At 34.5% G+C, this 63328-nt stretch overlaps 3 protein-coding genes and 2 pseudogenes across 6 annotated transcripts in view; 2 read left to right on the forward strand and 3 right to left on the reverse strand.

Annotated features, from left to right (window-relative positions):
* The window catches only part of LOC143534617 (putative alkaline/neutral invertase F), a 3510-nt pseudogene extending 3160 nt beyond the window's left edge, over window positions 1-350 (reverse strand). The window contains exon 1 of the transcript XR_013135576.1: window positions 1-350. This exon is cut by the window's left edge and continues 183 nt beyond it. The product of XR_013135576.1 is annotated as a putative alkaline/neutral invertase F (transcript).
* A 15941-nt stretch (window positions 351-16291) lies between these two features.
* LOC143534632 (zinc finger BED domain-containing protein RICESLEEPER 2-like) lies at window positions 16292-18520 on the forward strand. Its single transcript, XM_077029075.1, has 3 exons — window positions 16292-17588; window positions 17651-18372; window positions 18452-18520. The coding sequence occupies exons 1-3, from the start codon at window positions 16292-16294 to the stop codon at window positions 18518-18520; spliced, it is 2088 nt and encodes a 695-aa protein (XP_076885190.1).
* Window positions 18521-25296: 6776 nt separating this feature from the next.
* LOC143534591 (uncharacterized) lies at window positions 25297-26595 on the reverse strand. Its single transcript, XM_077029046.1, has 4 exons — window positions 26490-26595; window positions 26317-26423; window positions 25644-25678; window positions 25297-25561 (listed from the first exon to the last, which is right to left on the reverse strand). Exons 1-4 carry the CDS (start codon window positions 26490-26492, stop codon window positions 25494-25496), a joined length of 213 nt encoding a protein of 70 aa, XP_076885161.1. The 5' UTR covers window positions 26493-26595; the 3' UTR covers window positions 25297-25493.
* A 5168-nt stretch (window positions 26596-31763) lies between these two features.
* Window positions 31764-38449, forward strand: LOC143534619 (cytochrome c oxidase subunit 5C-1 pseudogene; annotated as a pseudogene). Its single transcript, XR_013135577.1, has 2 exons — window positions 31764-31891; window positions 38122-38449. The product of XR_013135577.1 is annotated as a cytochrome c oxidase subunit 5C-1 pseudogene (transcript).
* A 162-nt stretch (window positions 38450-38611) lies between these two features.
* On the reverse strand, window positions 38612-40650 carry LOC143534618 (protein ABIL2-like). Of its 2 annotated transcripts, none has more exons than XM_077029066.1 (7): window positions 40324-40650; window positions 40144-40226; window positions 39920-40070; window positions 39730-39829; window positions 39596-39656; window positions 39077-39156; window positions 38612-38979 (listed from the first exon to the last, which is right to left on the reverse strand). In XM_077029066.1, exons 1-7 carry the CDS (start codon window positions 40408-40410, stop codon window positions 38663-38665), a joined length of 879 nt encoding a protein of 292 aa, XP_076885181.1. In that variant the 5' UTR covers window positions 40411-40650; the 3' UTR covers window positions 38612-38662. The 2 variants fall into 2 exon arrangements, with proteins under 2 accessions (XP_076885181.1, XP_076885180.1); XM_077029065.1 differs by having other exon boundaries at window positions 39077-39168.
* Between the last annotated feature and the right edge of the window lie 22678 nt (window positions 40651-63328).

The following is a 63328-nucleotide window of genomic DNA, read 5'->3' on the forward strand; positions in this document are numbered from 1 at the left end:
CAAACCGACGCTAGGTGACGGCTTCAGTATCATCGACCGCGTCCTAACTTCTCATCGTCGTCAGTAAACACAAGTGCAGATTGCAAATGCTTAGACGAATCATAATCAAACGTCAATGCAGCAGCTCGTTCAAATCCTCCGTTATTATTATTATTATTATTGTCATTGCGGTTACTGTTAATACTCCGCCAGATTTCGTCAGTCGTATCGTTCTGTTCCGTCAATGCCGCTTGATTATTATTATTGTTATTGTTATTATCTTCGTCCATCGGAAACTGCAGTTCGTTGATGGGTGACGGAAGGTTATTGATGCAGTTGTTGAAGCTCATAACGGTTTGTGTAGTGAAATGAAAAGTGTGTGTGTGTACGGACGTTTTGGCGGTTAATATTGTGACGGGCTTTCTGTTGGAAACATGTGCTGTAAGTTGAAGGAATTACGAAAATGCCATTTAGTAATGAGTCAGAGTTATGTTCAAAAAAAAAAGTAATGAGTCAGAGTCATGGGTGTGTGGCATGGCTTGTAATTTTTAATTGAATTTTGGGTTAATTGTGCCATTGTGGACGTGTAGGATGGGTGAAATGTGGATGTGGCTAATGAGGGGAAGACAACTGGACATGTAACAAACTTTATGTATTAACTAGGTTCTTAACCCGTTTACGACACGGGTGGAAATATTTAAATTTTTGAACAAATATATGTCATTTGAAAGGACAACATAAGTTGTTATATGTTATTCGAGACGACAAAATACTTTAAGTTGTAAATAATATTGGTACGAAAACCAATGATTGTGAAATATAAAGATAAACCCAAACATTCAAATTACAATATTTGAAAACATAATCAAAAGTTAAAAATGTAAAATTCATAAGCTACTAAAAAGACTTCATCGGAAACCAAAGTTACTTTATTTGTAACTTTGTCTCCCTTGTTTAATATAAGAATTTTAACACCACTCTTCGCTCTTGATAAAGCTGCATAGAGTTGTCGATGTGTAAACACCGGGTCTGTGAGATATATGTCAACTCTCGCTAGAGATTGACCTTGACTTTTGTTAATGGTCATTCCAAAACATAATACAGCTGGAAAAAACTACATTCTCTTCAATTTAAACGAAAGTTTCTTATCCGAAGGTGTTAGAACATAACGAATTATATAAGTGTGATAAGCAGTATTAGTACATGAAATAAATCCATATTCTTTAGTAACATTATTGGCACACCGACTTTTAAAACCAAGCTATGAGTCAAAATAATTTTGGTCTTTTTGATTTTATTTAGCATAATGTTTTTATGAAAATTTTAGTTCAAATTAAAATATAAAAAAAATAATTTGTATGATCTTACTTAAAAACTAAAAAAAGTGATTTTTTATATGGACCACAATTAAATTTGTGAATTTTCTTGCAAAGTATGGAAACAATATAAATTGAGTTAACCAAAATATAAGTAAAAAAATAACGGAGAAATATCTTTGCGCCTCTAATTAACATTAATTGATTTGTATACACATCTTTATTAAAACATATATTTTAACTAGTTAGGTACCCGCGCGATGCAGCGAGAAACAACACTTAAAAATTGTTAGTGAGCCGTGCCAAGGCTAGCTCGACTCGAACTTTGTACCGAGCTAACTCAGCTCAACTCAAAATTATAGTTGAAATCTTAAACTTGAGTTTGTCTTGATTATTGTGATATTTATATTTATATAATTTAAGTTATTTTAATCATATTTCTATAAAAACATATATGAAGAAACTTATACCTTATAATTTACATCTCGATATCGAATATAATTTACACCGAAACGTCGACAAAAATAATTACATCGCAACGGTTTGTTCAGTTATATTCAACCATATAGAAGAAAAAAATATAATAAACTTACCAAATTTATGGATAAAGATTAAGCGGAAAATATATAACTATTCATAGAAATAACAAAAGTCATTTGAAACTGAAGTACCATTATTGTAACTATCATTAAAGAATGAAAATTTATTAAATTTTAAATAATGATTTCTTGACGTGTACGTTAATGCTCCGCTAACTTTTACCTTATAATCTAAATATTGATATTGTATAAAATTTCATCGAAACGTCGGGAAAAATAAGCAAGTCGTAACAATATATTCGATTTAAAAAAACATAATATATTTAAAAAATATAGAAGAGATTAAAAAATAAATAAAGTTGTCAAATATAAATGAAACATGCGGTATAATATAGAACAATGTAGAATATGAATATGCAATAACATTTATTATGGACAATTATGTCAAACTGGTTATTCAGGTTTACCCAAAATCCACTAAAAGTACTCGGTACTCAACTCGAATTAGTTCGGATTAGGTTCAGGTTTTATAAGTATGTGTATTTTTAGGTTCGGGTTAATAGTTTTTTTTGGCCGGTTTTAGGGTTGCTAATAAAAATGGCAGCCCTAGCTAAAGATTGTGGCAAGGCAAAGTTTTTATTTAATCTATGTTATCTATAAAGTGAGACTCGTAAGAGTCAATGCTAATGAGTAGAGACCAGTGATGGCAGCGGCGTCCTAGACGATAGTGGGAGTCAATGATTAGCTTGATATTGGTTGGGGGGGGGGGGGGCTTCAAGTTACAAGGTTAAGGTCATTGATCTTATGAATATGCCCTTTAAGATGCGCTGTTACCTCCGAAGATGGAAGCTCGAATGTGTCTACAAATATATTGAGAGGATTAGCGAATCAACTTTATTTTTATTGAATTTGATCTTGAGATCATAGCTTTGATGTTTGTTTAACTTTTCTTTTGCTTCTTATTTCACATTTCAGGTTTATTTACATGATTCATTTAGTTGCATTTATCGTTATTTTGTTTTAAAAAAGTTATAACAACTTAACTAAATAATAAACAAAAAATGTGATGAATTGATTGAAGAAACATAATAAAAAGTTTTGTAACCGGTCGATTGAATAAAAAAGAAAAATTTATAATAGATTAGTTAATAATAAAATAGTAGTAATAATAATAACTTAAACCTAATAATAACATAAACCACTTAGAAAATATTTATGAATCATTCCATTTAATAGATATTTTTGTGCTAGAATATTCCTAAGTTTTTATACATGCATTAATATAAATATATATTATAATATAAATATATATTAATATACGTAAAGTAAAAAATATTAATTATTTACTAATAAAGAATGAAAAGAATTTGGTTGTAAGTATGGGGAATGAAAAAGAGAGAGCGAGAGAAACTGTATTTGCATCAATAAAACATAACTGTTTCAATTCTTTTTTTTAAGTGTTTAGTTGTTTAGCTTTAAAGGGTTGTACATTAATGCTTCAATGAATTGTACATAATAATCTACACATCGATACTTAAAATTTTTTATATCGAAACGTTGACAAAAATAAGCACGTTTCAATGGTAAGTTCGGTTTTTATTTAAATACAATATATTAAAAGATATGGAAAAAATAAAAGTTTTAATTAAATTTGTCAAGTTGAGAGTTAAAGATGAAGGGGCAAACATGTAAGTATTCTTTCATTTTACAAAAGTTGAGGGTAAAAATTTGTAAATATATTAAATGAACGTGTACAATGTGTTAATTGTTTTGTAAATTACTTAAAATTAAAGTGTCTTAATTTTCCCATCTTTCACATATTATATATAGTATAGATTGGTTTTAAGAAAATAAAATAGTATTGATTAACTGAAAATTATGTTTCGTATCATTTAAAAAAATAGAAAAAAAGAAAAGTGTAAGCATACATTCAATGTTATTTATTTTTTTTTATAAAAAAGGTATAATGTAGTTAATAATAAATATATTAAAAATCATTTATAATTTTCTGTTACAAGTGTCTAAATTTTAGTTAATAACGTATTAATTTTTATTTACTATATTTTAGTTAATAAAAAATTATATTTAAATACAATATAATGTATTAACGCGTTTAAAATAAAATGTTACCGTTCAAAATGCTAGTAAGTAGTTCAAAATACTACAAAAGAGTTCTCAAATTTGATTCTTAAAAATAGAAATAAATAAATGTATAAATGATTGGAATATATCATTAAAATTAAAGATGATGATTATTTAGCACAAATAATAAATTATAGTGAATATCTAAGATTATATGTGTAAATACAAAGACGATTACAAGTAAACTAATAACCCACACATTCGTCTCATTTATCCAAACAATATAAACTTTGAAATGAATGATAAAGTTTGTATTGCGAATATCTTGGACTTGGCTGCTGCAAATTCGAATTATTTCTAATAAATGTCAAACTTGAAAAAATATATAGTTAGTAACTTACCATCAAGAAAAAAAAATCATTTTTTTAATTAAAATGTATAACTTTTAACTTTAAAAGGTCATATTTGTTTCGGTAAATTATACATATTTCGTACACTTTATTTTGAGCTAGTTTTTCGTTAAATATTGCTCATGACTGGCTCGTATTTGAATTTTGTTAGTTTCAAGAGACAATGAGCTATGATTATAAAATGGTTATCTTAAATATGTGTGGTTATTTTAGGCATGTATCTTGACATTTAAACATAATTATAAGTTTGTCAAATAAAAAAATGAAAATTTTTCTGTTATTGGAAATCATCAAAATCTTTTAGATGTCATTGAGAAATGGTCAAATAATGTTTGTTGATATTGGGATACTACTACAATTAGTTTATATTGTTAGAATTTGACAAATCATAATTATAGTATTTGTTAATAAACTTTTGAATGAAGTTAAAACATACACATATGCTTTGTACATGAACAAAAACATATAATTATATAAAAATGTAATCAATAAATATATAAATTATTATAAAAGAATTTTTATTTTAAATTTTGTATAAGAGACATTCATTGACTTTGTAGTTAGATCTATCAAATCCAAATCTATGGTATGAATAAAAAAATTAGAAAATTTCCAAAAAAAATATTTAGTATAGTTGTATTGTAATAGATAATTTCGACAAAATTATAAAAATTTTAAAATCAAATTGGTTAATTAGTCAACTTCCAAAACATATGAAAAGTTTTATTATTTTTGAAATAATAAAATGGTGTGTTTATTTTAAACATTAATTTTGACATTTAGGCATAATTAAAAAATGGCCAAATATAAGAAAATAAAAAGGTTTGTTGAGGTTGAAAAGTATAGAAAGATTTAAAAGTTTGTTGCTAATTGGTCAAATTCTGTATTTAATTAGGTTTAAATGTGTTATGAATATTAAGAAAAAATTAAGATACAAACGTTAAAAAGTGTTAAACTAAAACTAAAAAACAAACATTTAAAATAACCTCTTAATGAATAAGAATTAAAGTGTCTGGCTTTGAGATCATTGATACCATGTGTCTTTGCCCATTATTTAATCTACAAACAATCATCAAAATTTTAAGGGATATTGGTTTTTAATACTCCCAACTTTCTCATTGGTAAATAACACTCTCAACTTTCGATTTGTCACCCACCACTCCCAACTTTCACCCTATTTTCTGATGCGTGTGTGCGTGTAGTAGTAAAATATAAAAGGATGGAATGATTTGCTTTTGCACAAGATCGTGTTTTAAATTTATAAAAGTGATTTCTAAAAAGACTAAGCACACAAAATAGGCAAGTGTACCTATCGTATATGTAGAATAGTATTGATAAGAACCAAGTATCGATCCGTGGACACAAATGTTTATAATAATAAATCGTTGTTTTACTTCAATCGGAGGTTTTAGTCATTTTGGGGTTAATTTTTTGAACTTTTTATAAAATGTAAATACTTATATATATAATATATAGGTGACCAAGACAAGAAATTCCAAACGAGTTGTTTAATTATGCGAAGGTTACCATCTAAGATCAAGAATCCACTCCATTTTAGCATTGATAATTAATATATAGACATGTGATAAACTTGCCGTAGTAATATATGATAGATAGCTCCTTAAACCTTAAGTAAGCATCTTTGGCACTAAGGAGATGGTATGCGCATTTTAAAGTCCATCCTTTCCTAATGTCATACCATCTCAATGATGTCAATTTAAGTTGGCAAGTAGTTTCATAAAGTAGAAAGATTAGGATTGACTTCAATTTCTCGAATACCAATTCTAACAACTTCGGGTGGTTGTAGTTCATCACACAACCTCCCATTGGTTGATTTAAGTAGGTTATAATTACACATTCCGTTAACATATGGTTTCTTTAACTAATTTGATATCCTAAGCAAAGCCATTTTCGGATTACCAAGGTATAGAAAAATACACCATAACTTATATCTCATCATTTCTAAGTACAATATAAGGATCCATGTTTCGATAATGTATCAAAGTATTTCTATCTTTCAAGAACATGAATCGATCATGAACGATTGCCAATGAGATTGACAACCACCAACTTTGAATTAGTGATTTAAGATGGTGAAACATTTCTCATCAAAAGATAATTGTAATATAACCATGTACTTTACTAGACTACATCACATGTCTTGATTAATTATCAAGTAAAACAAAGCTTCTTCATAGATTTTAGATGGTAAAAGGAGTTTAGCTCATAATGAGCATAATGATAAATATTAAGATGATTGATAATAACAAATACATGATTAAACTTGGAGCAATCTAACAAAATGTAGATGAATCTTTCTTCTTAATGATGGTAATGATGGTTGATGATGATGATTAGTGGTGATGACCTCCAAACCTTCAAGCTCTTCACTAGATCTTCAAGGTGAGTGTTAGTGTGTGTTTTTATAAGTGAAAATTGTGACATCTGCCCCGATCCGACCCGACCCAGGTACCCGTTTCTCTGATCCGATCTCTTTCTGTTATGATTTAATATTTATTTATACTTATATTTTACTTTTAATAATAATAATATATTTTCCTTCCCGCCTCTTTCTCTCTCTTTCTTTCCGCCGTTCCGTCCCTCCTCTCTTTCCGCCTTCTTTTCCCTTTTGTCGCCGTCCCGCCCCTTAAGCCTTGTTTCCCTCTTTTTCTCCTAACTCTCCTTGTCCTTTGTTTCTTCCCGCCTGAGGTCGTCTCGCGTATCGCTGGAACAGATGGTCTTCACGCAGGCTTCCTTGTAAGGAGTCTGGCGCGTGGAGCTGCGCAGACAACCTTAGGCGGGAAGAAACAAAGGACAAGGAGAGTTAGGAGAAAAAGAGGGAAACAAGGCTTAAGGGGCGGGACGGCGACAAAAGGGAAAAGAAGGCGGAAAGAGAGGAGGGACGGAACGGCGGAAAGAAAGAGAGAGAAAGAGGCGGGAAGGAAAATATATTATTATTATTAAAAGTAAAATATAAGTATAAATAAATATTAAATCATAACAGAAAGAGATCGGATCAGAGAAACGGGTACCTGGGTCGGGTCGGATCGGGGCAGATGTCACAGTCTCCCCTACTTTAAGAAATTTCGTCCCGAAATTTATCTCGAAGTAGGTTGCGCAGAGAACAGGTGCGGGTACTTGATCTTCATCTGATCTTCCCTTTCCCATGTAAACTCGGCTCCGCGCTTTGACTCCCAGCGAACTTTCACGATAGGGATGCGACTGCGCTTGGTTTGCTTAACCTCGCGATCCATAATCTCAACAGGCTTCTCAACGAAATGCATAGATTCATCAACTTGAACTTCATCAAGTGGAATGTGAAGGTTCTCGTCAGCTAAACACTTCTTGAGATTGGATACATGGAACGTTGGATGCACATTACTGAGCGGGGGGCGGCAGGTCAAGTCTGTAGGCAACTTTTCCTACACGCGCGAGAATCTTAAATGGTCCAACATATCGAGGAGCAAGCTTACCTTTCTTCCCAAAGCGGACAACACCCTTCCAGGGCGACACTTTGAGGAGAACAAGATCACCAACTTGAAATTCGAGAGGCTTCCGCCTACGATCTGCGTAACTCTTCTGTCGGCTTCTGGCAGTCAGCAGATGATCACGGATCTTGGCGATTTTATCGGTTGTCTCTTGAACAAGTTCGGGTCCTGTGATTTGAGCTTCACCCACTTCGCTCCAACAAATCGGGGAGCGACACTTACGACCGTAAAGTGCTTCAAATGGGGCCATACCAATACTGGAATGATAGCTGTTATTATAAGAGAACTCGATCAAAGGCAGGTGTGAATCCCAATTACCTCCAAAATCAAGAACACAAGATCGGAGCATATCCTCAAGAGTTTGAATAGTTCGCTCAGACTGACCGTCAGTCTGAGGATGATATGCCGTACTCATGTCCAAGCGAGTTCCTAGCGCAGATTGGAGAGATTTCCAAAAGCGAGATATAAAACGGCCATCGCGATCGGATATGATGCTCAAAGGAGTACCATGGCGGCAGACAATTTCCTTGACATAAAGCTGCGCGAGTTGCTCAACACGGTAGCTTTCACGAATGGGCAGAAAGTGAGCAGACTTAGTCAAACGATCCACTATTACCCAAATGCTATCATGTTTGCTTGCTGTCAAAGGTAACTTGGTAATGAAGTCCATCGCTACACATTCCCATTTCCACGTAGGAATTTCTGGTTGTTCGAGCAAACCAGATGGGCGTTGATGTTCAGCTTTTACCTTAGAACAAGTCAGGCATCTAGCTATGAACACAGCAATATCCTTTTTCATACCGGGCCACCAATAAGTAATGCGCAAATCCTTGTACATCTTATCAGCGCCGGGATGAATAGAATACCGAGATTTATGCGCTTCACTCAGGATATCAGCGCGAAGATTCTCATCAAAGGGAATCCAGATGCGATTGAGATAGTAGAGAATTCCACTCAGATTAGGAACAAAGTGCGCTTCCGCGCCACACGCTAACTCGGCGCGAAGATTACCATTACTGATGGATGCGCGCTGCGCGTCACGAATACGCGATTCAATGTTGCTTTGAATCGGCGCGAAGTGAAGCTGCGTGCGCGGCAAGATACAGTTAAGCTGGCAGGGTTTTCGGCTGAGCGCATCGGCTACCACATTAGCCTTACCAGGATGATACCGGATCTCACAATCGTAATCGCTGATGAGTTCGTTCCATCGGCGTTGCCTCATGTTAAGCTCCTTCTGATCAAAGATATGCTGAAGGCTTTTATGGTCAGTGTAGAGGATACACTTAGTACCATAAAGGTAGTGTCTCCAGATCTTCAAGGCAAAAACAACTGCGCCTAGTTCGAGGTCGTGAGTTGTATAGTTCGCTGGGAGTCCAAGCGCGGAGCCGAGTTTACATGGGAAAGGGAAGATCAAATGAAGATCAAGTACCCGCACCTGTTCTCTGCGCAGCCTACTTCGAGATAAATTTCGGGACGAAATTTCTTAAAGTAGGGGAGACTGTGACATCTGCCCCGATCTGACCCTCCCATGCCTGTTTACTGTTCCCTGTCAGCTTTATCTTGCCCCCTGCAGCTGTCATATCTTTTGATATCTTTTGCTTTTGGAATCTTTTACTTTTTGGAGATCTTTTCTCCTTTTCTAGGGATTGTGTTCCCTAGGGTTTCTCTATAAATAATAATGTTATTTTTCCTAACACATCACACACAAAGCACTTAAACTCTCCTGTTCTCTCTTGCTCCTTGCTCTCTGCCGTTGATCCTCTGTCGCCTCCCTCTCTGCCTCCGTCTTCTTCCCTGTTCTGCCCTGCTTTTCCGGTAATATATATTATATATAATAATTTACTTATTAATTATGCTAACTTATAATCAAGACTTAAAACAAATCATTAAAACAATAATCTTATTTATAGGTTAACTTGTGCTTGTTTAAAGTTGGTTCTTGCTTTATCTTACACCGCATTGTTTATCAGGTGAGTAATCTTGTACCTAATCCCTTTTTGCTTTTAATGTTTTGGGATGTTCATGTGTTCATACAAACTTAGAGTCTTAAACTGTTTATGAACTTTAGTCGCGCAGTATCCCATGTGTTGAGGACGTAGACTTGGCTGTTTATTTGTATGTGTGGATCATTAACCGTCTTGTCGGTCTATTCCGCAGTTCTCATGGTACCATTAGATGAACACGGGAGAACTATCGTTTATGATTTTCTCTTTTGTTTACACTTGCACAGTCTTTCTTGTTTGTGAGCTCAATTGTGAGCACTGGCAGTCTATGAATCTTAGAGTTGGTCCCGATCAGATTACACCCTTGTTGAAAACCAGACATACACATGTTGCGCGCAGATTTATTGTTATCTATGTATTGTATTAAACTTGATTTCTCACCAACACGCAAGTGTTTGACGTTTATTTTAACACATGTTCAGGGTTGCAGTAGCTGTTTTGGAGCTTGTGGACACGTAGGAAGTTCTTTATTTTGGACCTAGATTAAAATGTATCAAGACAAGTTATTGCTGTTCGAATATTATGATTTATAATATATTGATTTATGATGATTTATGTTATCTTATGTCTACTTTGCGCGTGCGCGAATGAATGTATTTATTAAATATTGACACCCAATAGTGTCACGAGTAATGAAACAATATGTGGCGCCCCGATGTATAATCCGCCTTTGGTCGGGGTGTTACAGATTGGTATCAATCTGTAAAAGATTCCAAAAGCAAAAGATATCAAAAGATATGGCAGATGCAGGAACAAGGAAAAGCTGACAGGGAACAGTAAACAGGCATGGGCGGGTCAGATAAAGGTACTGGTCAAGCATGGAAAAACAGATCACAAAAGATAATGTCAGTCACTTTTTCCTGTCATATTATATAATAATTTACTTATTAATTATGCTAACTTGTAATCAAGACTTAAAACAAATCATTAAAACAATAATCTTATTTATAGGTTAACTTGTGCTTGTTTAAAGTTGGTTCTTGCTTTATCTTACACCGCATCGTTTATCAAGTGAGTAATCTCGTACCTAATCCCTTTTTATCTTTAATGTTTTGGGATGTTCATGTGTTCATACAAACTTAGAGTCTTAAACTTGTTTATAAACTTTAGTCGCGCAGTATCCCATGTGTTGAGTACGTTTACTTGGCTGTTTATTTGTATGTGTGTATCATTAACCGCTTTGTTCGGCCTATTCCGAAGTTTTCATGGATCCATTAGATGAACACGGGAGACCTATCGTTTACGGTTTTCTTTGTTTACACTTGCACAGATGTTTTCTCGTTTTTGTGCTCATTTGGGAGCACGGATTGAACTATGAGCTATGATCTATTTAGGCTTGATCACAATCTGATTACACCCTTGTTAAACACCAGACATACACGTGTTGCGCGCAGATTTATTGTTATCTATGTATTGTATTAAACTTGATTTCTCACCAACACGCAAGTGTTTGACGTTTTATTTTAACACATGTTCAGGTTTGCTGTAGCTACATTTGGAGCTTGTGGACACGTAGGACGTTTTTACTTTTGGACCTAGATTAAAATGTATCAAGACATGTTATTGTTGTTCGAATATTTTGCCTTATAATATAATGATTTATGTTGATTTATGTTATCTTCTGTCTACTTTGCGTGTGCGCGAATGAATGTATTTATTAAATATTGACACCCAATAGTGTCACGAGTAATGAAACAATATGTGGCGCCCCGATGTATAATCCGCCTTTGGTCGGGGTGTTACAGATTGGTATCAGAGCCACTCTTGCGCCATTTGGGATGATGGGACATGCCTCATCGAGGACGATGAGTCCAAAGGGGGGTTGTTTGTAACACCCTTAGCAAACACAACATCGTCCCACTCTTAGGCTATCCCACATCGGACGTGGACAAGAGAGATCCTTGGTTCATAAGTAATGTCCTGCCTCTTAACATCCCCAACGCGTTTTGGGCAACCAAAAACAAATCCGTGAACTCTTCGTGGGCAGAGCGGACAATATTGGTGGTACGAGAGGCCGAGGTGTTACAAAAATCGGAGAGGATTCTTTTCAAGGCACACTTGATGAATGCAACATGAGCCACTATTTATAGGCAATTTGGATGATGAGGCACGGCCCCGTGTACATTTATGACATGTGCCAGATTTGTTTTGTCTTTTGTGTGAGGTGGCAACGGCCTCGTGGTTAGCAGGCACGACCCCGTGGTTTTTAGTGACATGTGCTCAATTCTTCTTTGTCTTTTCTGCATTTCCGTCCACGACCCCGTGCGTGATAAGCACGGCCCCGTGCTTTTTTAGTGGCATGTGCTCAATTCTTTTTGTCTTTTCTGTATTCTCGTCCACGGCCCCGTGCGTGATAAGCACGGCCCCGTAGTTTTGCTTCCAGATTTTGTCTTTTCTTATGTTAGAAGCATGGGGGCGTGTTTCTTGAGACACGGGGGCGTGTTTCTTTGTTTTCTTGTGTTTTCTTCTGTTTTTCTTCGTCTTTTTGCTCGTTTCTTCGTTTGGGGTTTGGTTTCACCTGAAATTATGTTTTATTATGATAAGTAGCCTTTTATGCTATGTTATTAGATAGAAATTGCAGTTTTTAGAGATGATTTGATGCCGAAAAGATGTATATTTCTATGTACATCATTTTCCTGTATCACTCCCCGTCTAAATGAACACTAACCTTGTTAATGTTTTGGACTAAAAATGTCATTCAAATTAGTTGAGGGGGTAAAACAGAAATTTTATTTTTAACAAACAACCTCCATTTCCGGTGACCACGTTTTTCCGGCGGCCTCGTTTTTTATAGAGAATTTGAGTTTTCCGGCTATCCTGTCTTTCAGAACACCATATCCATCATTTCACCGAGCTTCACATATGAATTTGAGTTTTCCGGCGAGTTGCAAGTTTCCGTCGAACACCATATCCATTATTTCACCGCCCACCGCCCCAAAACTGCAACCCCCGCCCCCCGCCACCACCAGGGTCTCACCCAGCCACCTTCCGGAATCACCTGCGTGCCGGAAAATCGAGTTGAAGGTTTCCGGCGAGCACCATCTTCATCATATCTTCACCGGTGCACAATCTTCGTGATCTCTATCACCTTTTTACACCTCTGAACCATCTCCATTTTCTGAAAGACGAGAAGCCGGAAAACTCAAATTCGCCGGAAAAAACGAGGTCGCCGGGAAAACAAGGTCACCGGAAATGGAGGTTGTGTGTTAAAAATAAAATTTCTGTTTTACCCCCTCAACTAATTTGAATGACATTTTTAGTCCAAAACATTAACGAGGTTAGTGTTCATTTAGACGGGGGGTGGTACAGGAAAATAGGGTGAAGTTGGGAGTGGTGGTTGAAAAATCGAAAGTTGAGAGTATTATCTACCAATGAGGGAAATCTGGGAGTATTAAAAACCAATATCCCAAATTTTAAAAGACAAAATGTTATTTGCTTCACTTATAGCTATATATCTGTAACACCCCAACCCGGAGCAGGCTGACGTGTCACTATTACAGATATCATAGACCAAACAAAAACCATTTAAATGAAATGAAAAGAATCCCATGGCAACCAAAAGAGTTAAAAACACTGAAGAAATTCTAAGTCAAATTTATTAAATTCTTAAATAAAAGAAAATTTAATCAAGTCCTTATTCTTGAGCTTCATTTTACTCTCATCACTGATCTCCCCGATTTCCCGAATTACCTGTTAACAAATAAGACAGACACAAACAAGAAAATACGGCTGAGCCAAAAATTGCCCAGTAACGGAAAGAACAATAGTATAGGTAAAAGCACACATAAGACAAAACACATACTGAAATAAAACTGAAACTATTGCGGATATAAAACCACGTTTTAGACCGAACTATAATTAGATGCGAAACATAACCCGATACACGATCGGGACGTAATCTGAATATACTCAAATCTAATCAAATGCATATACACATATCAAAACGGACCAGAAATATAGCGAAACAAAATATAATTACTAAAATACACGACGATGATGTTAAAATAAAAAGGTCGTGTAATACGGAAGCACCCAGAGCCTAAACAGAGGGGTACACAGCTAGCTAGTCCATGCACCAAGGAGACGGTGTGGGTGGCGTGCACACATTGTTCCATCTCAAACAGAAGTCAGGAGTCAGGAGTCAGGAGTCAGAGCTAAGATCGATCTATACGCCTCTAAGTGGCCAAGGTACTACATGAGTACTTTCAGAGACGCCGTGAACTTTGATTACGCACTGTCACGATAAGTGCCATGTCAGGAGTCAGGAGTCAGGAGTCGGAGCTAAGATCGATCTATACGCCTATAAGTGGCCAAGGTACTACATGAGTACTTTCAGAGACGCCGTGAACTTTGATTACGCACTGTCACGATAAGTGCCATGTCGTTGACGCCCCAACGACAAGTCAGAAATGCTCGGGTAACAGAGTACTGAACTAAAGTCGTATAACTAAAAGATATTTAAACAGGAACATGCAATAATAAATTCAAAATATATATAACCTATTGCATGCTATAAAATTAATATAACCATATCATACGAATAAACCGAACTAGATAACAAAAATCCGCACTACGAAGTGACGGACATCGAATATAAAATGGACTAGAACCAATACTATGAGTGAAGAAAAACAGAATCCGTACCTTAGCAGTCAATAAGTAAGCACGCAAAGTCGAGCCACATTAAGTTGTACTAACACCTACATTTTATTTATAGTTTGAATTAAATTTACAAAACTTAATTTAGTTGTTATATTCGTTTGTACCTTCTGGTCCGGCGACGGAGACGTTTAAAATCTTTACTAAGTCATATACTCAAAGATGGAAGTTTTCACAATTTAATCCATCTAACATACATTAAATACCAGTTATGAAGTATGTTGATCGAAGTGTAAAAACATTTATAATTTAAAGTTCATCAAAAGACCCTACTATATCAACATTAACAAAATAATCAAGTCTATTTAGACACCGTTTTACAAGACCGTCACAAATATGTACGATTTTAGTGAAAAGGGTGTGAAACAACTTATTAAATTTATGAAATCAGATTCACACTAGTTGATAAAATAAACTATTTAATGATTATTTAATTTGATTTCACGTGAGTAGAACCCAAAACACACAAGCAAGCACACAGGTGGATACAACTCCATCCACACAACCCCACACTTTTGAACAAAATTATAACACACACCATGCACACACCCACAATAAACTCATGCATGTACTACACACATGCTAACACACACGTACACTTAGGGCTGTTCAATCCGCTCGCGCTCGTCGCTCGCTCGCCGCTCGCTCGGATTTTGCTCGGAAAATGCTCGCTCGGTTTTTCGCTCGATTGTAAACGAGCCGCTCGGCTCGGTTCGATCTGTAAACGAACCAAGCACGAGCAAAGGCCTGCTCGGTTCGGTTCGGCTCGAATATTTTTAATTTATATATATATATATATATATATATATATATATAAATACATATTTATATAGTATAACTTTCTTGTTATTTTTAAAAAAACGTTATTATTAATAAAGATTTTATTAATAAATATATATAAACATTTTTAAATAATATATATAAACATATATATTAAAAACCTAGACATCCAGACATCTAGTCCACCCCGATCCAGTCCGCCGCCCCTGCTGCTGTTACTCCAGACTCCGGCTGCTGTTACTCTTCCGCCACCATCACCATCCACTCAATCGCCGTCTGCACCACGACGGTTACGTTTCCGGACGGTAATAAGAAGAGCGTTACTCCGTTGAAGCTTGAATCGGAAGGAGCTGAGCAGGAAACGAATCCTGTTGTACTCTGGCAGGTATACGTATACGTATATGTATAATTTTATATCGTTGTGATTTGTGTAGCTATGTGTTTGATTTTTTTTTTGCTGATTTTTAGTGATTAGTGAAATTAGGAAATATCTATGCCTGATATATGTATAATCTTGTATCTATATTGTTTTGATTTGTGTAGATGTATGTTTGATTTTGAATGTCCGGTAAGTTGTTTAGAATATCGAGTTCTCGTTAGGTTTGTTGAAATTAGGAAGTATATACGCCTGATTTATTTAAGTAATTAGTGTATGAATTGGTTTGAATTAGTGTAAGGTTGTTAGGTCCGCCCTTTGGTAACTGTTTGTGTGATTGAACTGAATTGATTTGTGGTTTGATGTTGATGAACTGTGATAGAAGGAATTTTAGGATTTTGAAACTGTGCTGAGATTAAAGAGAGTGAAACAGTGTTAATTTCATTTTAATTAGTCACTGTGAAATCTGGAGCGAATATGTCAGGAACGGTGGAAATGGATACAATTAATTGATTCTTTGTTTTAGGGTCGGGTCGGATCGGTTTCGGGTTTTCGGGTTCGGGGACGGGGCGGGTCGGGGGGAGATTCCTTCCCGCGAAGGAATATCTTTATTTTTTTGTAGAATGTCTTTATTTGGAATATCTTTATTTTTTTGTAGAATGTCTTCTTGTTCTAATAAAGAATCAAATGAAGTGGAGATTCCTTCCGTTGATTTAAGTGAAGGGAGCTTTGAGCTTGATGACGAATCGAAAGATAATGACAATGAAAACGAAGTGTCCGTTGGAGAAAAGCGAAAGAGAAAAAATTCTTCAAACGTCCATCCACATTTTGTTGAGGTTGAGGGTTTGTTCAAAGGAAAAATGGTGAAAAAAAATAAATGCATTTATTGTCATCATACCTTCGTGAAAGCCAGTTCGAGCACCACGTCAAGCTTGGTGAGACACCTTCGAGAATGTGCATTATATAAAAAATCACAAGGTAAAACAAAAGGTTTCATTCATAGTTTTGAGTCTTCTAGTAGTGATGGTAAAAAAGTTTTTCCCGGGATTGAATTAAATGGGGCTTATGACCACACGAAGAATCGTGAAATAATTGCAAAAATGATCATATGTCATGAGTTGCCTTTTTCTTTTGTAGAGTATCATTGGTTTAATCAATTATTAAAGTACAACAATCACTTATATGAAAAAGTTAGTAGGTCGACAATCACAAGGGATTGTAAAAAAGTGGTGGAAGGAGAAAAAGAAAAGGTAAAAAAGATGTTGAAAAAGGTGAATATGATATCACTTACAAGTGATTGTTGGACATCAAACCAAACGGTTGGTTATATGTGTTTAACGGCTCACTTTGTTGGTTGTGATTGGAAATTGAATAAGTGTATTATTGGTTTCACTGAACTTGCACCGCCCCACAGTGGTGAGGTTATATCCGATGCTATCTTAGAGTGTCTTATAAAGTGGGGTATTCAAGATAAGATAGGTACAATTACTTTAGACAATGCCTCAAACAATGATAGGGCAGCTGCTATTTTAATGCGCAATTTTCAGGTCAAAGGAAAACTGCATTTTGGTGGATTATTTTTTCATGTGAGATGTTGTGCTCATATTTTAAATTTAGTGGTACAAGATGGTCTGGGTACTATAGAACCATGTATTTCAAAAATTAGAGAAGGTGTGAAATACTTGAAAAAGTCTCCTGGTCGTTTATTAAAGTTTGGTGAAATGGCGATATCTCTTGGCATCAACACTCGTCGTTCTCTTTGCATAGATGTAAAAACTAGGTGGAACTCAACTCATCGGATGCTTGATTCGGCTATTTATTACAAACAAGCCTTTGAAGGTTATGTGTTGAGGGATTCCAACTTTATATGGTGCCCCACAAGTGATGAATGGAGTTGGGTAGAAAAAGTTAACAAGCTGTTAGTAGTTTTTCTAAAAGCTACTAAAATGTTTTCAGGTACATAATTTTCTAACTTTAAACTTATCTATAAGAGCTACTAATTTGTTTTTACTTTTCAGGTTCAACATATCCAACTGCAAACGTGTTTCTTACAGAAATTTTTAAAGTGAAAAAGGAGATAAGCAATGCTTATATATCAAACGATCCATTCTTGGCGGGAATGAGTATACCGATGTATGAAAAATTCGAGAAGTATTGGGGAGAAATCGGGGTGCTTATGTCCATTGCTTCCATTTTAGATCCTCGTTATAAGATGTTATCGGTTGATTGGACTTTTCAAAGGTTGTATTCAGAAGAAGAATGTAAGACTCGGGTTAAAGATGTGAATGACAAGTTAAGTTCTCTTTTCGAAAAGTATAATAACGCATTTATGGCATCCAAGGCTGCCACTGGTCTCTCAAAAATGTCAACATCTTCTGACCAACCGACTCCAGATGTAGATGATTTCCATGCATTCCTCAAATGCAGACCCGTTGAAACCGGACAAAAATCTGAACTTGAGGTGTATCTGGAAGAGCCAAATGATAAATGTGTTGACTTAGAGTATGATGTGTTGAAATGGTGGATGCAACACAGTAGCAAGTTTCCTGTTTTAAGCCAGATGGCTAAGGATATTTTTGGCATTCCAATCACAACCGTTGCTTCTGAATCAGCCTTCAGCGCCGGGGGTCGCATTTTGAATGACTATAGGAGCTCTCTTTCAAAGGATATGGTGGAACTACTCGTTTGTGGAAGTGATTGGTTAAAACCCGGTTCAAAAGCAAACATAAAAACATTAGAAGTAAGCTTTTATTACATTATTTGTCAATTTATATTCTTATACTTTGTGTTCAGTTTTTTTACTTACTTTTAATTTGTAGCAATCTGCAAAAGATGAGGAAAATTTGGAAATTGAGGTGTTGGTTCCGAAAGAGTGTACAAGCAATTGAAAAGAAGGTGTTGGTTCCGAATGAGCGAGCCACCATGATGCTTGGAGTTTTAGATGTTTGTATGTTTTTTGAACGAAACAATTTTATATTTGTATTTGTTAAACTTGTTGTGTGTCTTTGAAATTTGAAAACGGTGGTGTTTAAGCTTGAAATAATTTTATTTAAATTACAGGTTGAAAATCGAGCAGAAAACGAGCAGAACCGAGCCGTTCGGTTTCAATTCGAGCCGAGTTCGAGCATCAATTTTCTGCTCGGTTTCTTAAATCCGAACCGAACCGAGCCGCTCGGTTTCAATTCGAGCCGAGTTCGAGCAGACGCTCGCTCGGTTCGGCTCGGTTCGTGAACAGCCCTACGTACACTTATAAAAACACACACACACACAATACACAAATACGACAACCGCATGCACACACGCCGCACACATCCAGCACACACATATTAATTAACCAAAAATAAACGAAACCGCGGTCGCCGGAACTGATCAAAAGGATGCCAAAATTTCTATCTTTAAGTTTAAATCAAATGGAGGTTTCTATTCAGTACCTTAATAGTCGAACCAAACAATCAGAGTGTGAGACGAGAGACGGCGCACGAATGCGGGATGGCGGCTAGTTCAGAATGATGGACAAGGCGGAGAAGTGCAACAATGGTGGTTAACTACGATCACGATAACAAACGGCGCGGAGGGCGGCAAAGTCACAAGGTGGTGCCGTGGCGGATTACCAAACGTGGAGAGCGTGACCTTATTTCTCCTTTGTTGCTTACGTCGGTGGTTGTGGTACGGTGACGAGGCGGTGGTGGTTTCGAATCGTGGTGAAACAACAATATGATAGCAGATAGGTTAATTTCTTGTGTTTATTCTAGTTGGCTTAAGGGTTATATAAGCCTAATAACATATTGTTATCCCAATAGTTTGCGACAGATAAGGTTGGAAAAATTTGAAGGCTTATTTGATAAAAAAAAATCTTTCATTGAACCGGAAAATCATGGATTAATTTGGCTTCCACGTTGTAATTTAATTTTTTTTTATTTCATAACTAGATATGCTATTCTATCGTATTTAATTATTATTTGCTACTATACATCTCTAGCAATTTAAATTTCAAATTCTAATAGCCTAAAAAAAATATTAGATATGCTTCGGAACAAAAAATCACAACATAAATGTTGATATTATTTTTATTATTATTATTATTATTATTATTATTATTATCATATATATATATATATATATATATTATCCAATATCAAAGTTCGGGTTATTATAATATCATTTATTAACCTCATAAACTTATAGAACAAACTTCTTGTTCAATAACTTTAAACATGTTTTGTAACCTTAATTAAAAGTTTAAAATATAGATTTATAGGATTGTATAAAAAAAGAAAATACATTAACTAATAATTAATTTTTGTTTACCTTAATAAAAACATGAAAATTATAGAAATTTCAATAGAAACAATAATACATTAATTAATAATTAATTTTTGATTAACCTAATTAAAACACGTATTATAAGAATCTTTATAAAAACGTAAATACATTGATTAATTAATAATAATTTATTGGTTACCTTATTTAAAACGCGGTAATTAAAAAATTATAATTAAAGAATATTTGTTAACTTAAATGCGCGTTTGAACTAAAATCATTTTACTCGGAACTCACATTTTCCCGAACATGTTTCGATATGTGACCCGAGCCTGTTTTGACAAACATTTTTAAACAATACTACAATATAATCATTCAAATTTTCTATATACTTTAAAATTGCTTACTTTGGCAATGCCAATATAACATGTGAATTACATGTCACATTGATGCATTTGAAAAGCCCATGTTCTTCAAAATAGTTGGTTGCGACCTGATAAATTATATCTCACATTACGCGAATACTAATATCAGATCGTATTAAACCTTAAAGAAATAATATTAGACATTAAACATAATTCATAATGTATGATTAAATGTGACTTTTATTATTCATAGTTAAAAAACCTGGGTGTTATAGAAAACATTAATATTAAATCATTTAAATTTAAAACTGTTTTGAATTCGAATTTGAAAGTCATGTATATTTTAAAAACTGTTTTGAATTCGAATTCGAATTCGAAATTGCTTCTGATAATTCCTACAACAGTCGATGATATAAATTTAAGTAAACGTAATAAACAAATCAATATGAAAAGATGTTATTAAGCTTAGTACCAAATGTTATGAAACTCGATCTCTTAATCTTTTGAAAATAAAAAAAGTCAACACATTTTCCTGTTTATATACATAATAATTAAAGGTTTTAATTACAATTAATTCCTAAACCGGTGATTTTACATAATTATGGTAAATTGAATGATATGTAATTTTGGTAATTAAATGTGATTTTAATCCGGTCATTCAAATGATTTTTAATTTTGAGATATTTAATGAAATTAGAAAAGTTAATCTCACCAATTTTATTTTAGTAAGTAATTAATTTTGATAAATGACTATCATAATGTAAACTAAGAAAGTTAGAAAACCATTAAATGATTTAATTATATTCGGAAAGAGCCTTTTGAATATAATTTAAAATTTGGAAAAAAGTAAACACTAAAACTGAAAAGTTATTATCTAGTCATCAAAGTAACATTAATTATTAAGTTAAAATTTGAATTTGAAATGAAAATATTTTTGAAAATAGTGAATCAATTTCTAATTTGCCATTAATATTTAATGATGATAATTAATAAACATTATATTCATTTTGTTTTGATAATAATTAGCAATAACAAAGCATATAAAGAATAATCAATTAAATTTTATTTCCAGATTATATAATAATAAATTGAATTACATAAATTGTGAAAAATAAATAAATACATGAATACTAACAGAAATATACATCAATATTAAACAAAATAAAATACATCTTATCAAACAATCTTCAATCCATGAAATTAGCTATATCAAGTTGGGGACAATAACCTGAAATGATAAAATTAAATATTAATATTAATATCATATAATAAATAAATTACAAATTATAGAAGATTTGAATCATGTGAAAAAATGTAAAATTATTGTTATAATTTACAACCAGAAAATTTGAATCACGTTACCGGAAAAACGAAATAGTGAAAATCTCCATTGAATATTCGATTTTGATATATAACCTAAAGATATTATAAAAAAAATTATTAATATAAATACAAACAAAAACGTAAAACAAAATAATTGTAATTGATATAAAACCTTACCGGAATAATATGATAAGAGTATCAAATAGAGTATGAAATATAAGTCTTTTAACCAATTGATTCAAAATAAGTCAAAGGTACAAAAACTTACCGTCAAAGAAGTTATAGCAACTTAAGTGTTAAGTTTGGAGTTTTCAGTCGGTGTCATTGGCACAATAAAAAGAGCATCCGAAATAGCTTGAACACCAGTTTGAATAAACAACCAAAATATCAAAGCATATATTTATTAGAAACATATAAATGTGGAATATGATCTAATTTAGAGTGCTTACCAAATCCAAAGACAAAATCATTGATGCTCCTTCTCGAGTCATTGGTAATTTTGAAAGATTGGCTACATAACAAAATGATATCATGTTAAATATTCATAATAATTTTAATAATGTATTTTACATAAATCTAAAACTAATTGTAATAATATCATCTGACAGTAAAACACCAAAATTCCATATTATTATAACCTAAATAGAGTTGAAATCTTCCATTTAAATTATCATAACTAACCTTATTGTCCATTGCCTTGATGCAATTCAACTTACATGACTTAGAAATAATCTTCGTTTTTCCTCTTTCCTAGAAAATCATATGAGAACAATAACACTTTTAACCCAAAAAACTAAATAACAAAATGGACGATATAAACACAAGAAAAAATATAAACCTTAGAAACCAAGATAATCGTTTTTACTTGGTGGTGGTGTGATAGTGTAAGAATTCTTGTGTGAAAGTGAAGTATTTATACATAAATAGTAAAGTATTTGAATTTTGGGAGACTTAAATAAATAAGGAATGTATATACGGAATTAATTAAAAACCAAAAATTAGGGAATTTTAATTACCTTAAAGTATGGATGAAAAGTTGGGGATGAGGATTAATTGCTTTTCAAAATTTGAATTACTAAAATGTAATGTTTTATGGATGCTTATTCAAATAGTTAATCAAATAATAATTAATAATTCATTAGAATATAGAAATTCCTTAATTAAATATTTCCTTTTGTTAGGTTCTTAAAAGATTTTGAGTTTAAATTTTCAGAACGGTATATATGACGAAATTGACATTTGTGGATGATTCTTAAAATTTTATTCCTAAAGGTTTGCTTAATAATTATACATAGTATAATTGTTGATATAAGTAAAATTTTATATTTGTGTGAGTCAATTGGTGAATTTTCATAAATTTTCAGAAATATAATATTAGAAGCAATTATACTAAACTTAAATCCGTAATATATGTATATTGAATCTTATTGATAAAATATCAATTAATTATCTATTATCTAAAATACAATAAAATTGAATTGTTAATGTGAAATGACTGTTCTTTTTCTGGTAATACACTATTTTAAGAGAAATGTTAAATAGTAATTATCTTGCCAAAATGAATGAGTATTTAACATGTGATTAAATAACTGAACTATTTTTAATATGATATAAGTTAGTAGAGATAATTTCGTAAATATCATTAGTTGCCTAGAAATTCCCCAAAATGAATATAATTAGCCGGAGTCATAATTTAGAATTATAATTATTAACTTGAAAGATAATTATAAAAGATTCAAGATTAAAATTAAATTAAATATGAAAGAGAATAATTAATGAGAATTGATTGTATCTTATTTAAATATATTATTGATTTATTTTATTAAGATGGAAATTAGACAACTCATTGATATACATGGAAGGTTTAATCAACAACCAATAGGAAGAGGGGAAATGGACTTAAAGCATATTGCTTTAATAGTATAGTTAGACGTTTACTTAGACCATACGATATGGGGCTCCGTTAGGTGAGATGGCGGGCGCCATTGGGCGCTCAACACCACCAAGGGGCGCCCTTGGTGGCGGGGCGCCGTCTTGCCAATCAATCCAACAGCCGGAGCGGTTAGGTGTGGAGGTGGCCCTCCCTCTCACACACACATACATACATATGTATATATCTATATATAGGGGCGCCTTTGGGGCATTAAACCATAGCGGAGCATTATTGGTTGGGGCTTTGATGCCCCCCGGTGGTTACGTGGCGCTGATGTGTCAAGGTGGAGGGGCTTCGAAGCCTCTCACCATAGAGGATAGCCTTAGTAGTAGTAGGATGTGCAAATTCGATACCGGTATCGAATCATTACCAAAGCTTTGAGTATTGATATCGGTACCAGTATTTTCCAATTTTTTTTACTTTCAATATAGGTACCATCCCAGTACCGGTACCGAACCCAAGATTTCGATACCGATAACAAAAATTTGTGATTTTCGGGACTGACACTGGTATGGTACCGATCTCATCTCTAATGTAGTGTATGACTGTATGTACCATTTTCTATGTGGCTTTTTGTCTTTCATTTAAATTATTTTGTTCTTTTGACTAATGTTTTAAGGAGATATATAAGAAATATGAAAATGATAGTATATGAAATAAGTTTACTCAACTAGAATTCCAATTTTAATATTAGGTTAAGAATAAGAAAAGGACTAATCACCGTGACCGTATATAGTAAGTATTAAAGGTGGTTAAAGGTTGTCGTGTCGAGGCCTCAATCAAAGAGTTAAGAACTTGTTTACTATAGACTGGTTAAGGTAAACATGGTGTCAATTCCATATGAAGTTAGTCGGTGTCAAAGCCTCGATCAAAGAATTAAGAACCTATTCATCATAGACTAGTTAAGAGTAAATATGGTAAATTTACAAATATAATATTATAAAAAAACAAAACAACCTATATTCATGTTCGTTGATTTAACTAAACGAACTAATGGTTCACGAACTGTTTGTTGAACGTTCGGTTCGTTTACTGCCCTAGATGTTAACAATCTAGACTTTTTATTTTTATGTTTAATTTTCTATTCTGTGAATGTTAACTTTTGTGGTGGTTTTGAAGATTGATAAGGCTTATGCTAAAAAGATCAGATGGGAGTCTACACAATCCTCTTATTTCATCCAGTAAGCATAGTTATATTATGTGCTTCCATATGTTATTACTTTTGTTTTTGCTTGCATATGTGTTGTCTTGCAAAAATATATAGGATGAATGTTACATATAATTACTATTCAATCCATATATCTGTATGATATATTAAGGAATCAGATTAAATGTCAAAATTGATAAAAACCTTAAAATATTCTTTATATTATATGATTAAATATAAGAATTACAATGTGAATGCTCTTACGGCCTTAGTAAACAACACGAGCTCTGAGCTCTCTTATCAAAGACTAATGTAGCATTTGATATACAAGAATTAAGAAGATTTTGTGACTGTCTCTGTCACCACCCATGCTGCCGCCTTCGGGGCATGGGTGTGGGCTGTTAGGCCTACATTGGTGGCAGCGGCAAGGCAGCATTAATGGCGGCAGTGGTGATAAATTCAAATTCTTTTAGCACATTTCAATACTCAGTTGATAACAAATGCACCCTGGTAATTTCGCTATAATGAAATGTGATCCGCTGTAAACCGAACCAAACTCCACACAAAAAGTTTGGAATGAGATCCTCTACAACATCCGATTGAACCACCAGACCAAGAACAGAACCAAACCGAATGTAACCAAATATGTTAATATTATATAACTAATAAAATTCAAGTTTCCCATGTCTTCAAAAATACATAATTACACACTAACACACAAAAGGGAAGTAGAAATGTAGAATAAAGAAAATCTCAACAACAAAGTTATACCAAACCTATCATATAATCCAGAAAACAAACCAGTGTTGCTACCAAAACTTGAGAGACATCATTCAGAAAAATATGATCGAGACGCCCATTGTAAAACATCCAACAGCCACCCAAGGACTCAACCGCTCACCTGTTCCATATACCGGTCACAAGTAAGATACAAACTGCATTATCAAAACCAAAACAAAAAACATTCTTCATCAGAAACTTACCTATTCTAGCAGCCTTCCAGAAGAATCCCCGAAACCTGCATAAAACATAATAATCAAAAAACTACTTTACAAAGAAAAGACATGATAATTTCACAGATACAAATGAAAAAAAAATGTAAGCCCGTAAACGAATCGAACGTTCAATGAAACCGTTCAGTGGGAAGTTCGTTTATGTTCATTCATTAAATAAACGAACGAACATGAACAAATATTTTATGTTTATTTAATTAAAAGAACGAGCATGAACGCATGTTTCATTCATTCATTTATGTTCGTTTACATATTAATGAAAAATAATATTCACAGTTACAAATGAAAGAAAATGTAAGCCCATAAACGAATCGAACGTTCAATGAAACCGTTCAGTGGGAAGTTCGTTTATGTTCATTCATTTAATAAATGAACGAACATGAACAAACAGTTTGTGTTAATTTAATCAAAAGAACGAACATGAACAAATATTTCGTTCGTTCGTTCATTTATGTTTGTTTACATATTAATAAAAATTTATTAAATATTTTTTTGTTGTATTTTACATACATTAAGACTGCAAACGGTAACAAACTACTGATTATTAAATGTGACATCAAAATATATTACAAAAATTAGGGATTGTTTAAACCTAAAGAGTAAATAAGCAATAATAATAATAATAATAATAATAATAACCCACCCTGTTTTCTGTTCAAGTATGGTGGGAAACTGCATCTTCAAGAAGGTGCATGTGCAGATCACCAGCAAAACCACCGTCAGAAACGAATGGAAATTGAACAGCGCCGACTGTAAAAATCAAATCCAATGTTTAATAATAATAATAAGATTAAACAATTAAACGATAATTAATACCATTTTTTATAGATCTGTGGGGATTAGATTGAACTATGAATAAGGGTTCTTCTTCTGCTTAAGCTCCGATTCAGATTTTGGCAAAGAATAAAGACGATGACGCAAAAACGTATACGGTGTCGTTTAATTAATTAAAACTAAATGAATAACTTATAGATCAATACATCGAAATATTAAAAAGGTTACTATGGAATAAAATATCTAAAAGCTTCTAGTCTCTTGCTTTGTTGTTAAAACAATATTTTTGTATATGTATATTTATAAAATAAATATAAGAGAGTTCCTCAACCCATTTATTTGAGGGGAGTTTGCAAATTATAGGGTGATGTTGTAAGTGATTGTGAGTGTAAATTATAGGACGGAGAGAGAAATGTAGTGATTTTTTGTACATTTGGGGAAACATTGTTTCCTCTATCTATTTTTTAATATTTGTTAAATTGCTTATGAGTAGATATAACAAACTAAAAATTAAATAAAAGGAAGAAGTAAGGAAATGGAAGATTGAAATTCCATCCCACATTGGTAGAGGAAAGAAATAGAGAAGGAACCACCATAGTATAAATAGGTTTGTAAACTCTTGTCCCACATCGCTAGATTAACAAACTAGTGATCTCTTTATAAGAAAGAAAATTTCTATGTTAATGTTCTTATAAGACACATCACACCCAGTAGTCCTAGCGGAGGGTGCGAAGCACCCGCACGCGCACGGGCTCGGGCGATGGGCTCAATGTGGCGCTTTGACGGCGCACTTCGCACCCTAGCATTCTTCCATCGCGATACGCGACAGGTTTAGGTTACCCATCGCGTACCGCGACGTGGAGGTTACGCAGACGAGACACGTAGCAGGCCTAGGTCTGACTCAGCGAAGCTATAAGATACTTCGCGGTACGCGACGACTTTCTATTTATGGCCATCGCATACCGCGATGTGGTCCGAAACTTACTATAAATAGAAAGACAGACGTTCATTTTTTGCCCAAAATTCTCTTCTTTCTCTCTGAATTCACACACATATACTTTATATATTAAGATTACGGTATAATACCCGAGTATCGTAACGATATCCGATCGAAAGAGATATACACGAATCCGAAAGCTCTGCCTGTTAAAGTATGACATTGTGCCATCGTGTAAAGTTTCTACTCTCGTGACTATCGTTATGATTATTGGTTTTATACTAATCTAGATATACTAAATTGTGTTTATCCTAGGTGCTTAATACCAGGAGGTGTTATCTAATTGTAAACTTACAAGGTGAGACATTCGAGTTTTTATACAACTCACATTTGCATGAGACCACTATTTTTCCGACATTGTCATGATAATTTCAAAACCTATAAAACTCATGGCAAATGTTCTAAATGTTTTCAAATATATTTTTAAAGTATTTTAAATACATTACAGTGATTAAGTCTCTGTAGACTTACAGGATGGTTACTACTGTTATTGTGGAGTTTTGTATACAAGGCTTGCCTACTGGGCTATTACACGTTACTTATTGGACAAGTGTTAGCCAATAAGTAATATGACCACAATCATAGATACGGTCGAGTGACAAGTACTTTTCGGTAATTTGTAAGCAGGCAGATGTAAAAACATCTTAATGCTGTAACTGTAAAATGTGTCATTAACAAATGAATGTACTCACCAGTATTTCTTGCTGATCAAATATTTTAAATATGTTTCAGGTGACTTGTTAGAGACAAAGGAATGATGTCTGCGGGCTTCCAGCTTAAATAAGCGGCTTGTCACAAGAATAAAGAAACGTGTTTTGTAAATTAGGGTTTAACCCTATAAAACTTATGTTTGTATAAAAAAAGATTTAATTCCCGGTTTATCATAATAATAATCATGGTGTTTTTATAACTCTGACCATTTTTCCTAACTACGATTTTGATGAAATTTTCCGCTGCAAAATAATTTAATAAACACCGATACCACCAATCAATGTTCACGGCTTCCCTCCCGGGTATAGGGGTCGGGGGCTGTGACAGTAGAGGAGAGAGAAAACTGTGATGATAAAGGTATAAAAATGTTATTTAATTGAACAGGAGAGATAAATGTAGTGTTTTTTAGTGTAGTTATAAATAGGGGTGTGCATGGGCCGGTTTGTGGCGGTTTTGAGCCAAACCCATAACCATAAACGATATGTCGGTTAATGAAAAACCATAACCATAACCGACCCGTTATGGCGGTTTCGGTTAATCGGTTTTGTAGGTTAGACCGAGTCGGTTATGGGTCGGTTAGCCATAACAAAAAACAATGTAATTGAGCCTAAAAGTATGGTACTAATTGTTACAAAAAACGACATGACATAATATAACAAGTTATATAATCCATGATATTAATATCAAATATTGAAAAAATAATAACATTATATAATTCAACAATGAAATTCACCTTTATTTGATAACAAACGTTAAACCAAAAACCTCAAAATGTTATAATCCAACAACATGTTTGGTGGAAGTTAATCCCAAATATATTAAACATATTGTTGGTTAGATAAATGGGTCGATTCGGTTATAGCGGTTTTGGAATTACATTTAATCAAAACCGACCCGTATTTGGCGTTTTTTAAAAATTCATTAAATCGACCCACCGGTTATGTCGGTCATCGGTTAAAATTGGTTCGGTTGTGTCGGTTATAGTTCGGTTTAACGGTTATGGCGGTTAAGTTGTTCACCCATAGTTATAAAGAAAGGGATGGGAAACCGGTTGAGAATGCTCATAGTAGAAGTTAAAATGTATATGCAATTATTATTACTACTATATATAAAAAAAACTTTGGTGCCGCAAGTGGCCTATTGGCCTATTGGGCCACTTGGCGGCACCGTATTAGTTGACGAATTTTGTTTTTTTAGTTCAGTTATCATAATAAATGTAATGGAAACCTGCCATGAATTTTTTTAGTTCGGTTATCATAATAAACATAATGGAAACTGACCGAATGTCAAATTTTTTTGTTTGGTTCCGGTACCATAACAAACTTGAAATAAACTGACTTAGTTCGCGCAGACTCGTGACCTTGTTTAAAGCCCATGACCGACAATACTCGGGTTTTACCAATGCGCAAGTTTACCGCCCCCTCCCCAATTGGTCGTCGCTCCACCTCAATTTTTGTTCGCTTTCAAGTTCTGGTATTGTAACACACGTAATCAAAACCGACCAAATTCATGTCAAGTTACCGAATGCTCGGGACCGAAAACACCTGGGTTTTACCACTGTCCAAGTTTACCAACCAAATAACATCGTCTTAAATATTTTATTTTCTTATATGTTAATATTTTTATAGGTTAGATTGACGAATTGAATTTTTGGGTTTTAACGCTCAAATTTTACCACTGGTGTCTATATCGTAACGAACGTAGCCGGTACTGGCCAAATTCGTGTCGACTCATTGTCGTTACGCTCGGGTTTTACTAACGCCCATGTTTCAACAATGGGTTTTGCCAACGCGCCGGGTAGGAAAACTAGTTAAAAGTAAAAAAAAATCAACGAAATTAATCACAATCGATTTAAAATAATAATTTTCACGAGTTAAAAGCTATTCGAGATTATGGAATTAATCACAACTTGTAATAGCTTTATCAACCCGACATTTTCAATGTTCATCAAGTAATGGTCTAACTAACAAGCTTAAGGCAGCAGGGGAGGCTCGGAGGGTGTGCGAATCGCACCATGAACCGATGCACATAAGTTTCAGGGGCACAAACTTTTTTATACGTATTACATATATATGCTTTTTGTGTTAAAAATAAGGTTATTTGCAATAGTTTATGAAATAATTACATGTTCATAATGGTTTCTGTTTATAATAAATCGGTCGATAAAAGTTTTATCCATGTACATTAGCGAATAAAAAATTTTCGTTAAGACCTACGGGCCTTTTTATTTTGGCTCGGCCGAGGTATTTAAATTCTCGGAGACGGCCCTGTAAGGCAGCCACGACAAAGTTTCATGATGAAGAGCAATGAATGCTCTTGAGTCGTTTTTGGAGTGATGTAAAAACCTCTCATCTCGACTCGTACATAGTTTGATTCTTCTTCAACTATTTCTCTTTAGCCTTTGCGATTCTTGATCTCGGTAACTTAAATTGTAATTATGTGTTCTTAGTGAAAGAGATATCAAGTGTTCGTCAATTTAATCTAAGCTTGCTTACGCGAATTTTGATAGCCACGACAACAAAGTAATGAAGTCGATGATTGCATAGAATTTTAATCATACTAGCAAATTCTAGATCGATTAAATGGTCTTATGATTTTATCATTTTATGTTGCATCCTAGGTCCACAATCAACTTGACATCTAAACATCAATTATTGACGTGAATTCTATGAAATCGTTGGTTTTGATAAGAGTAGGCAGGCCCTACGATTATGATTAAAAGATAAAAATGCATATAAATTATGATATTTGGAGGAACGTTTATTTTGAAACCACTAATATATTATGAATTGTTCGAATCTCACTTGTGGCCTAGTGGTAGGAGGCTTGGGTTATCCAGTGGAGACTCAAGTTCGAATCCCACTTGTGTCATATTTGGATGGTTATTGGCAATGATATATTTGAGCTAGGCCTTGTACAAAGGTTGTCACTTTGAATCTTGAGCCCACCCGGGTTTCGTCCCATCGTGTGTTACGCCAGAGAGTTATGCTCTTGTGGTGGCACAACGACTGTCAAGTGACAGTCGGCGGTATGGTTTCCCGGGGGATGCCCAAGCCAAACTCTGAAGCCAGCGTGGACTCGGTTAAGACAACATAGTCTGGCAAGAGTGAGGCATCGAGGCTCTCCAAATTTGGAAAGTGCGATAGCCTAAATAAAAGAAAGTCGCTGTTTTAAAAAAAATATATTATGAATTGTTATAATATCTTGTACATTATGTTTGTCTGTGACTTTCATAATTTTCAGCATATAATTGATTTTAAAATTAACGCGCCATATAGGCTAAATTATGACCTTGATTTGAATTTGAAACATTTCAAAACCGTGAGGAGCGTACTACATTTTCTAAGGTGGACAAATAAACTGGTTAACTGAACCGACCCAAAATCGACCGAAACCTAACCAGTTTGAAATCGATTATGTAGAAACTGGTTTGAAACTGATTAAAATCGTAGGTTAGAAACCGGTTTGTAATTTTCTCAACCTAAACCGGCAAAAACCAGTCAAAACAGAATTGAAATCGACAGTAACCTGATCAAGAAACCAATTTCAACACAAACCGAAACCGATTATAAACCAGTTTTTACTTTTGTTAACCAAACCACCGGTGTTGAGTTAAAACCGGTTTGTGCACCTCGCTAGATATAAGCCGAGAAAACCTGGAACATAAAATATAGGTCAAGTCAAGTGAACGTCAAAAAACAACGCTACCGGAAAGTCTTATCACCGTCGTCTTCCGGTAACACTTCATCCATCGTTTCTATAACTTATTATTTCTATCTCTACATACATAAACTCCACTTCAATCAATAAGATCTATCACCTCCATAGGTTTACACGTCTCCGATTTGCTATGTAAATATGATGAATTAGAATTTGAATCATCGGTAGACAGCTGACTGAGATTGCTATTTGAAATATCATATTCATTTTATTTATTGGTCAATGTTTATTGATGATTATTTATAAGGTCATTATGCATTTGAATCTAAGTTATGGAAACTGTAAACATCAATTGGTGAGGGAAAATATTGGATATGTATGAATCTATAGGATAACTTAAGCTTAAGTCGATGAAACCCTAATTTTATTAGTTTATCTGAAACAATTAACCAAATGTTTTATGTATTTGCGGATATTTTTACGAGCAAGGTTTAAAAGGTGGAAACGAGTCTTGAGGCGTTTTCTGTCAGACTCTCGAGGCGTAAGCCTCAAGGCAGACCGAGGCGTACGCCTCGAAACATTATTAAAAAATATTAAAAAAATTCATATAATATGTAATAATCTCACTTAAACATAAAATGAACATTATGAATATTATAAAACCTTGTTTAGTAATAAAACAAACATCATAAAATAGTTCAACCACTAATTTAATACAAAACAAACATCATAAAATTGTTCAACAAAAAACAAACATCATAAAGTAGTTTTTTTTTGTTGTGTATGTGGTGCTGTTGCTTGCTGTGAAAGGAGACACGCCAATTAGACCCTAACCATTATACCGTTAAACGATGATATTTTTTAAGTCCGCTAACAGTAAATGTTGGGCTGGTCCACTAATTAAGTCCACTAAGCACTAAATGGGTAAAAAAAGTCTAGAAAATAAAAAAATTTGGCATATTTAAGTATTTGACAACTTCTAGTGAGGCTTAAGCCTCAACGCCTCGCCTCGAAGCCTCACTGCATCGCAAAGGTTGAGGCTTAGGTTTCAATCAATCAATCAATCAATCAATCATGCCCAGTAAAATCCCACCGATAGCAAAACTATAAGTAGGGTCTGGGGAGGGTGGGATGTAGGCACACCGTACCTCCATCCAAAGGAATGAAGAGGTGGCTTCCAGAGAGACCCTCGGCTCTAAGTACATGTGTATGAAGCAAAATAAAGGAAATCAAAGTTTAACAGTTATATACAAACTACTACTAATTATAATAATATTAATAATAAGATCACAGTTTAACAGCTATATAAAAGCTAATAATAATTATAATAATAATAATAATATATGTAAGGGAAATACCATTATGGTATGCGACCTAAATAAGTTAAGTCTAAGCCCTAAGGTATTCAATTCTCTCTAGAAATCCTTAACTTTAATTCTACTTCTCCACGAATTCCTATCCTCAACCATGTCCTCGGAGAGGTTTAGGTCTATCAAATCATGCCTAATCCTCTCATCCCAAGTCAATTTCGGTCGTCCTCTACCCCTCCTCCCCTCTATAGTAATGTTTTCTACGGATCTAACAGGATTCGTCGTCTGTCTTCTCTTTACATGTCCAAACTATCTCAATCTCCACTCTCTTATCTTGTCTGCTATGTTCGCCACCCCTAATCTCTCGCGAAACACAACGTTTCTTATTCGGTCTAGCCTTGTGTGCCCACACATCCAACGTAGCATTCTCATTTCTGCTACCTCCATCTTCCGCACTTGTGCCTTCTTGATGGCCCAACACTCTGTTCCATATAGCATTGCAGGTCTAACTGCCACCCTATAGAATTTTCCCTTTAGTTTAGTCGGGAAACTCTTGTCGCACAATATACCTGTGGCTGCTTTCCATCTACACCATCCTACCTGAACTCGGTGGGTGACATCACTGTCTAATTCCCCATCGCTCTGTACAAATGATCCTAAATACTTGAACTTCGTTACCTGCGGGACCACCTGCCCTTCAATTGTGATCTGTGCGTCTTCATTGTCGTTTATCCCACCAAAATCACAGTGGAGGTACTCCGTCTTAGATCGGCTAATCTTTAAACCTTTTGTCTCTAAGGTTGTTCGCCACTCCTCAAGCCTCATGTTTAGATCTTGTTTTTTCTCAGCAAGTAACACAATATCGTCTGCGAACATCATGCACCACGGGAGAGTCCCCTGAATCGACTTTGACAACTCATCCAAGACTACTGCAAAAAGAAACGGGCTCAACGCTGACCCCTGGTGAAGACCTACCTCTACAGGAAAGAAATCAGTATCCCCCACTGGCGCACGGACACTTGTTTCACTCCTGGTATACATATCCATAATTATCTCTATGTATTTCCTGGGCACTCTTCTACCCTCCAAGCACTCCCAGAGCACCTGTCGTGGCACACTGTCGTTGGCCTTTTCTAGGTCAATAAACACCATGTGTAGATCACGCTTCTTCTCCCTATACTTTTCCATTAATCTTCTTAGAAGATGTATTGCCTCTGTGGTGGAACGCCCCGGCATGAAGCCAAATTGGTTGACCGTAACCTGAGTTTCTCGTCTAAGTCTACCCTCAATCACTCTTTCCCATAGCTTCATAGTATGACTTAGTAGTTTGATTCCTCGGTAGTTACCACAACATTGGGCGTCTCCTTTGTTCTTATAGATAGGAACTACAACGCTGCTCCTCCACTGGTCTGGCATCTTACCTGATTTGAGAATACTATTGAACAGAGTAGTTAACCACATGACTCCTTCCTCCCCCAGACACTTCCACACCTCGATGGGTATGTTGTCTGGGCCAACCGCCTTAGACCTTCCCATCCTCCTAAGTGCATCCTTCACCTCTTCTCGTGTGATCCGTCGGCAGTAGCAGTTATTCGATTGTTGTCGTTGAAAGTTTGTGTTGTCATGTTCTTCTTGGAAAGCTCTCCCATTGTTAAAAAGATTGTGGAAGTAGGTTTGCCATCTTAGCTTGATGTCCTGCTCCTTGACCAGTACATGCCCATCTGTATCCTTTATGAACTTCACCGGTCCTAGATCTTGCCTTCTACGCTCCCTGGCTTTGGCAATCTTAAACATAGCATGTTCCCCCTCTTTTGTTTCTAGACCTTCATACATCCGTTTAAAGGCCGCCTTCTTTGCTTCCACCACTGCCTTCTTCGCCTCTATCTTGGCCGTTTTGTAGTTGTCCCTCAATTCCACTCGCTCCTCCTCATTCGTGCACCTCATTAGCTCCCTAAAACATCCTTGTTTGTCCCTTATCTTGTCTTGCACTGCGTCATTCCACCACCAAGACTCCTTATGCCCACTTGTCTTTCCTGTTGTGACCCCGAGAGTCTCCTTTGCTACTTGGATGATCTTTGTCTCCATAGCTTCCCATATATGAGTTGAGTCCCCATTTAGTCGAGCCCGCGTATGCAGCATGAGTTTATCCTTAAACAATAGGAGATTTTCGTCCTTCAATTTCCCCATCGAATTCTCGGTGTACCTTTCTTCTCTCGAACAGTCAGCTTATTTCTGAAAGCTATATCTGTCACTAGTAGTCGATGTTGAGTCACAACTGCCTCCCCAGGTATGACTTTGCAGTCCTTCCACCAACGTCGGTCTCCTTGCCTCATCAAAAGGTAGTCAATTTGCGTGTCGCGTCCGCCACTGCTAAAAGTGATTAAATGAGAATCTTGTTTCCTAAAATAGGAATTTATAATACCTAGGTCATGTGCCACCGCAAACTCTAGAAGATCTGTTCCGGTCTCATTCCTATCACCAAAACCGAAACCCCTATGTACCGCTTGAAAACCATCGTTAGCCTTACCAATGTGTCCATTAAAATCACCTTCTATGCAAATCCTCTCCCCCTAGGTATGCCCCCTACCACTGCGTGTAGGCAATCCCAAAATTCTCTCTTTTCCTGATCCCCTAGGCCTACATGGGGCGCGTAGGCGGAGACTACTGCCACTACTTCCTCTCCTAGTACTAATTTCAACACCATTATCCTGTCATTATGTCTTATCACCTCCACCACACTAGTGTGTATTTCCTTAGCCACTAGAAACCCCACTCCATTCCTAGCTCCATCAGACCCCGAGTACCACAACTTATACCCATTACACAACTTATACCCATTACACTCAGCCCCTCTATGTCCTTTCCACTTAGTCTCCTGGAGGCATGCTATCTGAACCCTACGTCTTTTAAGCACATCTACCAATTCTAGCAACTTACCATTTAATGTTCCTACATTCCAAGAAGCCAAACGCAATATACGCTCCCTATCTTTACTCTTTCCTACACCCCTCGTTTCAGTACATGGTCTCAAGTAATAGTCATGGTTCCTACGCTCTATGGTTGCAACTAAACACACAAACACAAGCAATAGAACACCAAATCAATAATAATAATAATAATAGTAACAAAAACTAATAATAATAATAATAATAATAATAATAATAATAATAATAGTGTGTAGCAATAACAATAATAGTCAAGAGATCTTAAAATGAAAATAAACTCCAAAGATCCGGATCACGTATGTTCTAATGATAATAATAATAATACTAATAATAATAATAATAGTGAGAAAGGAACGAGTATACCGTGAAGATGATGAAGGTAGATACAGCTCAACGGCAGCCAGGTTACAAGAAACCCTCGTTTATCAAAACCGGGATAACACCGAGATATAACGAATCGAGCTAGACAACACAACAAGGTGAACCAACAATTCCGGCGACTTTTACGGCGGCCGTGGGTGGTGACGCAGCGGCAGGAGGCGGCGCGACAGCAGATCCGGCAAGCTGTGAGATCGGCGTACAGGAGTGGCAGCACACACCAGTGGTAGCAGCAAACAGATGAATTCCGGTGGCTGCAGCTCGTCGAAAATGGCGGCGGCGCGTCGGAAAAACAAACAGCAGTCGGTGGCAGTAGCAAATGACAGCACCGGCGGCTCAAGAGGGTTGCGGTGGTGCTTGCGGTGGTTAGGGAGTAGCGACGGCAGCAGGGAGGTGGTTAGGGTGATAGATCAATTCAAAAATTGGTAATTCGTCTATAGAGCAATAAACCAATATCCGACGGCAGCAGGGAGGTGGCTTAGGTTTCAGTAAACCCTAATGAGGCTAAGCCTCTTATGCTTTTTTCCACCGAGGCTGCCAAGGCGTTTTATAGAATTGTTAAAAGATTGCTTCAAATGTTCACATTATCGAATATCAATTAGAAAAATTGCAGTGTATTGTGCATGTGTTTCTATTTGATGATTGACTTATGACAACTTGATTTATGTGTTGTATAGCATTCTGACATAATGCTACTAATTGCTTCTGATAAGGTGTTGCGAAAGTCGGTCTAGGCGGCCGATGCTTGACGAGTAATCTCTGAGTACTCTCTGCCTAGGTTGAGTACTTGGCTAGTAATTCTTGAGTACTCCCCGACTAGGCTGAGTATTGCAACTATGGCGTCTATAGAGACGACCCTTGGGATTGTTACGGAGCAATATATATTTAGATCATTAAAAGCCCATTATGCATCTTTTGAAATACATATGTTTCTGTTTAGCGGTGCAGACTGAGTGACCCAGTCCCCGGGTTTGGTAACAGGTTAGACTGGACACATTTTACTTTCTCAAGTCTGCGAGTAAAAACTCTGTGAAATGCGATATAAATGTGTGTGTGTGGGTCACTGTGTGTAATAAACATATGGCGATACTTTTACAACTAGTATTAGAATTCTTAAAAGATTGCTTTAAATATTAACTGCTTCATATTCACAATTTCACATATAGAAAATTTGCAGTGTATTTTGCATATGTATTTTGCAATTGACTTATTGACTTGTGCTAACTCGATCTATGTTCTTTATTAATACTACCTGCATTCATAGGAACCTTTAGGATTGTACAGAGCTATATATATTTAGATCGTTAAAAATCTATTATGCATCTTTTAAAAGTGGCTACTTCATAAAAAGAGAAATTTGTTTATTAAACATTCAAATTTCGGGTCCGTCTTTGCTCATTCTCGGTTTCATTATTTCTAAATGCATAAGGTTTTTAGTCGGGGTTGACCCATGAACCTTATTTTCATTCTTTGTATGCAACTGTTTAAATAATTAATGTGGTAAATCATTTTTTGACAGTCCTATACATTTTGAATATACTTTGACCAGCTTTGACCCAATCGACTCGTACCAACTTTAGTATGTCTAACTTTTTGTTGTCATATTAAAGCAATTTATTTTACTTTTAGTTATGACTAACCGGTTTTAAAATTTTATTGACTTTTGTATACAGAATTAAAAATGGTGGCTGGTAGAGTTGCTCATCCGGTTTTGAAAGGCCCTAGTGTGGTTAAAGAATTGATCATCGGGTCAGTGCTTGGGTTAGCTGCAGGTGGTCTATGGAAAATGCATCACTGGAACGAGCAGAGGAAAACTAGGGCGTTTTATGATCTTCTAGAGAAGGGCGAAATCAGCGTGGTTGTACAAGAATGAAAAACAAAAACAGTTTCATCTTCTTAATGTTCAAATTCCGAGCCTTAAAACAGAGATAATGATACTCTGGAAACTTAAATAAATTTTTGTATTGGATTTGTGATGTTTCTTGAATTCATATTGTTGAAGTTGCTATTGTTAAAATTACTTCATTTGCCTTTTGTAAGCAAACAATAAAACATCTCAGTTTATATTTTAGTATAGAAGCTTTTTTTCAATATATTTTTAATGATTTTATGAACAGAATAAGAAAAGTTTCACTGCTTTATGTACATATATTTTAATTGGTTCTAAAATCATATACCAACTATAAAAGAAACTTAAAAGTTGTATATATGACACTATTTGTCATTCTTGTTCTTCTGTATACTAAGGAATGCTTTGAAAAGGTTTCTGGTTTTCTTGGAGTAAACTTGGATATCTTTTCTTCTTTCTTTTTCTGTATACATTGAATAAGACCGCCTCGCCTCTGGCTGATAATGTTGTGTAATAGGGCTGACTGATCGATAAATAACCGACTCAGAATGCCTGACCTGAGAGAATGGACTAACTGATCCAAAGTGCCAGGCCCGAGAGAATGGACTAACGGACGGATTAGAAACGGATCCTGAACGCTTGATTCTGAACCGGCTCGGTGAAAGTGACTGCGATCGCTTTTCTGGTTATCAGGTAAACTTTAATCAGTACATAGTTGCATAGTATTTGAAGGTCATAATAGGTAGGTAAATTAAAACAAAACACTCTGTTCATCCCACCTAATCCTTTGTTTGGTGTAACCTTTGCAAATGTAAAGTCAACCAAATCGGGCCCGGATTCTTTTACATCTCTTCCTCTCCTGCACCGGAACCTTATACAATGCACACGATTAAAATGATAACGATGCTTAATTGTTTTAACCAAGTTTATCAAGTGTTCCACTAAAGTCACTCTTAAGTAATTTTTTTTGCATAAATGCTTTAACTTTATATTATCAAGTGACGCAAATTGAAACATATATCAATCTTCGTTATTCATAATTATAATCGCCTTCCAATTAACCCGAACTAGGAAGTAATAGTAAAGAAAAAAGTTCACTAAATAATAACGAAGTTTCAAAATTGTTCAAGTTAAGTAAATAAAAAAAATAAAAATAAAATTTTGACGTGTATAAAAAGTTACATAGGATTGGACCTTAGAGAAACAAACGGACTTTTAGTGACTTTCACGACACAATTAGAAAACTTGGCTACTATTGTATAAAGTTACCCTGTATTTTACTTAGTAACAAAGGTTACCTCAAACTTAATGATTCGGCCTTCGTTTTCACCACTTCTACACCTTCAGAAAACTGCCCGTCTGTAGTTTTACAACAATAAGCGTCTGCCATTATGTTAGTAACAAAATTACAAAAGTGAGACATTCTTACAACCTGGTAGCAGATACTGCTTATGATACTTGGGCGTATGTATCACTAACGATTGTTGCGAAAGACCTTCGTGGTGGCTAAACGTTTGACACGTTTGTAACCTCTACAACAACCTCAAACAAAATCACACATGTGCAACAAAGGACAACCTTGTGTCAACAAAACAAACAAAGATTTGTAAATTGTAAACCACCTGTTTGATGCATAACACTCGAAGATTGGTTTCGAAAGCTTCATCAATGTTTTCATCTAAGAAACTATTGACTTTAGATGTCACGGAGCCCAAATGGTCAATGGTGCTTATGAGAGCTTTCGACACGTAATCTTTTAAGCTTTCTAACAAGCTAAACCAAAAGTAACAAATTAGTTGATAATTATTAATTAAGTTAAATTAGCAAAAACACTATATATACTTACAAGGGATCATGATCAGTTTTATGATATGTGTCTTCGAAAAACTCGGCAGCTTTGTATAATTGACTTCTTACATTTTTCAAATCCTATAAGAAAAGATCACAATATGTTTGTATATAAACTTATAAGTTATAAAGATTGAATATATTAATGTAACAAACTAAAAAAAGTTATAAAAAAAACCTGTAGATTATCAGCAAAGATTAAACTGCGTTGCATGAATATTTCATCATAATTTGATGGTAGATGAAGATCTTTTACAGGCTCCATAGATACATAAACACAGATTTGTTTCAAGAATATAATGTTTTAGTTGTGTTCTTGAAAGGGTTTATAATATGTCGGCTATAAAGGCTGAAAAGATGGGTAGAAAATGGACAAATTAAATGAAGATTAATATTTAATATTTAATATTTAATAATTTAATAATAAAAACAAAGGGTGGGGCTTGGCCAGAACGACCACGACCTTGGTGGCTCATGTATGGTTGGTTTTGAAGGCAAGGTCCCTAACATGTGTAAAATAAGAGCACGTGTAATGGAGGGACTTTAACTAACAAAAATATATACGATCATGTCTAAAGGTGCATAACTCGGGTTTTTTTAATATCTGGTTACGGGTATAGAATTTGGTTCAGGTATAACCGGGTATTGGTCATACCCGGGCCGTTCGGGTCTGAGTATTGTCTCTAAAACCATGTCCTATGCACCGGGTTCGGGTCGGGTATAAAATCATGTATTCTAAAACCGAGTATTCGAATACCCTATTTCCGGGTATTTAAAAAACCATATTATTGGTTTTTTTTCTGGGTATTTTTTCAGGTTTGGATTGAGTTCTTTTTTTTGTGGCTGCAGTTTTATGGGGTATTGGAAAAATCAGGTACTGGGTTCGGAACCGGTTTCGGTTTTGGTACTTAAATGCATACCCTATCCATACCTTACAGATAGGGTCGGGTACGAGTATAAGAAAACTGGTTCTAGGTTTTTTTTTTTCAGGTCCGGCTCCGGACTTAGGTTTTCTGTGCACATTTAGTCACGTCAGTGTCACACAGAATGAGAGACAATTCACTGACAATACTCTCAAATGGGAGTAATGGTTTAAGTGTTTAACTAACGACATAAATTATATTTTAAGACTTTTTTTATACACAAAATTGTAAGGCTTTTATTTATACACAAATTGTGAGTGAATGGTCTAACTGGTTAGAAATAAACTTGGCCCCAAACCTAGCCTCTAACGGCACCACCGCCTTGGCGTCCCCTTCTTTGAATGTAATGGTGTCTAGCGCTGTCTTTAGATGACATGACAGTTAATTAACGTTCACTACACATGATCTAATATTGATGTAGCCAAACACAACTAAAGTTGAAATGACAGCTTAATTGGTCATTAACGTAAACCTATTTATGATTATGGTTGAATTGGGTGGGGTGTTTGGGGGTGAAGTTGACCAATGATTTGACTTGTTCCATGTTTAATTACGTGTGAGGAAGGATAAGATACAATTTAATATACCAAAAACATGTTGGTATGGTAGGCGAATTAGCAAAATAAATGCATCCATAGTATATAGATATCCAAAACATAAAAAAAGGACCACAACACAATACAAGTTTAAAAGTTCATTTCACTTACAATTACATATATGCAAAAACGGATACATAAAGTTTTGTACATAGGCATAATATGGACCGGTGGACGGAGACGACAAGGCAGGAGATGAGAAGTCGAGCGATGTTTAAGAGCTGGAAGGTTAATTCACGATGATACGGTGCATTCGAAAATGAAAATCAACCAATTAAGATTAGTTTTAATGGGTATGGCCATTGGACAAATTTTGAAGAGCGACATGTTTAGACTAGATCAAGAAAATTAGGCTATCTATTACACTACTAGTTAAATAATGTTACTAGTTACCTTGTTATTAATATAAAATTGTAAAATTGGACGGTGGGCCTTGACGGCTTGGCCCACCACCCTTCTAATACTCTATATTCGCCCATGCATATATGATCCTTGTGGTAAGGTATCATTACACTTTTGATCTAAGAATTTTTGGTAGTTATGGTTTTCACTATTTAGTCACACGTAACTAGAGGTGTTCACAGTTAGGTTTAAAACTCTGAAACAACCCAATTTAATTTATTCTCACAAGTTTTTAAAGCTTACTTTATTCAAATCTTATGGACATCACGTTAAAAGAACTAAATTTGACGGTTTGTTTATTTTATAATTTATACATCTTTTCAGAGGTCCATTAAGTCCAAATCGTGAAATCAAACCGAAACCAAGTACCACTAAGGGTTTTTTTTTTAATTTTCAATGGTTTGATTTCGGTTTTGGTGATTTAAAACAAGACCTAACAGTTTGGTTTACGGTTTAACTAAAAACCGTCAAAATCAAACCATAAATACCTCTACTCATAACCCATTTGGTTCTTAATTCGTGGTTTGGATGACTGTCTAGACAAGTAAAACTTATGTTAAATGCATATATATATTATTTTAAAAACGTTTGACGTAAAATTAACGTCTATCCACTCAAGGGAGCAAATACGTTATGCTTGATTGATGGTGGAACATGAATGTAATTTTAAAAAATTTGAAATCAAAATCGTAATATATTTTACAAATTAATTTTTTAACTCTAATATTATAAGGGTCATGCTATTCTACGGTCGCTGATAAAAATGAGAAAGACGAGAACGATTTATGGTCATAAAAAAATCCTTCAAAAAAATTTATAAAAAATTAATATAAAAATCATAACTTAAAATTAAATAAAAAAAAGGAACAAGTACAATTTTTTCCCCAATCTTCCTTGTTCTTAAAAAAAGACGTTGTGGAAAAAAAATATCATTGTGTATTTTTATTTATTATTGTGTTGTTTGTTACTTCCGTCATTGATTATGTCTTTTTTTCTTGATATTGTGTCTTTTTTTTTCTTGATATTGTTTTATAATACTCTCATTGTGTTATATTTTACGATCTAGTGTGTCTTTTTTATTTAACATTATGTTTATTTATTTATTTATTTTTGTCATTGTGTCTTTTTTATGAGATTTTTTATTATTATGTTTTTGAGCAAGAAAGATGGGGAAACTATTTTAGTTTTAGTTTTTATTTTATTTATGTTTTGAGTTATGATATTCTTTGGATTTTTTAAAAAATCTTTTTTTAGTCATAAATATTTTTTCACACTTCTAATTTTTATCCCACAGTATATTCTAACTTTACCCCTATATTATGAAACTTCCTTATCAAGGTCGTTAGCATCATCATAATCAGTCTTAAATCACCTGGTCACATTTTCTTCATCAATAATTTAAGTTTTTCTTTTTCTTTTTGTTTTTTTCTCTAGCAACGAATATTATGTAATATTCAAATATCAAGGGTTCTTTTCAAATGTCAATTAGACTTGACTGAGAAATCAGTGGCTCCAAGCTGTACATAACCAAAATTTAATTCTTCTAGTGCTAAATTTAATTTTTGCCATAGTTATTAATTAAATAAATAAAATACATAAACTACTTACTGTTATGGATTTCTGTCAATCGTATATTTTTGAAAAATCTGAAAGTCGTGAAACACTTTCAGCTCAAACTGTTTGTTGGTTCCCAAATGTTTTGACCGGATAAAATTCAGATTGAGTGCAAGAATCCGTATGAAGATTGAGAGAGTTTTTGTGAACCAGAAGAACACATCGTATGATCAAGCGATGGTTATTAGGGTTAGGATTCATGATAACTGCTTTGCAGTTATAAATCCGTTATCATATTTTGAATTTCAAAATCAAAATACGCTTCTTATTTTAAATTTCCCAAATCAGCTAGGGGCTCTGCCCCTTGGAACCTGCTACCAAAGGTGCTGCCCCCAAACCCCGCCGTTGCCCCCTTGGAACTAAGTACCAATTATGATAAGATCAAATAAGTGTGCACCCCGCACCCGACTTATTTAGAATCGTATTATAATTAACTTAATCAACAGATTAATCCTTAATTATACTAAAATCAATAACACTTGTTTATAATAGGTCAACTTAAATACATATAAATATTATTACTAACACTTATACAACAAACCACCAAAAGGTAATAATTCAAACAGTACACCTACCGTTTACTAAGTTTAAAAGTGGTTATATATGAAGGTAGATATAACTGTTGTTGGTGGTTGAAACTTTAGGGTCAAATTCACGTGAATACATTGAAGATATGCCACACGGTTTCAATTGACCAAATACAAATGGTGTTCACGCATTCTCAGTGACAATATATAAAGCATGAAAACAAATATAAAAAGTTAAGTGAAATGAAAGACACAATAAAAAAATGAAGTTCAATTTATTAACAAATACATATAAAATTGATTTGCATTTATGTTTGGAAAACTAACCTTCGTTTGGTATAAACTAACAGGCCTAACCCACGTGCTACGGTAGGAGTTTTATAATTACTTGTAACACTCAGTTTTGACAACTTATGCATTAGCATTCACTTTGTGAAAAAAATCACGAAGATATAAATAAACATGTAGAAATGGAAAACCCATAATTTTATATAAAACATACTATTTTACATTATATCAAAAATAATATTATTTACGTCGCTCTCTATTGTTGCGCTGCAAAGGAATGTGTGATGTACTAATCTGAGTCGTTTGATAGTGTTGTATTATCGTTTTTGACGAGGTTTTGACGTTTATTTACAATGGCTTTTAAATTGACTTAACTAAATTGTATAGGTTAAAAGCAGTATTTATGTCACATTTAAATAGGTGGGATATTATAGCATGTGTAAATTTAATGGTAGGTGGAGTGAAAAATAAGTTAAAATTACTTTTGCACGATAGATGCAACTTTTATAACACATATAGCACAACATCAATCAGATATACATGACTAAAGTGATGTTTTTATTCCAAAATATTAGGCTATGTGTAGTGGAGGGGCTACAATTAGGGGCGAATTGTGACACGTGGTGCCCAGTCAGTATAGAGTGGAAATTTGTTTTTGGGGTGTAATGGTGTAGGGGCTACAAGATGGGCCCACGTGTCTTTTTTTTATTATATTCTTTTTATAATTAAACTAATTAAATAAAAACCAATTTATTTAAATAATTAAATAAAAATGTATTAAAATTAAAAAATAAATACAAAAAATACATAAACTAAAAAAAATACACGAATAATAAAAATAAATTATAATAAAAAAACACACCAAAATAAAAATACACATAAAAATTTCTATAAAAAAACTAATCTATTCGTCTTCGTCTTCGTCTTTGTCCCTGTTGTCGTCATTGTCCTCCTCATCGTCTTCGTCCTCGTCCTCGTACTCGTCTTCGTCCTCCTCAACGAGATGATTATCCCACACGTGTTGAACCAAATCCGCATTCAGTTGGTTATGTATATCACTTGATGTGAGCTGGTGAATGTTATACGTTTGTTGGTCTTGGGTTGGTTCAGGGAACTGTTCTGGAACGCTTCCTGGTATATAGTGTTGACATATTGCTTTTCCCTCGTCTTCTAAAATCATATTATGCAATATGATACACGTATACATGGCATCGCTCATTTTTGCCAACGTCCATACACGACAAGGGTTTTTCACATAATGCCAACGTTTTTTTAGAACCCCGAAACACCTCTCGATATCCTTTCTCGCGGACTCTTGCTTCTTCTTAAAATAATCTCTTTTTTCTTCGATAAGGTCTTGAAACGTCTTGACGATGATCGAGTACTTTAGATATATCCCATATCCCAAATAGTATCCGTGACGATAGAAGGTATCGTTGGCATAAAACGGTAAGACCGGTATGCTACGACTGATGTAATACTCTAACACGGGTGACGCGTTGAGAACGTTTATGTCGTTGTTGGACCTGACTGAGCCGAGGTAGGCTGACCAAATCCAGAGGTCGTGTGAACAAATGGCTTGAAGATTAATCGTTGGCACTCCATGGTCACCACGAGTGTATTGACCTCGCCATGCGGTTGGACAGTTGGCCCACTCCCAATGCATGCAATCTATACTCCGGATCATGCCTGGAAAAGAATGTTTGCTTTCGTGTACATCATATATGCGAGTCAGGTCGTTTGAAGTAGGAATCCTCAGATAACGACGAGAGTATAATTGTATTATCCATATACAAATAAATTATTAAACAATATTTTTATTAAAAACAATAGTTAATACAAACAATTTAAATATTACCGATGCAAAAATTCTCCAACGCATCTCTCGTTGTTTTCTCAACTATCTTTAAATACTCGTCATTGATATCGGTCGTGTTGCCGTATGCGAGGATGCGTATAGCCGAAGTACACTTTTGGATGGCGGAGAATCCTAAATATCCTCTTGCATCAGGTTTCTGTTGAAAATACTCATACTCTCGCTCCATATCTCCAACGATACGCAAAAATAAACGCTTGGACATCCGAAAACGACGTCGAAACATAGCGTTGTTAAATGTAGGCGTGTCGTCGAAGTAGTCCTTCATCAAACGAGCGTTCGCTTGCGTACGATCCCGAAGGATATATGACCGTCTACGTGGTGCCGTAGATGGGGCAGAGCTGGACACCATGTTATTGGCGACGGCCCGAACCGCGTTCGTGACCTTTAAATGCTCTTCCGCCACTTGTCGGTGAATCTGATGAATTATTTGACTCTCATTTATTAATTGATCCAAAATCTTGGCAGAGTTCGTGGAATCCGGGGAACTCATTGAGTTTGAAGAAGTATGAAAATAATAAAAATGATTGGTATTTTTATGTTTGTGTTTATGTATGATAGGGTGAAAATGGTTAGATAAAGTTTGATATATATATTAAGTTTTTAAATTAATTTTTTTTATATATAGCCGTTACCCAACGGCGTTATTATTATTATATTATTATTCTCCATCTTCGCAGGCGACAATAATACCTCGCCCCGCCCAATTTTCGCCCAAATTTCGCCCAGGGGGCGGTGTGCTCCACCAATATCGCCCAATTTCGCTCTCTTTTCTCGCCCATTACACATAGCCTTAGTAATCAACTAGTTACATACTACTTAAATGCCTTCTCATTAACATTATACGTATCCCATCTTCTATTGGACCTTGTAGGCTTGTACATTAATCATATACCCAAGGCCATCCTCTATTGGGCCTACTTAAGTATATTGACATTATGGAAGCCAACTTCCTATTGGGGCTAGACAAATGTACAATCAAACAATCTTATTCATTTCATAAGATGATAAGTATTCTTGTTTTATGAACATGTTCTTAGGTGGTGCAAGACGCTAAGGATTTGAGTTCCATAAAAAGTGGCACGATTTTGAAAGTTACATATAGTATCTTTTATATATATCTATATATATATATAAATACTAGTTTTTATCCCCCGTATTACAGGGTTGTTTTATATTGTTGTTCTAATATTTATTTATTTTTTGAATTTATATTTTTTTATTGTATGAAAGTTAATAAATTACTTATGGTTTGATAATAAATTGTTTCACAAATAAATGAGATGTTATAACCCGGTTTAAAAGCTATATGGTTTTGATGAGACCCAATACCCGTTTATTTTTTTTACTATAAAATTGGTTTTTTAATTATAAATAATATTTATGAAAGTTAATAATATACTTATGGTTTGATGAGACCCAAGACCCGTTTATTTTTTTTACTATCAAATTGGTTTTTTAATTTAAATAATATATATATATATTTTTAAAATAAATAAGATATTAATTTTTTGTATATCCTATTTTATAGGATTTTTACATCAATAATTTGGTGAGAATAATTTTTAATTTAATGATATGTTATAACCCGTTTAAGGAATATCTGGGTTTGGTAAGACACATACCCATGAATTCGGGTCAAATACATGAGAAGTCTTCATTTAAAAGTCAAGCAAATCTGGTGACTCCAAAAAAAGGGGGAGCGACCACATCGCGACACGTAGGATTTTTATGTCTTCGTTTATATTATATATATATATATATATATATATGTATATATATATAGGGTTTGTATCATTTAAGAACTCTCAAAAAGTTAAGAACTCTTAGGAACCCTTAACAATCAAACAATTTTTTAAGTTTTTTTATATATTAACATTATTTAAGATTAGTTTTATCATATTTTATATAAAAATTTTTGATTACATATATTAATCACAAGTTTACATATATGTAAAATTTTTGTACTAACAAATTTACATAGGTATAAAACAAAACATAGATATGTATAAAAACTAATTTTCAAAATTGTAATCGTTGATATAAATATAAAAAATGATAAAACTACTCTAAAAAAACATTAACATACAAAAATTTTTATGAAAAACCTTAGTTTTGAAGGGTTCCCTCAAGTTTTTAAATATACTCTAAAAAAACATTAACATACAAAAAATTTTATGAAAAACGTTAGTTTTGAAGGGTTCCCTCAAGTTCTTAAGTAATTTAACAGTTTTGTAATGATACTCATCCTATATATATATACACACAAACACACACACACTAATTTTTATCCCCCATATTACGGGGGTTGTTTTATATTGTTTGTTCTAATATTTATTTATTTTTTGAATTTATATTTTTTTATTGTATGAAAGTTAATAATATACTTATGGTTAAATTCTTTCACAAATAAATGAGATGTTATAACCCGGTTTAAAAGATATATGGTTTTGATGGGACCCAAAACCCGTTTATTTTTTTACTATAAAATTGGTTTTTTAATTATAACAATATTTATGAAAATTAATAATATACTTATGGTTTGATGAGATCCAAGACCCGTTTATTTTTTTTACTATCAAATTGGTTTTTTAATTTAAATAATATATAAATATATATATTTTAAATAAATAAGATATTAATTTTTATTATATCCTATTTTATAGGATTTTTACATCAATAATTTGGTGAGAATAATTTTTAATTTAATGAGATGTTATAACCCGTTTAAGGAATATCTAGGTTTGGTAAGACACATACCCATGAATTCGGGTCAAATGCATGAGAAGTCTTCATTTAAAATCAAGCAAATCTGGTGACTCCAAAAAAGGAGGGAACGACCACATCGCGACACGTAGAATTTTTATGTCTTCGTTTATAGATGGAAAAGAGTTCAAATAAGAATAAGGAGTTTCATAAGAATGGTAGAACCAATAAAATTTTGACATTGGCATTACAAATGATGGTGAAAGAACAATTCTAGGAAACTATGTCGGTTATAATAATGAAAGAGTAATTCTAGAAAACTATGTCGGTTATTGGTAATTTTAAATCTCAACCATTGATTAATATGATCCAATGGCTATGATTTATTCTTAGTCTTCCTAGAAAACTATTTATTTTTAAGATAACCCCCCCTATATATATGTATGTATTTTATTTTTTATTTTTGAGAAAGATTGTTGTATAAATGTAAACAAGAACAATACGTAATACCAAATTTGTTTATTTTATTTACTAACTATTGTAATTTTCTAAATTGTAAATTATTAGAGTGCAAAAAAAATGAGTGATTTTTTGGACTTTATTTAATAAAATGTGGGTTTCTAAAATCGAGTGTTTCGATTTTCCTAATTTACCGAATGCCTATAGAAAACCCACAAAATCTATTTAATTTACTAAAATGTCATTTTTTAAGTTGACATCCATTTGTCTCCTCTTTAGGTGAAGCATGCTAGCTAAAACAACTAAAAAAACACGAGGTACAAACATGAACACGATAGTAATTCTCTTTAACAACATTTTCTAGATGCTTATCTATATCTATATTTGTATTACATATAAAACATATTAGAGAGAAAAAATAGTAATTATTACCCACTAGAGGAGATGTCGTAAAATTTAATCATCGACGACGACCTTTCAATTTATTTCAGGCTTAATTAATCATACTCTTCGGCATCATAGTTAATTCCAATTAATAAGATATCACTACAACTGAATGGGCATCCCGATAGTCCGACCATGCATCCGTTATCACACTTTGGCTGAGAAATCAATTGTAGACGTTGCATCTTCAATCATCGCATCGATTACTTGATCATCTTCGTCTTCATATTCACACACAAGAAAGAACCCATTGACAGATGCCAGCCACGTCTCCCCAAATTCGCCATCCCTAATCCTATGATCTCAAACGCAAACCAAATCTCACCGTTTGCAAGTTCTCTGACACCGTAGACATTCGCCTTGAAATCGTCGACTATACCAAATTCATCGTCCTCAATTCCGCCGACCTCCAAATTGATTCCAAATACGTCCGCTTTCAATTCGATTAAAAGGTATTATTATTATTATTAGTCTGTTATAGTAGTAACAACAACAACAACAACTGTAACAACCTTGGCAAACACAACATCGTCCCACTCTTAGGCTATCCCATATCGGCCGTGGACAAGAGAGATCCTTGGTTCATAAGTAATGTCCTGCCTCTTAACATCACCAACGCGTTTTGGGCAACTAAAAACAAATCCGTGAGCTCTTCGTGGGCAGAGCGGACAATATTGGTGGTGCGAGGGGCCGGGGTGTTACATTTGGTATCAGGGCCACTCTTATGCCGTTCGGGATGATGGGACACGCTTCATCGAGGACGATGAGTCCAAAGGGGGGTTGTTTGTAACACCCTTGGCAAACACAACATCGTCCCACTCTTAGGCTATCCCACATCGGCCGTGGACAAGAGAGATCCTTGGTTCATAAGTAATGTCCTGCCTCTTAACATCACCAACGCGTTTTGGGCAACCAAAAACAAATCCGTGAGCTCTTCGTGGGCAGAGCGGACAATATTGGTGGTGCGAGGGGCCGGGGTGTTACAACAACAATAGTTGATGATTTTAGGGATTTGAGGCTGTGAACGTTGAATTATTGGTGGAAAATGAGGTTTTGGTGTTAGAGTTCGGTAAGAATTTGCCTCGTGGTGCTGATGCTCTGTTTATTAGGTTTGATGGCACCTTGAATGATCAAATGAAAGGATTTTACAGAAGGTAATTGCTTTATTTCTTAGGTTTGATGAGTGTTATATTTTGGATGAATGTTTAATTCATAATTCATAAGCTAAATAGTACGGGGCATATTTCTTTATGAATCCATCTTCACTTGTTTAATTTATTCACCGATTACTTTGAATAAATTGCTTATTTGTCTTTGTCACTCTTCCACTCTTAACCTTGTAAAATAATAAATTGTTTATGGAGAGTATGTTTCTTTTTTATTTTTTATAAAATGCACACATTAGGAGCTTATAATGCGTGATGCACATATGATAGTGCACTATGTATTGCATAATGCGTGATCGGGTCTGATACTGGATAAGATACTAGATTTGAACAACTCAAAATCCATGGCTGATTGTATTTAGCATGACAACAATTTGTCACCGGTTCTTGTGAAAGCTAGAGGCTAACGGGCCATTCTATGTACTTATGTGATCGATTGTAAAGTAACAAACCTAACAGTCATACGCTTGGAAGGGTAAATGTTTAACTTGAGCGTTTTAATATTGAGTTTATACTTTTTAATTTATCTATTAATGTTTGATCCCGTTTTCACTCGTTCTTCTCATTATCTTAGATCTGATCCAGATCTATACGTTAATATTAATTATACGGATCTAACTCTTTAATACCTTAGCTCGATTGTTATTAGTATGTAATCTATATATTATCAATAAGTTTAATCGTGAAGCTTGAGAGAGAGAGATAGAATACTTTAAATCTTTCTGAATAATGTTATTTCTCTCAAAACTTCAACATTTTACAAGTGAACAGTGGTTCACTATTTATAGAAGACGATCCGGTTCGCTAACATCCCCTAGCGAACCAGCATCCCCTTCGTTAAATAAAATAACTTAACGAACCACCCCCTGATTCGTTAACATCCCCTAACGAATCAGGAGGGAATACATTATAAAGTCCTAGTTCGCTAACATTCCTAGCGAACTAGACTTAACCTTAACGAACTAGTCTTAGTTCGCTAACATTCTTAGCGAACTAGACTCAAACATAACGAATTAGTCTAAATAACATTAAATATTACATTAAAATAATCAAATATTGATTAGAGTCCACCAAGGGTATCGGAAAGTGATTCCGATCAAAATGATAATAAAATCAGACAATTAATAACATAAATTATACACAGAACGGTTTCAAAGGATAATTCAACAGTTAAATCAATGTCATTTTTGACGAAAATGATATCGCCAAGAACATTTATACCTTAGAAACTCAAATTGATCTTTGAAATGTTCAAACTTAAAGATCTAAAATATCAGAGAGAATTTGAATAGTTTCTGAAAGATGAAGAAAGAAGACGAACAGTGGAATACTATTCGTGATCTTGTCTTATATAGCGATACACGAAACCCTAGGCACAACTTGCATGAATCAGACGATTCGTTTAACTTAAGGTTAGCGAATTAGCCCATTCGCTAACTCAATTCGTTACCTTATGTTAGCGAATCACAATGTGATTCGTTAAATTAAAGATAACGAATCAAGACATGATTCGTGTCATGATTCGTTAAATATGTATAACGAAGGGATGATTCGTTACAGAGTGCGGAAGCGAATTAGGTTAGCGAACCAGAAGCTAGTTCGCTAAAGAATCATCTAGTTCGTTAACCATACATAACGAATTGATTTTTAGCGAATTAAACCCGTTTATTTAATTTTAAATTAAATAAATAAATGAATAAATTAATGAAATAAATCAATAAGTTAAATTATCGAGAAACCCTTATATCCCGACAACCTAATACGTTAAAATTGTTTCAGATTTCCGAAACTTAACTTAAAAATTTATTTAAATATATTGTATAAAGAAGACGAAAATATTTTTGATATTTTGTAAAAATAAAGAATTAAAGAATGTATTTACAGAAGAATATCCAATCCTCTAAAATAGATCATCTTTTTGTGTTTTTCAATGATTTTATCAAAAGCAGTACATATTTTTGTATTTTTGTTGCGTTTGAGCAGAGAATCATATTGACCAAATTGCCCTTCCATCACAGTTTTATATTTCAGCGATATTATGACTGGCGATAAGTCGGTCATTGATATTGTTGTCCACATAAATCTAATAACACACATTCAAGTATTTTTGTGATATGATTAAATAGTTCAATTAGAGCACAGAATATCAGAAGTTATCAGCCTCTAATCTTAGTTCAAGCTTAATTTGATTTTTGCCAAATCACCCCAACTTGACTTAAACCATTATATTGTTGATCAAAAATTTGATACCAATTGAGAAATTTTGAGCAATGCATCAAGTTTCCTTTACTGTGAGTGAGTATGCACGAGTCCATCTGTCGGCTTACATACATTGTTTTCCTGGGGTCCGTTTCTTAATGGTATTAAGACGCACGCAAGGGAGGAACAATTGTATGACTAACAGCGGATTTTGATCAAGTCAGTAATTTAAATTGTACGAAGTACAGCGGTGATCAAGTTTAATGACTTTGGGTTTGCTCTAGAAAGCGAGTGAAATATTCATGCATATGAATACCCAGATAGTTAAGCCGCATAAAGACTCACAGTGTCCAGAATCATAACGCTTGTTATTTGCTTTATTTGATTTTTGGGTGATCAACAAATATAAGGCTTGAGTATGACTGGTTATTACATTTCTGCCATCCTCACCAAGACTTTTGCTAGAGACTAACACCCCTTTCAATTTGGTGTTTCTTTATGTTTATATCACATACTTTACTCTACTGGGTTGTTTTAAGACCTACCAATGCACCAATGCAATTAAGCACACAGTCTTTTAAGCTTACTTTTTGCTGAACTTGGGGTCAAAATAATCAATGTACTATCATTTTCTCTAGTTGCTTCAAAAACTCAAAATTTTGAGGAGCATAAAAACAAAATAAAGATAAATTTAATCGCCCCAGTTAACTTAAGTTAATAAATAAATGGCTAACCTTCAATTTCCAAGTGAATCATAGGACCAAGACATGCAAGCATGCTTTACAAACTTAAATAACCGACATAATTTTCAGCGAGAAAATAATCTAAAAAACTTTTTGGATTTTCTCTGTACAAACTTTAAAAACACAATATTTTTGTCTTTTTCAAATTTCCCATAAACAAAATAAACTTCACAATCTTTTTGGATTTTCGGATTTTTCTGTACAAAAACATAAATCACATTCTTTTTGGTTTTTCAAAATTTAAAATGTTTTTGATTTTTCTAAATTTTAAAGGAAAAAACTTAAAGAACAGAAATCACAATATTTTTTGGAAATTTTCCTTAATTTTTAATGTTTTTGGATTTTATCTATACAAACGAAAACACATTCTTTTTGTATTTTCTAGATTTCTCCCCCTAAAATCTAAAACATAAAATAAAACTAAATCTATAAAAGCAAAAAAAAAATAATAATAATTATCTTAATTTTAAGATCTCAGCAAGGGTTTTCAATCTATTTAAACCAAGCAAAAAAGTAAAACGTGTTTTATCGAACGCTTTGGTAAATAGATCGGCTTTTTGAAAATCTGTGTGCACTTTCTCAAGATCAATTAATTTCTTTTCATAACAATCCCGTATAAAATGATATCGAATCTCGATATGTTTCGTTTTAGAATGTTGTACGGGATTCTTGGTGATACTTATAGTAGCAGAATTATCAATCAAGATGAGAGTAGTAAGAAACTTCAAACCGTAGTCGCGAAGATGTTGTTGTATCCACAGAACCTGGGAACAGCAACTCGAGGCTGCAACATATTCAGCTTCGGCGGTTGAAGTAGAGACCGTTGTCTGCTTCTTACACTGCCAGGAAACAAGCCGGTTTCCTAAAAATTGATATCCTGCAGTCGTTGATTTGAAGTTGATCTTGCATCCTCCATAATCTGAGTCTGAGTAGGCGGTAAAATCGAAAGTATTATCGTTGGGGTACCATAACCCGATGTCAGGATTTCCCCGTAGATATTGCAAAATACGCTTGATCGCTGCCAGGTGAGTCACTCGGGGACTAGCTTGATACCTAGCACACACACAAACAGCAAACATTATGTCGGGTCGAGAAGCAGTTAAATACATTAGAGAACCAATCATAGCACGATAAAGGGTCGGATCAACAGTATCCTCCAATTCATCCGGTGATAAATTGTGACCCACTGGAAGAGGAGTTGAAGGGATTTTTCCGGCAGTTATCTTGAATCGGCTCAAGACATCGTTCACATATTTATCTGATGAATGAAGATTCCCTTATCAGATTGATGAACCTGCAGCCCTAAAAGGAAATTCATCTCTCCCATCGAGCTCATTTCGAACTTGGTTTGCATGGACTTCTCGAATTCCTTACATAAAGTGTCGTTTGTAGACCCAAATATAATATCATTAACATAAATCTGGACTAGAAGAAGATCATCACCAACAGTTTTATGAAATAAAGTGCAGTCAACAGTTCCTAGTTTGAAGCCATTATCAGTCAGATGGTCGGCGAGCGTGCCGTACCAAGCTCTCAGGGCTTGATGTAGACCATACAGGGCCTTGTTTAAACGGTAAACACGGTCTGGATAATCAGGATCTTCAAAACCAGGTGGTTGTTGAACAAACACTTCCTCATGTAGTTCACCATTGAGAAAAGCACTTTTAACATCCATTTGATAAACCTTGATATTCTTATAAGCAGCATAAGCCAGGAAGATTCGAATCGACTCTAATCTTGCAACTGGAGCATATACCTCAGTATAATCAATACCCTCTTGCTGATGAAAACCTTGCACCACTAGACGTGCTTTGTTTCTGACAATCACCCCTCGATCATCCTTTTTACATTTAAATACCCACTTAGTCGGAATAGCTTTCTTGACTCTAGCAGGTTTGTCTATTAAATCCCACACACCCAATCGTGCAAACTGCTGTAATTCCTCTTGCATAGCTTCTACCCAAGAAGGATCTTCAAGTGCCTTACGAGCTGTCGTTGGCTCAACTTGAGATAGAAAGCAATTGAATTTAGCAATATTCACAATTTCCGAAGAGTGTAAATTAGTGCAAGCACACAATACGTTATTGTCGCTTGACGAAGCAACTTGATGACGTGTACGAACGCCCACATCAAGTTCTCCAATAATATTGTCCTGTGGATGATATCCATGAATCCGAAGAGTAGGATTTTCAGGAACAACAACATTATTAAATAAATTAGTGTAATGTTCACCCAACTCGGAAGATGAAGCATTATCACTATCAAGATCAATAACTTGAATCTCAGCTTGATCATCATCGGAAGAAGTAGAAGCACTATCAATAACAACTGGAGGAACAACTTGAGATTCTTCAGTTGTAGCTTCTGGTTGAACTTCAACTACATTAGAACTTGAAGAGCTTGGAATGTTCAAATGTTCTTCAAAGTATGCTCTAACCAGATCTTCATCGATGTGTTCAGTCGAAGGAATAAAGGAATTAAATAAACTATCGTAATCAAACATCCAGTCTGGACCTTTCCCTTGAGGAGGAGTTGTGTACTTTTGACAGTCCACATGGTACCATTCTTCAACACAGCCAGATGTAAAATTAAATACTCTTTTCTTTGGAGACGCATATCCCAAGAAATATCCTTCGATAGCCTTTTCATCAAATTTACCCGATTCCTTCTTCAACATTGTACACGGACACCCAAATGGTTCCAGGTACTTTAAATTAGGTTTTCTGTTATTTAATATTTCATAGCTTGTCTTCTTGAGTCGTTTTACTGTTAGAACCCGATTAAGTGTATAACAAGCTGTGTTCACTGCTTCATTCCAAAATTGAATAGGAAGCTTTGAATCAGCAAGCATTGTACGTGCAGCTTCAATCAGAGTTCTATTTTTCCTTTCAGCAACACCATTTTGTTGTGGTACATAAGGTGCACTATATTCTCGGTGAATTCCCTTTTGAATACAAAAGAAATCCAAAATAGTGTTTTTGAATTCAGTACCATTATCACTTCGGATTCTCCTCACCTTTTGTTTGTACAGTGATTCGATCTTAGTAATAAGGTTTTGCACCAAAACAGGTGTTTGATCTTTTGAACTCATAAATAACACCCATGAATATCTTGAATAATCATCTGTCACTACAAGACAATACCAGTCTCCAGAAATACTCGCACGATTCACTGGACCAAACAAATCCATATGAAGTCTTTCAAGAGGAGTATTAATGGAATTCAATAACTTAGAAGAATGTGTCTTCTTCTTCTGCTTGCCCTTCTTGCATGCAACACAGTGATCAAATAACTTAAAGTTCTTTAACGAGACACCCTCAACTAAATTATTTGCCATTAAATAATTCATCTTTCTAACATGAATGTGACCCATTCTTCGATGCCATAGAATCGAGTCTTTCTCGGTTGCTTTCGAGACAAAACATGTTTCGATCGATGTTGATATCTTAGAACTCATGTTTAAGACATAAATATCATTTGATCGTGGTGATCGCATGACAACCATGTCCTCGGGAATAATAAAACCCGGTTTCAAGATAAGACACTCTTTGTCAGTAAATATTGTAGTGTACTTTTTATCACAAATCTGCGATACACTCAATAAGTTATGATCAACCTTGTCACAATAATTTACTTTTTCAAATGTAATATGACCATTTGAAACGTCACCCTCTTGTGTGATCATGCCCCCCAGAATTCCCAGCAAACGCTACATAACCCCCTTGAATATTTCTTACGTTGGTCAATAGGTCGAGATTTCCAGTGATATGACGAGAACATCCGCTATCCATGATCCAGTTTTCACCAGAAATGGTCTTGGATGAACCCTACACACAAACAAAAGTGATTAGTTCAAAAAGGCAGCCCAGGCCTCAGTCTTGGGCACCTTTTGGTTTTCTCTTTGATCATTAACTTTAACAGTTTTCAATTGTTGTTCAGCCACTTGTGAATAAGTTACTGGCTTCCTAGACTTTCGTCTTAAATAAGCTGCATGAACAATGTTTGAATTCCTGTTTTGACAAATAGGTTCAGTTGGAATGAATTTAGGTTTCACTTGACCGTGTGTCTCATTGATATGAAACACCTTCCGAGGATTCACATCAGAGAATAAAATATGAGTATCATCAGCAAACAACACTGGTCGTTTCAGAATCTCCTTAACCACTGGAATTGGCTTAGATTTGTCCTTGATAAAAGGATGAAGATTCTGATAGTTTTGTTGATTACAATTTCTCACAACATGACCTTGTTGACCGCATAAAAAACACGTTCGCATGTCCACATGATAATGTTTAGAAGAAATTGGAATAGATGATGCCGATGGTTGATGATGACTCACATTTTTAGTCATGTTCTTAGCAAACTCATCAGATAATTCAGATTTCTTCTTTAAATAAAAATCTAAATTAGAACTATTTGAAAAACTTTTTAGTGTATCTGTTCCAGTTGACTTAACAAAGTTAATCTTCTTAACTTGTTTTAAAAATTGTTTTGCCTTAGTCAATGGATCAGATTGAACTGATGTTTTTGTTTGAGCATACACACGTTCAAGTTCTTGAATTTTTGAAGTTTCATTGACAAAAACACTCTCAATAAGTTCAGGTTTGATAATACTTATTGGAATGTCTTTTTCAGTGAACATTGTGTCCATTCCTTTTAACTTAAAAACTCTAGCAGCAGATGGCTTAGAACTAGAAGGATTAATGAAACGCATTAATTCCTCATCAGAAATTTTCGGTTTAACTGACTTCTTTGCCTTCATAGAGTTCACTTTCTTTAAATTTTCCCTTTTCTCTTGAGATTTGTGTGAACCATACACTGCTTCCTCAAATTCGTGAGGTTCGCACAGAATATGATTAGAACTGGGAATGTTCTTATTCTTGTGTATAATCTCTGGTTCAAACACATCCTCGATAATGACCTCGTCATTGTGTTCAACAAACACCTTTTTGCTTTGGACATGAGATTTTTGAGGAGCAACTTGGGGTTTAACAATTTCAGGTTTAACCACTTTAGGTTTCTCAGAAATCACAGATTCCTTTTGAATCAAATCCTCTTCTTTTCTTGCAAAAGGATTAATTTTATAATCATTATGAAAAGGTGGTGGAATTTCAACAAAACCAATACCTTTCTTAGAATCTTTTTGTTTTCCAGAAACTTCAATAATTTCATTCAATAAAAATGAAGAATTTCAAAATTTACCCAACTTGTTCTTCAACTCAAGAACCTCATTCTCAAGCTCAGTTATCTTATAACGATGTTTCAAAATTTCCTGAAACTTTTGGTCATTAATAGTCATTTTCACAGATAACTCGGCTTTGAGATCATGATTACTTGTCGACAATGCTTCAATCTTTTCTTGAGATTTCATTTGAGACTCAAGAGATTGTCGATAAGTGTCCTTAAGAGAAGCAATTTCTCTTATAAGATTATCATTTTGTTTTTTCAAAGTATCTAACTTAGAGTTGTTAGATTCACAGTCAACACATGATGCTTTAACAAATGAAGTAGAAGAAATAGAATTACTAACCTCATTGATCTTAGCCATGCAAGCAAACATTGATTCAGAAGTCTTGTCGAAAGAATCGTCAGAATCAGATCCAAAATCATTATCTGAAGACATCACACTACCAGTAGCATCTTGACAATCTTCATGTAACCCAAACATAGCTAAATTTGCTTGAACATCATTGCATAGTAGCCGTTGTGACCAATCAGTCCCGTCTGCTAACATTGCTTGTGTTGTAGAAGAAGATGGTTTCTTTTCAGCATCACTTCCTCGTGGTGAAGAAGAATTTTGACTTTGACCACGAGATCCAGTGTATTATTTTCTTGGTTTGTCACATTCCTTCGCGAAATGCCCGAATTCTTGACAATTATAACACTTCACCTTTAATTTGTCAAAACCCAACTTCTTGTTTAACGCTGGAAGATCTTTTCCAGTTCTATGCATGAATCTTTTAACTTTACGAACAATCATGGCCATATTCCATTTCAAATCCATGATCTCTAGATCATCCGGATCTATCTGATCATAATCCTCATCAGTTAGCTCACTTGTGGCAATTTTACTACTTACCAAGTTTTCATATGAGGACATAAATGCCGTCAGAAAAGCAAAGTTTTGCTCAGCTTCCTTCATATTCACACTAGGTGGTGTAGCAAATGGATTGGTACTAGTGGAACTTCCAGAACCACCTGAATTACCAGCAGAGTAGAAACAAACTTTTGGATCATTAAATATAGCAGATTCTTTTTCACTTGCGGCATGCGTTAGAAAAGCAGTGATAGGTGAGATTGTTGAACTGAGAGGCATACTTCCACCATAGAAAGCTGGATCTTGATTTTCTTTGGAAGATTTTTGACACTTAAGATCATATTCTCTAGCTTCGATCTTTTGTAGAAATTCAAGTGCTGTCAAATCTTCATTTAGAAAATAATCATTCTCTTTCAAAACCATGAGAAATGTTGAATAGGAACTAGGAAGCACACTCTTGATAGTGTCAATTTTATCTCTTTCAGAAATTTCCATTTTCATTTTATCCATTTCAGCAATTAAGTGACTAAATCTTGTAGTCATCTCTTCAACTGTTTCTCCTTTCAATAAATTAAAGTTTCGAAATTGAAACTTGAGCATCACTTTCTTACTCTCAGCTGTGTTTCCCATACTTCTCATACGCAGATGTTGAAACAAAGATGCACATCTCTTGATACTTCCAACTTGATGAAAAATATTCTCTGGTAAAGCCATAGTCAAAGAAGAATATGCCTTTATCTCGATTTCTAAAGCTTTCTTCTCTTCTTGTGAGTATTAAGAGACAGCTTTAGGAGTATACCCAATAGTATCATCACCAATCATTGGTGCAACATAAACCTCACCAAGACAATATGAGCAGTCATGATGAACTGAACCCAAATGTGCACGAAACCGAGGTTCCCATTTGGCAAAGTCACTGAACTTCATCAATCTTGGACATTTAGAATGTGAACCTATCTCAGTATCAAGTTGCAACATCTGTTGCATCAACATATTTTGAGACGCCAATGCATACATACCAGCCATATTTGAAAATAAACAAGTGTACAGTTATAGCGAACTACACACTGTGTTTAACGAATCAATAAACAAGGTTGAGCGAACTGTGAATAGTGTAGCGAATTGAATCTTAACGAATCAAGTCTTAACGAATGAGGTGAGTGTGTTAGCGAATCAAAAGTCAACCTAGCGAGTCAACTTAACGAATCACAAATAAAGTTAACGAATCACAAATACAGTTAACGAATCACCCAAATGGCGAAACAGATAACGAATGTGATGAAGGTTTAACGAATCACAAGTCAACTTAACGAATTGACCAAACGAATTGACCAAGTCAACTTAACGAATTGATCACACGAATTGACCAAGTCAACTTAACGAATTGATCACACGAATTGACCAAGTCAACTTAACGAATTGATCACACGAATTGACCAAGTCAACTTAACGAATTACTAAGGAGTGCTTAGCGAATTAAAATAACGAATCAGCTACAGTTGATAGCGAATCAACACTATAGCGAATTATACTATAACGAATCAGGTTGTTACACCCGTTTGTAACAAACTTGATTCCTTTCTGCCACGTGGCAAAAAGTTGTTATGGCACAAATTCCAAGACAAACACGTGTCAAACGAATCAGTTATTTAGTTAACGAACTAGATAACACGAATTAATTAACTTACACGAATCAGTTAGCGAACTGATTAGCGAATGGCAAGAACTGATAGCGAATCAAGTTAAAGACATAGCGAATCACTTGAAACTTTGTAACGAATCGCATTCATCTTCAAATCTTCAAACATTCAAGAACAATTTTCCAGAAATATGAAGATCAAACCAAGAAACTTATCAATTCCAGATCTGTAATACACACTCAATTGTCAACCAAAACTAACAAATAATATACCAAAATGCTCGTAATCGCAAAGCGAATTCAACTCAACACATCTCGTAACCGATTATCACACTACACGAGCCAATTTCAACCAAAACTAATCCCATGTATACGGACTCAAACCGAAAACACAATAAACATCACAAATCCAATCCACAATCCAATTCCACTTATCTAAATACCAAAAATACCTTAACCAAACCAAATTTACTCTAATCCATCCTGATTCAATCCAAATCAACTCAAATCGATTCAAACTCAAATCAAACAGAAAATAAACATGAAAACTATAATAATAACAATCAAACCAAGCGAATTGAGTCCCGAAAGCTCTGATACCACTTGTTTGATCCCGTTTTCACTCGTTCTTCTCAATATCTTATATCTGATCCAGATCTATACGTTAATATTAATTATACGGATCTAACTCTTTAATACCTTAGCTCGATTGTTATTAGTATGTAATCTATATATTATCAATAAGTTTAATCATGAAGCTTGAGAGAGAGATAGAATACTTTAAATCTTTCTGAATAATGTTATTTTTCTCAAAACTTCAACATTTTACAAGTGAACAGTGGTTCACTATTTATAGAAGACGATCCGGTTCGCTAACATCCCCTAGCGAACCAGCATCCCCTTCGTTAAATAAAATAACTTAACGAACCACCCCCTGATTCGTTAACACCCCCTAACGAATCAGGAGGGAATACATTATAAAGTCCTAGTTCGCTAACATTTCTAGCGAACTAGACTTAACCTTAACGAACTAGTCTTAGTTCGCTAACATTCTTAGTGAACTAGACTCAAACATAATGAATTAGTCTAAATAACATTAAATATTACATTAAAATAATCAAATAAACATTAATGATAATTACAAAGACTCTAGACGCAAAACCGTGCACTAACAATTAAATATTTTGCAATTTAATCCAAACTGGCATAAAATTCAATCATTTGTTTAATCATGTTTGAGGTCACATTTTGTTTCTATTTCCAGGCATGTGCTAGGATGGAGGAGGATATACTCATTTTACATACATGGTTAGACCAAAATACACTTATGGAAGAGATTATCGCATTATTCTCTTTCTTGATCTCTAGTCTTCACTCATTTTTTAATTAACAGTGGTGAACTGGTGATCATACTGTGAAGTTAATCGATAGCCAAACTGAGAAGTGTTACAAGGTTTTGAGTGGACACATTCCATGTACATGAGACATCAGGCTCGCCAAAGCAGCAATGTTGGTATGTCTTCAGATGACCCTTTTTTACTAGGCCTGTATACGAACCGTATCT

Source organism: Bidens hawaiensis, unplaced genomic scaffold (genome assembly GCF_021521415.1).
Source record: "Bidens hawaiensis isolate Kalapana, Puna unplaced genomic scaffold, B.hawaiensis_p1.1 tig00010251_1, whole genome shotgun sequence".
Lineage (NCBI taxonomy): Eukaryota > Viridiplantae > Streptophyta > Magnoliopsida > Asterales > Asteraceae > Bidens > Bidens hawaiensis.

Bases quoted from the DNA above. Each gene is read 5' to 3' on its own strand.
- LOC143534632 (XM_077029075.1), top strand. From the start codon at position 16,292: ATGTCTTCTTGTTCTAATAAAGAATCAAATGAAGTGGAGATTCCTTCC. The intron at 17,589-17,650 runs GTACATAATTTT...TTTACTTTTCAG, and splicing joins AGCTACTAAAATGTTTTCAG to GTTCAACATATCCAACTGCA. The intron at 18,373-18,451 runs GTAAGCTTTTAT...TTTAATTTGTAG, and splicing joins CAAACATAAAAACATTAGAA to CAATCTGCAAAAGATGAGGA.
- LOC143534591 (XM_077029046.1), bottom strand. The intron at 25,679-26,316 runs GTGGGTTATTAT...TGTTTTATGCAG, and splicing joins ATACTTGAACAGAAAACAGG to GTTTCGGGGATTCTTCTGGA. The intron at 25,562-25,643 runs GTAAGTTTCTGA...TATATGGAACAG, and splicing joins CTGGAAGGCTGCTAGAATAG to GTGAGCGGTTGAGTCCTTGG.
- LOC143534618 (XM_077029065.1), bottom strand. From the start codon at position 40,410: ATGGAGCCTGTAAAAGATCTTCATCTACCATCAAATTATGATGAAATA. The intron at 39,830-39,919 runs GTGGTTTACAAT...AGGTTGTTGTAG, and splicing joins GAGTGTTATGCATCAAACAG to AGGTTACAAACGTGTCAAAC. The intron at 39,169-39,595 runs GTAACCTTTGTT...GCATTGTATAAG, and splicing joins GCCGAATCATTAAGTTTGAG to GTTCCGGTGCAGGAGAGGAA.